Source organism: Camelus bactrianus, chromosome 6 (assembly GCF_048773025.1).
Source record: "Camelus bactrianus isolate YW-2024 breed Bactrian camel chromosome 6, ASM4877302v1, whole genome shotgun sequence".
Classification (NCBI taxonomy): domain Eukaryota; kingdom Metazoa; phylum Chordata; class Mammalia; order Artiodactyla; family Camelidae; genus Camelus; species Camelus bactrianus.
In genome coordinates, this window is record NC_133544.1 from 38,097,742 (window position 1) to 38,169,830 (window position 72,089).

Below are 72,089 nucleotides of genomic sequence, written 5' to 3' on the forward strand. Positions count from 1 at the left end.
AGAGCTGAGTAGCTGAGATTTGTTGTCTTTAAAAAAAATTATTATAGTAGAGTCAGCTACAATGTGTCAATTTCTGGTGTACAGCATGTTTCAGTATACACATTAATATATTTGTTTTCATATTCTTTTTTATTATAGGTTACTGTAAGATATTGAATATAGTTCCCTGTTCTATACCATATGGGATTTTTCTTTCTCTTTCTGGCTTGCTTCATTTAGAATGATGATCTCCAGTTCCATCCATGTTGCTGCAAATAGCATTATTTCATTCTTTTTTATGTCTGAGTAGTATTTCGTTGTATAAATATACCACAGCTTCTTTATCCAGTCATCTGTCAGTGGACATTTAGAATGTTTCCTTGTCTTGGCTATTGTGAATAGTGCTGCTATGAGCATTAGGGTGCATATATCTTTTCAAGTCTGAGTTCCCTCTGGATATATGCCCAGGAGTAGGATTGCTGGATCATATGGTAAGTCTATTTTTAGTGTTTTGAGGATTCTCCATACTGTTTTCCATAATGAGTAGCAGAGATTTGAGTGGAAGCTCTATCTTATTTCCCATTCTAAGTTTTTAACTATTCTGTATAGTGCCTCTAAGCCCCTGAGCTGCCATTTCTAGGCTCAGTCCATCCTTTAGCTCTAGAACCAGTCCAGTTCTGAATTGAGGGAAATGAAGGAACTCTAGCCTAGCATCTGAAGTCACTCTTGCTGCCATACCATTTCTAATCTTATACTTGATTCACACTGAATGGACTTCTGCTCTGTGTTAGAGCTGAAAAGACTTCAGTGGGACTAGGGCTAATGAGAGCATTCATTAAAAGTGAGCCTTTGCAAACACAGAGAGAAAGTTCTCTCAGGGTAGCGACATATTTTAGATCTTCCTCCTGCTGAATAGTAAAATCTGACCTCACTTCAGCTTCTGTTTTGCCTTTTTCTTGTGACCAAATCTCTACTTTGTTTTCAATTCCAATGACAATGCTCTTGCCTCAGTTTCTCATGACTGATTCCTGATCCTGATAAATTTCCCATTAGCTTAGTTTCTATAAGATTTGCAAAGGAACAATAAGTTCTGGCTATTGCGTATTGTCAGGAAAGGAGAGAATACAAGTATAAAAGAGGGTTTTGAATAAGGGGTGGAATTTCACTGACGGGTATTTTTCACCCGTCACTCAGGACTCAATATTATGTCAAGCACTTGTGAGCTAGTCTGAGAGTTTTCTGGGATAGTTCCTTAACACCTGCATTTGAGGATGGCTTCTGAAATAAGATGGAGATGTCAGAACTTCCTTGACCTAAAAGAAGGGGCCAGAAGGCTCAAGGACATGAGGATTTTAGTATAGATTTGTGGTGTAACTGACAACCTATCAGCTGACTGTTATTGTAATATGTATAGACTCTGTATAATATATATGTATGTATATGTGTGTGCACTCACACACCTAATGAATATAATGACCATGCTGTAAAGCATACATTCAAGGCCCTGGAGATTGCAAACATGCCTTCCATTTAAAGCAGTGTGTTACATTTATGCTGATTTAATCATTAACATTAGTAAGAGGCCAATTATACTGCTCAAGAGTAAGATGTTTTATGAGAAAATGACAAAAAGATACATGTAATCATTGCAATGCCAGTTTACCATCAGATAGGATGTGCAATAATCCCTTTAGCAAGCTTAAGCTTTTACATATTAATGGCAATACTGGAGAGCAGGAAGAGGCCTTTTACAGCATTGCTGAGGCCCTTATAATAAAGAAATTTTGCTGCCTTTGCTGCGTGGCCTGATTACTGGTATGTGCTGGGAGAATAATGCTATTTCATGGGCTCTTCCCTCCCCACTACTGGGGCCTGCAGTGGTTTTTTTTAAAAGCAATGCTGTATAGCGATTAATAATGAGGAGGGGAAAAATTCATTTAGACGTTTGGCAACATCTTTGTGGCACGCAGTATGAGTCTCATATAGAGTAGATTTGCCCTGCAGAGAAACGCTAGCAATGCTTTATTCTTAAACATACGATTAACCAGCTGCCAGAGACAATAGAACATTTAAAACTCCTATTCCAATGACTGTTACCATCTATAGGTCTCAGAGCTACTAAAATGTATTTAAAAATGAACTGCAGGGCACCGAAGCGTGTTTCCTTAAGTGTAAGACAAAGGGTTCGGGTTAGATTATGGCCTCAACGATCCCATTCTGGGCTGCAGTACTTCAAAATGTGAAGGCAAATAAAGCGGCCAAGAAAAGCAACCTGTTGAATTAGGGGAGTGAAGAAGAAATTAAAGGAAACAAATCAGTAATAAGTCCAAAGGAAAATGTCTTCCTTGGTTAAACAATTAAGGCTACTCTCATCCTTTCTGAGGATGAGCTGAGGAGAAATCTGAATATACTCATTCTTGGGTATCTGCTGGACAAAACAACCGCCTTTTCTTTTGAGCTTAAAAATGGTAGAGAAGACAACCCAAATGTCAATCAAGAGTGAGTGGGGTAACTGAATGTGGAAGGCTACTCAACAATGAGGAGTAAGGAGCAACACAGATAAATCTCACGAACGCAACACTGAGCAAAAGGAAGCCATGAAGTAATACCTACTTTACGATTCTGCTTGTTACAGTTCATAAACGGGGACAGCTGGGCTCTGTTGTTCAGGATACAGACATAGGTGGTGGAGTTCTAGGGGAGAAATAAGGCAATGAGCCCCACAGAGCTCAGGATGGAGATTCTCTCTGGGGGCTGCTGGGTGGGGTTGTTATTGGGGAAGGAAGGGTCCGCAGGCTGCCAGAGATCCCTGACGCTGCTTTACTTGACCTGGATGGTGGGCACATGACTTTTGCTTCATGATGTCTGTGAAACTCTATAAATATATTTTATGCACTTTTCTATAGGTACATTGTTTTACCAAAATACAAAATACAGAGGAAAATAGGCTTTAAAATATTCCATGCATTACCCAGAGCTATCTAATTTTAATATTAAAATACTAAATAAATAGGACCCTACAGATAAAAGTGGAGTCTCCCCTGTGTACTTTCCGGTCCCACGTTCCTATCCCTTCATTTGAAGCAACTACAACATGAACTTGGTGTGTATTCTTTCAGTCCTTGTTTTTATAATTTTCTATACATGTGTTTCCATAAATAACAAATTCCCATGTGTATTTTTGAAATTTACATTAATTCTTTGATGCATGTATTATTCTGCCAACTTGCTGTTTACACTTGACCTTGTTTGTGAGATCCATCTATGGGCAAATATGATGATAATGATGGTGTCCAGCACACTGAGTTGTTATGAGGTTGAAATGAGTTAATATATAAACATCTGGCATATTGTAAGGGCTATATGAGCTTACATAAATAATCTAGTTAATTTATTCATTGACTAATCTAATTAAATTTACCTGCCATAAAAAGTGCCATCATTTCTTCATCCATTTATTTATCTATTTCTCACTGATGGTCATTTAGGTTTTTCCAGTATTTAGAATTATAAACAAGGCTGTAATAAATAGCTATATTCCTGCCTTTAGAAAACATCTCTTTGGCATCTCCCCCAGACCTTTAGAGGCCTGTGTGTTTTCTCGTTATGACTGGTAAGAATGGGAATGAAGCTGCAGAAAAGAGCAAGGCATCACGTCTTTGGAATTCAAGGCAGTTATTAAAGCCTAGAGCTTTTCAGGATGAAACTCCGGAGCAGTTGGGGGCGGAGGGGAATCACTAACTACTGGCACTTAGTGTTAAATATTTTGCCCGCTTTATTTCATTGGTATAGATAGCAAATATTGTCTCCATTTTTTAGATGAGAAAACTGAGGCTTGACTGGTTAAAGGACATGGTTAAGATCACACAGTCTGTAATGGGAGGAGCTGGTATTCAAAAGAAGTAATAAAAAATGGGAGGAATAATGGTCAGGGAAAATAGGTTAACAGTTTACCTCAGAAGTGGGAATTAAAGAGGATAACTGGATGCACCCCAAAGACTGCTGTCTTGTAAAAACCCTATCACACTTCAGCCCAGGCCCAGGCAGGATTTCTCCTTCCAGATGACCATGCGCCTTGTTCAGCACCTTTGTCTCACTCTGCGCTTTGCAAAGGCCCAAATGGTGCTGGGTGCTTTTAAGTGGGTGGTGAGGGGAGAAGAACTGGGGTGGGAGAGTAGAAAGGGATATGCTACAGAGATGATTATTGAAAGTTGACAGCTGCCAAACACACTGTGTCCCTGGCAACACCTGTTGAGTCAGCCGCTGTGGTGGAGAGTCAGATGAAGAAAGACAGCTGCATACATGCCAACAGCAGCAGGACGCTGTGCTGGGCTCGTGCTCTGCCAGCAGAAGATGTGCCAAACTCGCTGGCCCAGTTTCAAATGGCTGGGTGTCGACTCCGTTTGCCAGCAAATAAGCCCAGGGAATATATTTGCATGAACACCGCTCGGCCACCTCCCCCTGCTCCCACCTCCCCTGTCCCTCCCCCGCCGCACAGAACATAGTTCCTCTTTCCAGAATGTCATCTTCAGGCTGCTTTTCAGAACCTGTATTTCAGTGGAACATGAGGTAAGCCAGATGCTGTCCTGAATTGCCTCGAAGGAAGCCAGCATCAGCAGTTGAGAGCAAGACAAAAACTGCATTTCAGGTTTTTGGCAGTTGGCTAGAAAAATATGCTGTAATTTTAATTTTTTTGTGTGAAAAGAAAGAATAGATGGGGTTTTACATTTTATCTCATGCAAACATTATGCTCACCCAGACCCTTCCTTTATTTGAGCATCTTGAAATTTGGGGAATTCTCAGCTAAGCTAAAAGAGTTTCACCGTTGCAGTGGGTTGTAGTAAAATTTGGTTTTGCCTACAAAATTGCTTCCTAAGATGGAGAAGTGTCAGATATGTCTAATTTCTTCTTATCTTTTCTCAAGACTCCAGGGATACCCTTGAGAAGTAAGAAGTCTCAGATCTGGATGAGGTTTTTTTTCTCTGCACAGACCACCTTTTGTGATTTAGAAAAAAAACATATATATATATTTAATAGCACGTATCATTTCAGCCCCTTCATGCCAGCATGCAGGAGAGGTGGTGAGAGGGATAAAGCCCTAAGGAAGAGAGAAGCTTTGTGGATTACTGTTTTTGATAGCCTTTCTCCCAGAGGTCTTAATGAGTAACTAGACCTCAAATGATAGAAATTACCCTATTCTTCATCTTTTTGACCTTCTAACATTGTGTGTGTGTGCACACACACCCAGACACACCTTTGTTTTTATTCAGGAGTTATTTATCGCAAAAATTTCATAATTATTGCTTTGAATCTTAAGGTATTTGCAAAAAGTTCTATTTTCAAATCTATTTCTAGTTTTTAAATAAATGTTCTATTTTTCCAATTATACTTTTAATACTATATGTCATTGAATAATTTTTTAAAATTTATTTTTTGTATTTTTTCTTGTTGTTGAAGTATAGTCAGTTTACAATGTGTTCATTTCTGGTATACAGCTAAATGCTTCAGTCATACATGAACATACATATATTCGTTTTCATAGTCTTTGTCACCATAAGTTACTACAAGATACTGAATGTAGTTTCCTGTGCTATACACTATGAACTTGTTGTTTATCTACTTTAAATATATATATATATATATATATATATATATATGTATGTGTATACATATATATTAGTTAGTATCTGCAAATCTCAAACTCCCAATTTATCCCTTTCCACCCCCTTTCCCCACTGGTAACCATAAATTTGTTTTCTATGTCTGTGAGTAACACTTCTTGATAAAAGTTTCACTTCATTTCAGTGTAGTGTTTGTGAAGGAAGATCATTAATCCTCTTGATTCCTTTCTCTCTTAACAATGATGATAAATCTTTCTGAATAACTTTCAGTTGAAATAATTAAGTAATGTCAGAAATTCCCAGTTAAGTAACATATTTTGAGTCAAAAAATTTGTCTTAGGAATTTATCTCCCATGTATACTTACATACGTCCATAAAGGATATTGATTACAGATTTATTTCAAATAATAGCAAAAGAATTGGCAAACCCTTAAGGATCATCTGTAGGGCATATCTCATTGATAGCATATCCATAAAGGAGCATTATTCAGCCATTCAGAAGCGTGAATTAGCTCCACCTACAAAGACACGGGCTAACCTTTAAGACATATCAGGGGCAAAAAGTGAGGTGTAGAATAATGTATGTCGTATGCTATCATTTGTGTAAGGATAGAAAAGAAATACACCCATATGCATAGGTACGTTTATCTATACATAGACTATATGTCTGGAGGATAAACAAGAAGGGCTGAACGGTGGTACTCTGGGAATGGGAGCCAGGTGATCTGACACTCAGATTTTACTGTGTATTGTTTCATGCTGTTTGAATTTTTTTCCATTATTGTGTACATGTGCCACCTTTTCAAATGTATTAAAAAAAAGTGCATTAATCAAATAAATTTATTTCTTACAAAGCTCTGAAGTTGAGTGCTAGGTATTTAATTTCTCAGTTCTTCTTGGTTTCAGTGTATGGGTTTGATGTCTCACACCACTAGTTGGACCATTATTACAGATTGCTAACTTGATTAGTTGAATTCAACTGTCTAGTGACTAATTAGAAAATGTGACTGAATGTAGTCAAAAGATCTATTATGAGTTTAAATTGAGATGAGGTTCTTTTTCTTCCTCAGCCACATAAATCAGCTCAGATGAATTATTGCTCACCATGAATGAAATAAGACTGCTTTTAAGGACTTAATTGCCATAATTCTGAAATAGCACTTGTACCCCCAGTCCTTTGTATTGCACTTTGGTGCCTTCAGCATTATTCTTGTATATTCATATTCACACGATTCCATTTATAATAAATAATGGGAAGAACTAGTGAAAATTTTCATGGATCCAAGAATATACTTGAAATGTTCATCTACCTTCCCTTGAAAATGCACTCTCTCTTGACAACATGTCAAAGAAATACATAGAGAAAGGAAATTTTTGCCTAAAATTCTGGTACTGCTCTTGAATGAAAGAATGTCGAACTTTAAATCAGAAGTGAGTTTGTTCTCCTTGGGAAATTTGAAGTCAGAAAATCTGAGTTTCCGTCAAATTAACCTCCTGCATCTCCTCGTCTCAATACAGTATAATATGAGTGACACAGTGCTCATCGTGCAGGATTAGTCAGAGAAGCAAATGAGCAGTGGGTCATGAAAGAACGCTTAGAAACTGGGATGTTCTAGTAGTTATTTTTATTGAATATCACATTCATTTTGGATAAGAATAAAGTGGATTTTGTTTCAGAGTTCTTTGCTGAACCTGATTTTTGTACAGTGTTTGGAATGAACGTTGTCAGCATATTCAAGTTATGTGCCTGCAATTTCCAAAGGCAGCCTCCCCAAAGAAGACTGACTGTATGGCAGCATCCAACCAGAGTGAGCCTAAGGTGAGACACAAGGCCCACGTTTGGGACAGGTAACTCTGAGACCACAGGACTCAGCCAATTCTCATGGGTTTAAGTGTACATGAGGGCAGAATCCTGGAAAGTGCAAACACATTTTATGAGATGACAACTTTACACTTAAATAATCTTAAATTCATGCAAAGAATTTTGATTTGGACACTTTGAGTAAGATATAAATGGGGTTCATTGATCGTGTTTCTCAGAAATAAGAAAGCAAGCATTTTGACCCACTAAGTACTGCCCTTTAATTTCACTTGTTTTGAATGTTTTATTTGATAAACTCATTCCTTCTCTGTATTTCTCTTCATTGATATGCAGTATTTCCTGTTGAGAATTTGACTTCAGATGTAGTGATTTTAAGCTAGAAGACAGCACCTGGGGACTATACCTCACCTTTCAGAACAATGGTTTTAAAACATGTATGTTTTTAAAGAGACAGAACATTTTGTTCAAAGGAAATAGTAGATATCCAGTTTTTTTTTTTGTTTTTTTTGTTTGTTTGTTTGTTTTTTTGTGAAAGGGCAAAGTAGAGCTGAAGTGAGAGAGAGAGAGAAAGGATATAGAGTCTAACTTGCTGAACTGCCCCTTCTCTAATGCTTTCTTGCGACAATTTCCATTAGTGGCCGGTGAAACCAAATGAGTATTCTCACGATGTGGGATCCTTATGCTGAGGCTGAACTGTAATAATGAGTCAGATCATGTTCAGCTCTGTATCTTGTACAGATATAAAAAAGAGCTGAGTGGAAGTTCAGGGACAGAATGGTTCCCCTGGGATTTCTCTTATGGCTGTCCAGTCATTATGAGTCATGCCAGGATTACAGAGTTTGGGATTTGAAGACATGTATAATAGAAAATATAATAAAAGAAGTTGCAACAGCAGGCTCGAGAGACATGCTCACAGCAAAAAAAAAAGGGATTGTTTGGTAAAATAGTTAATTTCTGAACTTCTGTGTACAAAGGTGAAGTGAAAGTCACTCTACATTGAAAAGCACTTTGGTATGTTCAGTTTCTCCTGGAGCTGAATAATCTCATTTAGAGCATATATTTCAATTTTATCTGCATGTGATTGTATAATGACTTTCCTTGTTGGCTATGAGTCATTCAACTCCTCACTTTGGCATAATATAACAAAACTAATAGCTATTTATCCTAAAATGTATATTAAATTTTTTTTATCCACACTCCTTTGCTCAAATAAATTCAGATAGGTATGGAATGAAAGGCAATTTACATATGGCATTGTTAGCCTCCAGCATCAAGGAAAAGCTCTGAAATTTTTATTTCGCAAAGAGAAACCTAGAGAACTATTGAAAGTCTTCTTGTTTGTAACAGGAAAAGCAGAGTTCATTTCGTAACTCTGCCGATAGAGGACCATGTATGTCTTGGCATATTTAACATGAAAAAGAGAGCCCATCAAGTGGCAACGTTTACTCAGTTTAGACAAGGTGTTGGGGATTATCTCTTAAAAGCTTTTCATCCTAGGAAGGCTTCCTATAAACTTGGTTCAAATATCTTCACTTACTAGTTGTATCTTTATTGTAATCATTTTGTTCTTTGCATATCCTTAGAACTTTTGTGTTTAGTTATATTTTACATCTTATCTTTTTTTGCTTTTGTTAATATGTTGCTTCAAATTTTTAAGGTGTCTTAATGTGCACATTTTCTCTCTACAACTAGACCACAAATTCCATGAAGGCAGGGACTTCTTCAGTGTCTTCAAAGAATATCAAGTCCAGTCTTCTGCACCAGATGATCTGCGTACAAGAAATGCATGTTCATTGCCACTTGGCACCCTGTAACTTCTTAACATGTGAACACTACCTAACTTACTCAGTTGGTTTACACTCAGGGAAAACAGACTAATTTACTAGTCTGGATAAGCAACATTCAATAGGAAGGTAAATCTGTTGCTACAAAAATAATATAAATTGCATATAAAAGCAAAATATAAGTGATTTTTGTATTATCCACGCTCTGCAGTCCTTAGAAATCATTATCATCTGATTAAAATTATATTCATTACAAAGAAGCAGTATTTTATTTTTTATCATTTTCTGCTTATTTTTACAGTTGGTTTACAATGTTGTGTTAATTTCTGGTGTACAGCATAGTGATCCATTTATACATATATGTATCCTTTTCATATTCTTTTCTGTTACAGGCTATTTTAAGGTATTGAATATTGTTCCCTGTGCCATACAGTAGGACCTTGTTGTTTATCTATTTTATATATAGTAGTTAGTATCTGCAAGTCCTGAAGTCTCAATTTATCCCTCCACCTCACCTCCCTTTCCCCTTTGGTAACCATAAGTTTGTTTTCTATGTCTGTGAGTCTGTTTCTGTTTTGTAAATAAGTTCATTTGTGTCATTTTTTTTTTAAATTCCACATATAAGTGAGATCATATGGTATTTTTAAAGAAGTAACATTTTAAATAGATTCTAAACACCCATGACTTCAGAACTGTTAAATGGTCTTGTCTCAGGACAAATTGTCTGGTTTGGTATACCTTTATGCATTTCTGTAAAGTATATTCATTACTCTTTTATTTGTATTCTGATAAATCCAGAGGGCTTTAAAGTGGCTAAGTGTGGTTTTAGAATAGGCATTATGCGTATTGTTATTTTCAATTCATGTTTTGATATTGTTACATTTGGCTGTAATATATAAAAGAAGTTGTCCTTGGGTTTAAAATCAAGAAGAAGAATTCTACCTTCCTGTGTTGAAGTTTGTCAGACCTGTGGTCTTACTTAGCCTCCCTCTCAGCAGCAGATACCAACAAGGACGTACAACGGACGGCACATTCAGATCTTAGTTTGCATCCTGGGCTACCCAGCTATGTACCCACGTAGCCTGAGTAAGTAAGTTTCCTAACATCTCTAATCCTCAATTTCCTCATCTATAAAATGACGATAATAGAGATCATGAGGATTAAATAAGATACTTCGTATTTTATTGTCAAATATTTAGTACAGTTGCCTGTATAGATTTGTGTAACCACCACCACAATCAATATGTAGAACTGTTCCATCACCCTTTATAGTCACACCCACTTTTCTTCTCCACCACCATTTCTAACCCCTGACAACCTCTCCTCTCTTCTCCATCTCTATAATTTTGTCATGTTGAGAATTTTATGTAAATGGAATCATATGTGAGCCTTGAGACTGACTTTTCTCTTTTGAAATGCCTTTGAGATCCAGTCAGGATGTTTTCTTCATTGTGCAGTGGTCGTTCATTGATTTTCTTCCTCCTTCTGCTGACAAATCATGCTAATTTCCCTTTGGAGGATCACCCTGCCCCTATTCTCAGTTCCTTCACCATCATAATCTCCTGGGGATGTCACATAACCAAAACCTGTTCTCAGGTCGCTCTCAGTGTGATGGGGAAGGAGCAGTAATGGAGACAGGTATTATGCTCTCTGCAATACACTATATTAAGTCTACCAGCCGTGACAGTGCAGAGAAAGAGGGTGAGAATAACAAAATTCTGACGTGAAGTTTGGAAAGCCTTCTCAGAGGAGGGGATTTTTTGGTTGAGTCTTGAAGGCTGAGTAATATTTTTCTAGCAGAGAAAGTAGAGAGGGTGCTGAAACACCATCATTGCCAGTGAAAGATTAAGAACAGATACACCCATATGTTAAAAGACATAAAAATATGAAGGTTATGCATACCATTATCTGAAAATACCACTGTGAGTGAGAACTCAAAGAACTTGTGAACTAAGCGTATATGCTGCTATTCAATTTAGAAAGATAATTATTTAGCTAAGATTACCTGGTTTGATTAAAGGCTATTAACAAATAAAATTGTGTTTGGAGTTGAGAAGTGTTCAAATTTCATGAAACATACATATTAAGAAGTTCAAATTCTTTTAAAAAAGATATCTGAGTAAAACTTGAAAGATGTATTTGAACAATTTGAAGTATGAGGTGAAGGATAATTGAATTTACCTATTTATAGGTCTTTTTTTCTGACCCATTTGGTTTTTAGACATAGTCCATCCATCACATTTTCTCTCCATTAGCTTTGGTATATAAATAGAAACTTTGCAGAGAAGGTTTACAGCAATCACTTGGCAAAATAGTAATAGAAATCTCTCTGCATATTAACTGACATTTTTCTATTCAGTTGCTGAAGTGTTTATTTTGGATTGACCCACTCACCATTCAGCCTCCTTTTCGTGTGCTTTCCAACAGTGCTGAAGCTGGAGATCTGAAAACTACATTCCCTAGATCTCCTTGCAGCTAGAGGTGCAAATGTAATTTGATTTCACCAATTCGATATGTTTACCAAAGACTGAATTAAGAAGAATTAACAGATTTACTGCTTTAGGCTGTTCCTAGAAACTCAGCCTAGAATCTGTCTCTTTGGCCGTCCCACCCATCACATAGGCCATGCTGTACAGTGTAAGAAGTCCATTTCTGCCTCAGTAAACCCAAGTAGATTGTGTTCTCTGTAACTGAACCCTCACTATTAATGCCACTGTTGGTCAAAGTTTCTGGATTTGATTTTTTAAAATATAATAATCACTTAAGTGTGAATTTATGTATTAAAATAGAATTTGGTGCTAAGCACCCCCCCCAATTTTTACTTTAAAATAAAGTGCATTGCTTTTTTTCTTTGTTCAAAATGGAAATTGTTTTATAGCTTTATTTCTGATTATAAAATGAACTTGTGCACATAATTAGTATCTTAGGCAATAGTAAAAAGAATAAGAAAAACAGCAAATATTTTACAAATATTTTACCTGAGATAATCATCATTCTTTTTCTGTGCTTGGGCATACATAACACACATATTTTATAAAATCAAGAACATGATAAAAATATTGCTCTGTAATATGCCTTTCACCTGATATATTGTGAACATATTTTCATGTCAAATCTACATATTAATATCAAAAACTGATATTAAATTCTTAGTAGACATTGTCTGTATTTCCCATATATATTTATAACCCACCCCTATTTTGAATATCATTCACCAACATGAATGCCACCAACACTGGTTGTAAATGGTCTGACAGTCTAATAAGGGAAACCCAGAATCTCACTTTGTTTGTTGTTTTCTTCCTCTCCTCGTTAAAAAAAAAGAACAGAAAAAGCTATTTCTTTAGTTGCTTATATATTTTTTTCTTCTCTCTATTTTATATTTTTGGCATCTTTAATTCAGAATTATTATCCAGACATCTTCCTTATCGTGATGTTAAATGTAGATACGGATTTAAAAACTGCCATTTTTCTTCAGGTGTTTTGAAATGTTTCTGAAGCTGAAGCTGTCAGACAGCATGTGTCCTGTGCTCTGCCATTTCTGCAGCATCTGCGACAGTGACCCTCTAGGATGTCGAGGGGCCAGTGTCACGGCTTTAAACATTCAGGCTCACAGAGAAGAGCCCCCTGGCACTGTATACGGTTTTGCGGTGTAAGTTATCAGAGCTTATTTGATTGTTACCTCTGGATTCACGGAGTCTCTCTTCAAACAGCCACAGGGCTCATTGCTATTATTAATCTGTCTCTGTTGCCAGACTCAGAGCTTCAGAGTAAGAAAATATTATCTGAGCAAATATTTAAGCAGAATTCTCTACACTGTTATGCTTCATTAGAGAACAGTTTTCATTTGGTTTGTTCTGGAGTAAAGAGAAATGCTCCAAATCAATACACTCTCCAGTTTTCCCAGCATTTTTTTTTTTTTTTTTTTTTTGCCTGTAGTAGGAAGGCAAGGGCTTCTCAGGAAGAAAGGTTTATGATGATGAGTCCTCCTCTCTTGTCCATGCCCCACAGAATTTTGTCTGTGGCAGGAGGACACTATGACAGGAATGGACAAAACAAAGAATGTTTGTGTGCACCCTGGTGCAAAGTGGTTACATGTGAGGGAGTGACACACTCCTACCAGTTGTGGAAACATACGTCTTGAATCGGCTCACTCAGCGTTCCGCCTCCTTCTTGTGTGCCTTCCTGTGCTGTAAAGTTTTCGAGTATTTGGCTTAGTTGGAAAGCATTAGCGTGTCATCTGTTCAGTATTCTAAGGTAACATGGTGCCTGCACTCTGATCCTTACACGTTATGAGGTCTTTCTTTCCTCTTCTGCTTCAGTTGTCCCCTCCTCACTCCTCGGTCGAACTTACATGCACCAGGGTAAAGTGACTGCAAGTGAAACAAAAAACTTAAAATTATTGATCTGGGTAACTAGTGTAGTTAAACAAACTAGTGTGATTTATTCGGAGAAGAACCCCTGAAAATCGATGTTCCTAAAGTATCTAATTACTGATATTTTGGAGGGTGTTGAGGAGCATGACTTTCTGGTGTGGTTCGCCTTGGCTTAGACGATTTTAGGAAATTTTCATGTTTTCTCTTCAAAGCTGTTGCTTGAAGAGCAGTGTCTTCCAGCGGGTGTTGTTTGTTAACTCCTCTCAGTGTTGTTGTTGATAGCAACTTTGTGGGTGGAAGAAATGTTGATGAGTTTTGGGGAGTCCTGGAATGGCAAACCTTTCAAACTCCTATTCGTTTCATCTCAGGTAAGGAAAATTCAGAGCCAGTAAGCCAGATTCCTTTTCTCTTAAGAACTTTCTCCCTTATGTTTTTATAACCATGCCCACTGACAAATGCCTATTGCAAGCTCCTTCCATCTTATTTTATATTAAAGCTTTGTGGAATGAAGGCCATGGAATCCTGTTCTCAGCTTCCAGAAAGGCTACACTCTCAGTGTCTGTGGGCAGATGAATCAGTTCTATTATTTAGTAACTTCAGTCAAATTTGTGGCATGTTTGTGTAATGAACTGCTTGAGAATCTGATGGAGTTGGGTCATGTGGATGCTTTTTCAACATATATATTGAAGAAAAAAAAATTTATTATTTTGGATCACAGAATTGTATTTAGAATTATAGATAAAAATATCAAACTTTTATCTAATATTTTAAAATAGACATTTTATTATATTAAGAAAAAACATCTAGCTCTATCTTGTTATTTCTTTATCACAAAGAAGAGAGACGTGAAATCCGTATTTAAAAGGCTACAGAACATTATGCATTTAAAGTACTCAGCAAGTTATTCCCTAAAGCACTCCATGTGATATGTAAATCTTTTGATCTTTCCCAAAATGCATGAATACTATAAAGAATAATGAGTACAAGCTTGGAAAATACAATATTGACTGTCAGTGTAGTGCACTTAGCCACAATTATTATTTGCATGGCTTTTGCAACATAACTGGAGGGGATACTTCTGTGAATATGTTAAGTACATGCCAGTGTCTGCAAAAGAAGATTTAACTTTTTAAGAAGACTTCTTTTTCCCTTTCGCCTTCCACTAGTTAATCTTTTTTCAAAACCAATTTCTCAAGATAGAAGGAATCTTTGGGAAAGTGTGGAATCAACTAGAGTTTAAAAGGAGAAGGCCTGCCACCCTGTTGTCATTAATTACCATATAGTGGATGAAATAACTTGGCTTTGGAAAGTATCACTGTATGATATCCTGCAGAAAGAATATTTAAGTCATAGTAAGCTGTTCTTTATAGAAATATTGATTTAAAACTTAGTTCAGCAGTTAAAATGGATTTTTTCCTTCAGTTTTCTTTAGAAATTACAAAATTTTTTGAACTTGTTCAATAGGACTAACTTGAAACAAATAAGCCACAATTTTTTTTAATGTATCAGTTAAAAATTTTATATTTGGATTCACTTGGTTACAGTCAAAGTAAGAGCAATTTTGTTACCGTGGCTTGTTTTGTTTATGATATCATAGGACCTGGTTAGATAATCCAGTCTGAACAGTGCAGAGCTGCTAGCTATGGACAAATGGCTCACTGGCAGAGGCCATGGGCCACATGATTTGGGAGTAGTTGATGTACCAAGGGAAGAAAAATTGATTTCCATGATGAGATGTGTGATCTTAAGGTGTTAGTGTCTCAATCTATACAGGGACATAAATGCATACAACTCTTCTTGGATGCATGGGACTCTATTTAGCTGCTTGGCTATATTAAACATTTTAAACTTCAGTTTTGAAGAGTATATGAATATTATGGTAGCTCACAGAGAAAAAAATGTGACAATGAGTGTGTGTATGTCCATGTATGACTTAAAAATTGTGCTGAACACTGGAATTTGACACATTGTAAAATGATTATAAATCAATAAAAAATGTTAAAAAATAAAGTGAAAAAAAGAGTATATGAATAGATTTTGATTCTAAAATTTGTATGGAAATGCAAAGAAACTAGAATATCTAATAGGATGTTAAAACAAAGTACAAATTTGGAGGGCTTTGCTATCTGACTTTATGACTTGTTATGAAGCTACAGTAATTGCAATCTGTGGTGTTGGCATACACAGAGATAAACTAGGCAATGGAACTGAATACAGAGCCCAAACTTACTGTTCTCTCTCTCTTTCTTTCTTCCTTCCTTCCTTCCTTCCTTCCTTCCTTCCTTCCTTCCTTCCTTCCTTCCTTCCCTTCTTTTTATTTTTTTAATTTTATTTTTGATAAAGTCACCAAAGTAATACAATGAGGAAAGAAAGTCTTTTCAACAAATGGTGCTGGGACAACTGGATATCCATAAGGGAAAACTAAAAAAGAACCTTGATCTTACATCACATCACACAGAAAAATCAATTCAAGGTGGATCATATACTTAAATGTAAGAGCTAGGACTCCAAAATTTTTAGAGTATAGGATAATATTTTTGCAGTCTGAGGGTAGGCAAATGCTTCTTAGGACACAGAAAGCACAAACGATAAAAAGAAAAATCTGACAGATTAGATTTCACCAAATTTATAAATCTCCTCTTCAAAAGGCATCATTAAGAAAAGGAGCCAGAAATCACAGATGAGAAAATATTTACAAAATACATCTCTGAATCTGGGTGGTGGGTGTGTAGCTACTCACTGTTTAATACTTTCAACTTTTCTGTATGTTCGAAAATTTTCATAGTAGAATGTTAAGGGAAAGTATATGAGTAACTTTCACGAGTGTAGACTACACTTTATTTTGTATTCATTTAATATTTAGGAGAAAGATTATGCAGATTGAGCTGTTTTCTCATTTATCTCACTCAGCTGATGAACATTTGAAGTATAATGACAAGTAAGACGGTCAGAAAAAACAATATAACCTAGTAAGTTTAAACGCATAGGAAAGGTTCAGCCCTCTAAGCCAGTGATTTCAAACTTGGCCAACTGGATTGCATGAGGAAACTTATGAAAATATAGACCCCATGGCCGCACTCAGATTATGGCATGTCTGAGAGTGAGGACAGAATTTTGTTATTCTAGTAGCACCTGGATAATTCCGGTGCAGCTCAGGTGCTGGGAATCGGCTGTGGACAGAGGCTCAAACAATGGGCATGTTTCACAGTGCATTTCCCTTGCATGTTCTGGGGGAAACAACTTCCAGGGTCCTGAAAATTCCAGAAGGGGCACGTCTGCTTCTTGGTCTGGCATCCTGAAAACTGCTAACACGGCACCCTGTAAAAATCAAGGTCCAGCACCACAAAGCATTTGAAAAGAAAAACCTTGAGAAATCTTCTTCCTTCATCCAACATTGAAGAACCGAGTGCTCAGAGAGGCCCTGAGACACCCAGTAAGTTCACGGACAAGCCAGGCCTGGGACCCAAGTCAGCACCTTCCAGGCAGTGCTCTCTTTGTGTCACTGGATTTTCAAAATTCTCATTAAGGAGAAATTTTTTTTATTTCACCCTTCTGTCCTTACAAAAGAAATATAGTGTTTTTAAATGCACCAAATATAAACAACTGCTCAGATTATCCCATTACATCCTAAATTTTTAACTTTTCAAAAGTTGAGAAATAATTGGCATGTAACATTGTATTAGTTTAAGGTGTACAACATAATGATTCACTATTTGTGTATATACTGCGAAAAGATCACCACAATAAGCCTAGTTAACTCAAATTTTAACTTTTAAAGAAATGGCCAATCTGTCACTGGTGTATGTGGTCCAGTTATGAAATAATTCAGATGACTATTTTATGCTAGATCACACCTCCACTTACTTACTTAGGGTCTCAATTACATCCTTTCTCTCTTTGGTCACCAGATTTTTGATCCTCTCATGTATCATTCATTTCCTTCAGCATACAGACATTTCATCCATTAAAAAAAAAAAAAAACAACTCTCTCTCTTGTTCCCACTTTTCTGCTCTTCGCAACAAAACTTCTTGAAAAAGTTGCCTATACTCATTATCATCAATTTCTCTCCTTTCCACCTCTTTGAATCCACTTTTCTTAGACATTTTGCTCCCACCTGTCCACTAGGATCACTTCTAACTGGGTCACCAGTGACGTTCACATTGCTAGACCCATTGGTAAATCATCAGGGTTCGCCTCACTTGGCCAGTCCGTGGCATTAGACCTTATTGCTCCACCTTCCTCCCTGACTTCCAAGACTCTCCTGGTTTTTCAGTATCTCTCTAGCCCCTCTTCTTCTTAGTATGCTCTATTATTTCCTTATTATCTCTCAATTCCTACAACATCTTCATTTGTATGTCTAATAGACTCCTTAAACTTAATGTGGTTAAACTTGAAGGGTACTCGTGCTGGTACCCTTCAAACTCATTTCTCCAGTCTCCTGTTAATGACAACCAGACCCTCCTGGTTGCTCAGGACTTCCTTGACTCTTTTCTTTCTCTTACACCACACATTTGATCTGTCAGCAAAGACAGCTCTACCCTAAAAAAAAAAAAAAAAAAAATCTATCTAGGAGCCTATGGCTTCTCAGTAGCCTACTGCAGCCTAGTGCAAGTCATCAGCATCTCTTGCCTAGAGTATTGCACCAGCAATGACTGACCTCTCTGCCTCCACCCTTGCCCTTCCTCAGCCTGAGTGAGCCTATTAAAAGACAAAGTCAGCTCATGTTGTCCCTCCATGCAAAACCTTTCTATGGATCTCCCATCTCACTCAGAATAATGGCCGATATTCTTACAATTACCCAAAGCCCCCTGCCTGATCTGACCCCTGTTCTCTCTCTGACCTCATCTCCTATTTCTCTCCTCCTTCTGCCCTAGCCACACTGGAGTTCTCACTGTGTCTTGAAAACACCAAGCCTTCATTAGCCTCAGGACCTTTGCACTTGCGTCTAATCTTCCTGGAATGTTCTCCCTGACCATTCACTGAATTTGCTCCTTCACCTCCTCTAAGTCTCTACTCAGTGTCATCTTCTTGGCCACATTATGTAAAATATCAACACCCCCCACCCCCGACTATATTCTTTTCACTTGCTTATTTTTCTACTTAAAATGTATCAATATTTAATATACTTTTTATTTATTTAAGTTGCTTACTATCTGTCTTTCCAAGCAGAATTTAAGTTGCTTGAGAGCAGGAAGGGTTTTTCGTCTGTTTTGTTCACAAATTAATCCCCAGCACTGAGAAAAGTGCCTAGCACATAGTAGGCACTTAACAAATTATTGGTGGATGAATAAATGATTTGGACTAGCTTCTGTTTACTGTGAATTTCCTCTGTCCCTGGTAATAATTCCCTCAATGGCATTATTTAGTTTGTTTCCATTGGTTCCATTTTAAGGTTGAGCAAACTAAGACATAGGGAGGTTAAGTGATATGTCAAGGTCACACAGATACAAGTGGCAGAGTTGAGGCTCAAAAATAGGTCTGAGTCCAAAACGAGAGTTTCTAGTCATTACACATATATGCACCTCAAATAGTCTAAGAAAACTATGATTTCAAAGCTAGACATGAGCTGTATTTATATATAATTATCCTAGCCTTAAAAAATGTTATGATTAACACTTGTGGATGGTACATTCATTACCTTGGACTATCAATTACTATGGCAAATGAAAAGAGTTTCCCCAAAAGCTAAGAGCAGATTTTCTCAATTCTTATTTCTACAGTTTGTTCTAGGCTTATGGGGGTAAAAAGATGAATGAGACTGATTCTGTCTTCAAGTGAACTTATGGCACAGTTACCCATTATTTCTTAGAAGTAGCCCAAGAGGCTAACGGTGTAAAGGGTCCAAGGAAGTTTCCAAATGGGACTTTCTTTTTTTTAAATAAACGAGACTTTTAGTAAACAGCATTTATACACTTATAACTTCAGTGATAAACCTGTTTTATAACTATGTCTGCTCAAATGTGATAACTGATTTATTTGTGGTTCTTCCAGTGACTCTGCGTAACCTTAAAGGAACACCGTCAGCTCTCCTGGTTCTCAGGCCTTTGGACTTGTACATATTTATGTGTGTGTGTGTGTGTGTGTGTGTGTGTGTGTGTATCCTATTGGTTTTGTTTCTCTGGAGAACCTGGACTAATATAACCACTTTGAGTGACCGCATTTTCAGCAGACATGTTCGTTCATTCATTCAGTAAACCTGCTTGAAACCCACTTTGTGCCAAGTTCTGGAGTAGATCTGAGATACTAAGATGATTTAAAAATAATAATCCCAACACTCAAGGAATTTCCAGCTAATTAGGAGAAACAGAAAACTATGTAAACAAATAATTGCTCTACCATGAGATAACCACTGAGAAGACAGATGTGCAAAGCACCCAGGTGGTGCAAGGGAGGGTGTGATCTGCTCTGTCTAGAGGGATGCAGGCAGGACAGCCAAGAGGAGAGTGTGAGTTCGTTCCTAGTGTACAGAGCAGAGTGGGCATTCCTAGTGATGCTGACAACATGGGAAAAGTTACCTACACTTGAGACACCAAGACAAGCAGCTCACCCTATCTGGAGCGAGGCTGGAAGCGGGAACTGCTTCCTAGGCAATGATGAGAGATCAGTGGCCAGGAGGCGCATGTACTTTATTGAGAACTTTGGGCTTTGCTCTGTTGGAAGCGCCTCAGTTTTCTTAAGTGGAGGACCATGAGAGAGAACATTTCATATTAGAAAGATTAGCCTGTGGCAATGTGGAGTGGACTGAAGCTGAGAAGCTGATGAACCAGGATCCAGGGAGTCCAGTTTGGAAACTTAACAAGGGACTTGATGTGTGGAGATGAGGGCAGACAAGCAGTAGTAAGCAGGACGGGACACAGTTGATACTTAAAAGGCAAGATTTAGCTGAGGAGGAGATTTAGAGTGGGGGCGGGGGGGGTGATGGAGGAGGAGGAGTGAAGACTACCCCCTAGGTTTCTGGCATGGACGAGTAATGGTACGTTCGATTCCCTAAGAAGGAAGTAGAGGGGAGGGACACTTTTGAAGGGAACTTTGAAAGCTGAGTCTTGCTTGTTTTGAGTTTGAGATTTCTAGGGGGGGAACAGCTGGAAATAACCAACTGACAGTTCTCTATGTAAGTCATAAGCATGAATAAAATCCCCCAGAGTGTGTGAATACATTAGTAAAAGAGTAAAGGTCAGAGTCCTTAGAAACACCCACATTTAAGACTCAGATAGACGGAAGGATGTGTAGAAAATGGTCTGATTCTGGAGAAGCCGATTAGAAATGAGCAACGCTGCGGAAACAGGGGAGGCCGTGCACCAGCCACATCTGTCTTTGTGGCTGCAGCCTTGCTGTGTCTGCAGCCTCTTTCATTTATTTCTCTTGAAACTAGGAGCACAGAGAAAAATTAGATATTAAGCTTCAAGTCAGGGGCCACATGACTGGGGTTTAGCGTGTTGGTTTAGTTGCCACAGTCAAGTAATCTCTATTCTTTAAAATGTCGGGTCAAAACCCTGAAGCTGGGCCTCATAACGGGAACACCAGGTCAGCAGCATATGCTGGTCTTTTGAGTGTTTGTGAGTTTCTATTTCAGGGATCCATTTGTGTGTAGTTTTGCACCATGCAACATCCTGACCCTGACATCAGAAAGGAAGAGAGGCAATTTAAAGGATGCTTATATCAAATCATTTGAATATTTAAAAAGATAAAAAATGCATCTATTGCTGCAGCCTCAGGGCATAAGAAAGCTTTTGTGCTGATTCGTTTTGTTACTTAAGAAAAATGCCTCATTATTGCAGCAAAAGCCACATCATAAGCTCTTTCTTGTATTTGCAAGATGCAGGACCCTTTCTTGAAGAAATACAAAGAAATCTTGTGTATTTCTGTATATCACAATGTTTCCAGGAGTCAACTTTCTTTGAGACGATGTCTTCTTGTTCTGAATGACAACTCATAATTACATCAACAAACACCACTATTCACTATAGCAACAAAACAGATGGATACTCAGATACACCCACTGGAAAATCAAAAAGACCAAGGTATGAGTTTCTCTGTGTTTTTTGCTTTTTTTAAAATTTGAGTTTGTTTATTATTATTGTTGTTGTTGTTGTTGTTATTATTATTATTATTATTATTATTATTATTATTATTTGTTGCTGTTGATGACTCTGATGCCATTTGAACCTGAATTTGGAAATCCTCGATAAAAGAGTAACTTTTAAAGGCCAAATTATTCTTCCTGGATATTTGATCCTGTTTTAATTTAGTCAATAATTACAATGTTATTTAGGAGTAATTACTTTTTTCAGATTCTGGTTTGAATGAGCAAAGTTTGAAAAAAGACCAGATGTTGGAAAGTTGAGAGTAAGAGTTGTAATTTACACTTCATCATTAAGGTTAGGAAGGAAAATATTCTGGATAAATTCATGTTTTGCTTACTCAAACACAACAATTAAGGAAAAGAGCTACTTTCCTTGAAAGTAATCATGCTTTGATCTAATCTCATCTTTTCGGATATATTTGAGAAGTTCAGCCCATTTGACAATGGTATTAGTTAGGATAGAGGTTAAGTTGCTTTAACAAAGCAACCTTAGATACAGTGGTTTAAAGAAGATAGTTCTAGGGAGAATATTCCATGGTAGGAAATCAGGAACCACATAGTCAACCAGGAACCCATCTTGTTGCTTTGCCATCCCTTAGGGCATTGTGCTTGTCCGAATAATCAAAGCTGGCTTTGCTTAGTGAAAGCATGAACATGGTCACATCCATGTCCCAGCTTATGGGAATAGGAAAGAGAGGTGCACCGGGACAAGTGGCTTGTCTTTAAAGCTGGAGGTCCCAACAGCTGTACACATCCCATTGGCCTGAACTTAGTCACATAATCACACTCAGATGCAAGGGAGGCTGAAAATGTAGTCTCTAGCTGGGCATCCACATGCCTAGTTTAAATTCCAGTGCTGTGGAAAGAGGAGAGAATAGGTTTTGGTGGGTGATCACGGGTTTTCTGGTCTCTGTGAGGCACTCTGACAGAAACATTATAATGCTGAGCTTGGATGCAGTAACTTCAAAAGGCAGGACTCATGGTTCAAACAATGGTTAATGTGTGCTAAAGATCATATTGCCGAATAAGGGAACTAGAATGCAGTCTATTCCAAAAAGATATTTTTGGGAGAGGCAGTAATGCAGAAAGATAGTAAAAGGCCCAGAGCTTAAATAAACACATTTGAATAGGAGGCGATGTGTGGCAAGACAAATGAAAATCAGCTGATTTACCATGCCTCTATCCAAATGAAAATAAGGTCACCCCTGATTCTGAGAAGTTCATACAGAAAGGGAAAGAATTCTAATTAGGATTAAGAACATTATCTCTCTCCAAATGTCTGCTAGCATACAATACTGTTCTGTCTATGGCTATACCTATAATTTTGCAATATGACTTTTTTAAAAGGAGGAGACAATTTGGTAAACTGATAACTAATTTAGATAGCGCTAATTGTATTGGGTGAAAGATGATTAGGAGAGTTATAAAAGAAACCTCAAGTGTGCTCTGCATGGGCTATTATTGAAAACATGAACATTGTGTAAAGCTGTTATCCCTTCCACAAAAGAGAGATGACTCCTGGATGTGTTTGTATTACACAACAGAATCAGAAGAGGAGGAGCCAGGGGTAGGGGTAGAGGCTTAGTGGTTATGCGAATTTTGGTATACTCTGGAATCCGTCTTTATTTCCCTTCTGTGAATGGTGTATGTGCACATGTACACACATGACCTAAGCGTACGACCACATCACTTGGCTTTATAATCACAAACTATACTTTGCAAGCGGATTACCAATACAAACTTACCTCCTTTTCAGTTAAATGCAAATGGCCTTGGGTATGAAGGGAGCCCTTCTTATTTCAGCTGTGCACACGGTTTGCTGCCTCGACACATTATGGGACTTACGCACCTCTTCCTGTGGAATGGTTGCTATTGTTGAAACAGGTTTTGGAGGGTTAGTCAAATATTTGTTTCCAATTTTACACGAATATAGTGTGCTAATCTCCACAATTATGGTGTCTACAGAGAAGCTGTTTAATGTTATTTGGAGCAACGATCCTTTTTTTTTCTTCGTGTCGTGATAGTCAACAGGAATGATGTCGTAACTATCCCATGAGCCTTCAGTCAAGCAAAAAGCATGTCTTTTATAAAATGCAACAAACATCCTTCCACTTCTGAATCCAAGTCAAGCAACCCACTGGAGCTTGTTACCTTCTGTCCTTTCCCTCCCCACCTGCTGGTCAAGTCTCCACTCTTTTGTGCCTTTCTTCACGCCATGGGAAGATGAGCCTCATGGACCACATCTCCTGAGCTCCCTTGCTGGAGGACTTATCATTAGTTTTGCTCAATCTTTGGAGATTGAAGGGTGAGAGTAAAGGTTTGAGCAGCTTTTCCTGGCTCCCGCCTTCACTCCACACTCTGTCGCAGGCACAGCTCCCCCTGGGGGGCTCTTCCCTGCTCTTTCGTCTCATTCCGTTTCAGTAGCCTGATTTCTTCTTCTCGTCCCATCAGTTTAGAGGTGATAACAGCTTCCCAGTACAGCTAGTGCCTGGGACCCCAAGATCTGTTGTTTATTCCCTCAACCCAGCCCACACCTCCCTAAGTAATACTTTCCTTCAGGTCTCTTCATTTAATCCACCCAAGGTGAATTCTGTTTCCTGCCACAACCATGACAGGGAAGGTAGCTGATAAACTTTTGTGTTGATATACATTCAACAGGTTCTGGAAAGAGTTATCTATGCCCACTCTGTCTAATTTCCTTTCTTTACTTTTCTCTTGAATTCATTCTAACACGTCAGTGCCCCCCATCACTCTACCATATCTGCCCTTGTCAAAGTCACCAACAACGTTAAAAACAACAACCCAATGATCAAGTTCTTAGCCCTCACCTTAATACTTCAGCAGCACTGGGCACAGCTGACCCATCTCCCCTCCTTGAAATCATTTATTCTGTTGGCTCACTGGACATCATGCTCTGCTAACTTTCCTAATGCCTCATCAGCCAGTCTTTTTCAGCCCCTTTTGCTGGTTCCTCCTTGTGACGAGCCTGGATGGCTGCTTACCAAACATGCTTTCTGTTTTTCATGAGCACCTATTTAGACAGCATTTCTGAATCTCAATGGCAGTTTGAAGGGCCCATGGGTACCGCTTCTAAGGTGGTTCCTAAAAGTTTGCCATGCACCATCCTCCGTGTTCCTTGCTTCCCCTTTGCATGATGCAGACACTCATCATGACCACAGAAACTGTGTGTCAAAGATTTAAGAGCCACAGAATTGAAGGAGAGTCACCTACCAATCAGGACACCCACTTTGGACTTTATGTGAGTGACAAATACACTTCTATTGTGTTTGAACCATTATTCATTTCTGGTTTTGCTGGTTACAGCAAGTAGTCATATCCGGACTAATTTTCTCCTTATCGCCCATCCCCTCAAATCTGAATGCCCAGGGCTCAGTCCTTGAATCTCTTCCTTTCTGCCCTCTTTCCTTTGTGACCTCACACTGTCTCATGTCTTTAAATATCACCTCCAATTTTGTAAGCTTTGTTCTCCTGGTTGCTCAGATTAAAAACCATTCTTCAGTCCCACATCTGATCAGCCAATAAGTCCTCTTGGCTGTACCTGCAAAATATATCCAGTATCTTTCCCTGTCTCACCGTCTCCACGGGGATCACTCTGGTCAAAAATCTGCATTGGGAATATTACAATAGCCTCTTACTGGTCTTCCTGCTTCTGCACTTACCCTTTCCAGTCTGTCCTTATCCTAGATATTAAAATGAGTCAGAATAAAAGTCAGATCATGGCACTCCTGTGCTCAAAACCTTTACAACTTTGCACCCCACTCTGTGGAGTCTTTACAATGGCTTCTAAGACCCTGCAGGAGCAGCCTCTGTGACCTCTCTGACGTTATTTCCTATGGCTCTTTGTCTCAACATCCTTGCCATGCTGGCCTCCTTGCAGCTCCTCCCTGCACATTCCCACCTCAGAGCCTCTTTTCTTCCTGTTTTCCACCCCCAGATGGTCCCAGGGCCTCCACCTGTCACCCACCGCCTTGACTCAAATAAAATTTTGTCCGTGAAATTCCATGACCACCCATGTAAGTTGCAGCCCTCCCTCACACACTCACTTCTCTCATTTCCTTTTCTTTTTTCTTCATAGCAGTTATCTCCAACATGCATAAAATTTATTTGATTGCCTTGTTTCTTTGGTCTTCCCTCCATAGGATTTAGCTCAGTGCAGGGAGGGATTTTTGTTTGTTTTGTTTCCTGCTATATTTCAATACCTAGAACAGGGCCTGACATACATAGTAGTGTTCAAGAAGTATTTGTGGAATGAATGCAAGCATTTTATGCTTTCTTTTTAAACCAAACAGGGAAAAACAAGTTGTTAAGTGCTTCTTAGAAAATAGATCATATGAAGAAGGAAGGAAGAAGGAAAGAAAAAAAAATCTGTGGCTTCACACTCCAACCAAATACACTGTACCATTATCAGCCAGCATTTTCACAGCCCTCAGAATTGAATCCATCCCAATAACCACGCTGACAGGGCCATTCGTAGAAAAGTGGAGTCCTGAGATCAGCATCCCAAGAACTGTAGCAAGCAGGCACTTGGAGCCAGTGTTGTTAGAGTGAACATAACATGTAAACCAAGTGTGCCTTTATTTTATGTAATATTCTAATTGATAAATGATAAGTGGTTATCATTTTAATATGTTTTAAATGTATTTATATTTCTCTTTGTAAAAAATATTACATACACAGAGTATATAATTTGGAAAATGTAGGAAAGGATAAAGGAAAAAAAGAATGCAAGAGAAAGGGAAAAGTTAGAGAGGAAGGAACACACAGATAGTCACAAAGACGTACACAATTAACAGATTATCTCATGACCTACAATCTTTACATTAAAAAGTCATCTTTCAATGACTGTAATGAGTTAAATACATGAGCATGAACCTCAGGGCACATTAACACAAATCACTTACCAAACACTGAACCAGAGCTGCTCTTATTTCTTGCTGCACACACTTGGCAATCAGTTCACATGATCATAATTATCCTGTCATCATCAGCATTTAACAACAGACTGGGCCATTCAGACATTATAAACAGCCCAATGTGCAGATTTGAGTTGCCCGTTTTCTCAATGTGAAATAACAAGTCCATTTATGTAGCAGTAATGAAACATTTCTTAGTGAAAAACCGTGAGAGATTAAAAATGTTTTGGCCTTGCCTGTGAGTAATGATGTCACATGATGCAGTGGGATAATTATTGTGAAGACTTAATTCCTGTGTCATCAGGTATTTATAGATATACAAAGCATTCTACTGATTAAACAGCATTCAAGGTGACTAAACATGAACTGTGATTGACAGTTTACAGCTCAGACAGACTAAAAAGATTAAATAACATTAGAAAGTGGCAGGTGACTTCTCTCCCCTCGGGGCATTTTGCCCTGTGAAAAAACGGCTGAGACTTCTAATAATATTACTAACAAGTAAGTTCTGAACTGTTTGCTTGCAGCAGTCATATTCTGAGGAGGAATGCAAATCCTGTTATGCATCTTTTTCATCTTGGTGAGGTTGCAATGGCTATAAAAGTTAGATATAAGGTAAAGGGAAGTATAACTTCCCTTGAGACTTAAAATACCCTGAAACATGTCCAACTTCTAGGGGCAGATAATGTTTCAAAGCTGTTGGCCAAGATCAATTTGTTTTCTATCTGATACATTCTCTCTCAGAAATAGAGCCTAAATGATCCCAGATTCAGTTATTTAGAATTTCAGGTAACCAACATTACTTCTCTGTAAAATTTCCCTTGTAGCCGAACCTTCAGTTATATTACATGATTCCTAATTACATACCTGCACGTGCCTTCCCTCAGCCTCTCTCCTTTCTTCTTTCTAGAAGGTTCAGAGGAGTTTTGTTTTTTTACCATCCTCCCTTTAAGCCAGATAACACTACTTCCAAAAGATCATAATCATAAAACGTTACGTGCTTGTCATTCTTTGAACTTTATGAAATGTTTCTTTTTTCTCTTTTATCTCATGGGAATAACAGTACCTCTGGGTAGGGTTATCATGAGAGCTAGGTGAAAGAATGCATGTGAAGTGTTCGGCACAGTGCTGGCCCATAGCATTTGCCAAATAGTTGTAAGCCATTTAAATGAACCAATTTACTATATTTCATCCTTACAATAGCCTCATAAAGTGATAAAGTAAGCAGTATTTTTTTAATGAGTGCCTTCGAATCTAAGGCACAAAGGTTGAGTGGCTTTCCTAAGGTCAAGAGACTTTTGTGGGATCTGAATTAAAATTAGAATCCATACCTGCTGGTTTCCAACCTTAAGTATGTTTGTTGCCGAGGGCCTTCCAGACCACATCATTGCTCTGGAGAGAGACGGCCCTAGACTCCTCCATGTGTCACTCCTTAAGGCATCATAACTACCAGTAATGCTCCCCAGCTGTGCTCCCTTCAGCTCCTTTGGTCCCCACCCCATTTCTCTTCTATTAAGACTGCATTTTGTCCTCATTAAGAACACAAGCTTTGCTTCCTGACAGAGCCGGGTTTGAATCCTGATTCCAGCTCTTAAAAGCTATGTATAAAATGGACAAAGGTTTGTAAAGAAAGTGAGATATTGCCTGTGTAGTATGTGGCATATGGAAAGCACTCAGTAAATTATTTTCATTGTTATTATTATTATTCCTAAACTCCAAGCATAGCTGTACCTGCCACCATAGCCACCACGCCTCCTTGGGCTCCAGCCAGCCCAGCTCATAGCACAGAACTACATCAAAACTACTGCTGTCCCTGTCGATGAATACCTCCTTCTGACCACCCTGGGGTCTCTCCTGCTTGGGGTCCTGTGCACTCCTTCCTCTGCATGGGATGCTTTCAGTCTTGGCATCAAGCCACTCACCCTGGTGGTTTTCCTCATACACAGCTCCCTCCTCTTCCAGTGGCACCACTTCCCACCCTTCATCCCTCCCTTTAGACTCTGCCTGTCCCTGCAAAGTCTTGGACTTACCATCCTCTTCAACTATGCCCTGCAAGGTCATGGTTTTATTTACCCCTCCATATTCACCACCTTGCATTCACCATCTCTGCTTCTAAAGCAATTAATGGTTTGTTTTCCCATATCATATTTTTTTTTCTCTAAAGGCTTGGTGGGAACAGTTGAAGGAATGTGATTAACATTGTTGGCAGAAAGTGAAAGGGAAAATGCCTGAGCATCTCTTTAGCCGCCCTTTACAAACCTTCAGAGGTGAGGCATGGAACCTCCATGCAGTAGCAATATAAGGGAGCAATTCTTCCACCACCTCCTGTCTTAGCAATCTTTTAAAAGGTTAGCAAATTATGAATAAACAAGGCACCTCCAGCACTAGTGTCCCATTTGGCATCTCAGTAAAGTGGCAATAAATTCCAACTCATATAAATGCTCTGGCCCCACTGGGCACGACAGAGCAAAAGAAGCTCAGGCATCCTGTCTGAATAACCACTTCTACTGCCACTATCTCAATTCACAGGAAATAGTTAATATAATTTGCTCTTTGCTGGGGGGAGGGTATAGCTCAGTGGTAGAGCACATGCTTAGCATGCACAAGGTCCTGGGTTCAATCCCCAGCACCTCCATTAAAAAATATTAATTTATTCTTGGCAAATCAGTGCTAAAATAAACCTCTAAAATCTCAAAAAAAAAAAAAAAATCCTTCTATTCTTGTGGTCTCCTTCACACCCAGGTTCTGTGGTGTATCTCACTGTACAATTGTCACAGCTCTACCACGTGTCACTGATTAGGGTGTTGGCCTCAGGCATTCCAAACACCTTGTTGCAAAGGCACAGATACAGCAAAACTATGACCATTGACGCAGAGCGGTTCTAACAAGGAAGAAGTTTGGGGGTAAAGGGTGGGAATTCTGGAGCCTCTTTCTCCTTCTCCAACTTGGTGTCTGGAGAGACCCCAGGTATGGTATAGACACGGGTGTCAGTGCCCTTTTACACAGAAAATACTAAAATGAATTCCAAACAATACTGGAAACAGCTGACCCTTTTAGCGCAATGCTTAAATATGCTAGTGCTGAGCCAAGGCAGCATGTGCAGAGTAAATATTTTAATCCCTAATTAATCACTTTGGTTAGATTGGTAAAACACAAGTCTAATGAAAATAATTTGAAATTTCCTTCATGAATAATTGCCTTGTTCGGGGAATTGTGGGAAGAGTCAACTGACTGACCTTCCATTCTTACTCAGCTGTACTGTTCTGAGACTTAATTTGTGTCCTTCAACCTCTTCCAGTCACCATCATGAGATTAGAAATACCTTTCGTGCAGTTTAGCAGCAACTATGCAATATGACAGTTAAGTCGGCAGAGAGGTAAAGAGCCAAGCAACTCCTTGCTTTCTCGCCGTGGAGCTGTACAGGACCCGGTAGAGGGGCGAGTGTCTTCGCAACCCCGCATTCTTTCATTAGGTTGTGAACATGATGGATTGCTCCAGGTTATTGAACTGTTCCTGCTCCTTTTTAATTAAAAACTTGAATAATAAGGTGCCCAGGGTTTGGGCATTTACAAAGGGGAGAGGAAGAATTTTCCAGCTCTGAGTGCTGATGAATGCTATCCTGATTAGCACTGTGCCACCAGATTTAATTACTTCTCTGAGTAAATCAAATCTTTCTTACAGGGCAATGTTCCCGGGTGTGCGGAGACCAAAGGTTAAGCCACCTTACTAGTTACCTGTTCAGACATGTTGGGACCTCTCAGATGTGGGTTGGGAGCGTGCTCTGTTCCATTCCTGTTCCATCCTGCTTGCCTGCCTGTTCCCCTGAACTTCCTCCCTGGTGCCCCTCAACCCCCTTCCAGCAATGAATGTATTGCTTATCTGGTTGGAATGTCACTGGGAGTGATGCCTGGCAATGTGCCACATGGCTGGTGCACTCTGGCTCACATTGCAATCATTGCTAAAAATTGCCTGGTCCACCAGTCAGTTTGGCCAGTTCTGTGGACTGTCAAGGTCCACCTGGTGGACCATCTGCCACCTCCCCCTGGAGGTTCCTCCTCTCTTTTGTTTTCCAGTCTGGTCCTCCTCCTCTATCTTGCTCTTTTATTTGGGAGATGCAGATATTTGGGGGAATTTTGCTTTGCTTCTCTTCATTCAGGAGGACGTGATGTTCTAGGGTTGCTGGGATAAATTTGGATAAGAGCACCTTAACTCTTTGTTGTCCTTCAGTCGCCTTGCACAATGGCCAATTAATGGCTTAAGAAGCTTGGTTATAAGGTAGAAAAATACCATTCAAATGGAGAAGCATGGAGGCAGGCAACTTGTAACCCAGGTGATAATTGAACAAAATTTTGGAGCAGATTTGGTGTCTCTGTTCACAAATGGAATTAACCACATCCCATGCCAAAAGGGCCATGGAAGCCCTCCCATTTCACAGGGTCAGAGGCATAAAGAATTGGAAGTTAAACCATTGGCTTTTGATATATTTTTGTCCATTGTGGGTGTGTGGAGGGATCACTGTGCATCTCACAGAATGATTTATGGTTAAGCATGACTAGCTGAACATACTATTGTTCTAGCGATCATCTTTAAAAATAGGTCTAAATGATTCCTCCCCAGAGATCCTACTGCCAGACCCGTGAATCGGAGGGTTGCCAGCAACAAGTCTAATTCTGGGGAAGATGGCAGAGAGAGGACACTGGGCTGCAGAAGGCAAACACTGACTGCTTATCATTGTGCCCAAATTGGGTCCTGCAGCTGACATCTAAAGAGTGCTTGCCCCCCCTCACCAGGGAATGCGTGCTAGAGAGGAGCAGGAGTGACTGCTCACACTTCCAGCGCTCACCTCGGCAGGCAGCGGGACCACCCGTCATTCCAGCCACACCCCCTGTGCAGGAAGGTGCTCTCCACAGAGCAGACCTGGAGCTGGTTTTGGAATTGTCTGCACTCTTGCTTTTCTGATTTTAATAAGTCAGGTCAGAACACTCAAAGACCCCATGGTATGAATACAAAACTCTCCTTTGGGGCTGTGTGACTCTGTATTTCTAGAGTCACTGGAGAGGACTTGAACTCTAGAAATGCCCCCCGCCCCCAACTTAACCCTACAATGGAGTGTGTTCTAGCCATTACCTGAGAGCCTTTGTTTATAAGTGTTCCATTCATTCAGTGTTAACTAAGAACCAACACCCTGGGGACTGCCCTAATCAAATGTAGCCCCTACTCTATTTAAGTTTTTCTCAGCACTGCAATTTAATTCCATCTGCTTGCCTCTTCAGTTGTTTTAAGATCTACCACTGAGTCACTCTTCATTTGACCACTCACACATTTCTGCCTTCCCTCCAGCATTGCTTACTTTAGTCTTAAAGCCCTCTAAATGACTGAACCTGGAAACACAGTGAAACTGAGACGACCTTGGACCACTTTGCAGAGATGTGGATATGAATATGGATATATGAATAGATAGATAGATAGACGTAGAGATATCTTTTGTTGTGACCTGTTATGTGACACAGAAACATTCAGTTGGAAGAAATGTAAGAAGTTCTGTGAAAGGGTCTTTCTCTCATAGACATTCAGAGGTCTAAGTGACTTACTCGAGGTCACAGATAACTGTTTTAGAGTTGGGACTAGAAAACTGGCTTCTGAACCTTAGTCATCACTGTTTCCAACACACAGTGATCCTTAACCCATATAATTCAGGCTCTATGCCTTGATTCTTCTGCTATCCAATCAGTAAGAAAAGGGTGAAATACCAAAAAGATTCAAACATTTTAATAATAATAATTATGATAATAATAATAATAATAATAATAATAATAATAATAATAAAGTATGTATGAACCCTGCTGATTTCAGCATGCCCAAAATGTATTCACAAAACATTGGAACTTTCACCTGCTTTTTCCTTAGGATAACTATTCCAGGCAATAGCCCAGAACTTGGCTGTCATCAGCACTGGAGAGACTGAAGCCCTCCCTGTCCCTTCTCCTGCCCTGTTTTAATCACTTTGGTGGTGCTTCTTCATCACCCAAGTTTCTACATTAAGGCTGATTACCTGGCCCAGCACCAGAGCTGCCCCCTGTATGAGGTCAATTCCAGGTCTGAGTTTGGAAGCCAAGAGGTGAGTCCATCTTATTTTCCCTTCAGCCTTTCATAATGACAGTTCCAGAAATTACATAGACCCTTTTTACTTTAATAAAGATGCCTAGTCTCCAGAAATCAGCTAATCAAAGCTGAAGCCAACTAGACTTGCTTTTTTGGGCAGACGTCTCATTCACAGAAGCTCCCTTTTCTTTGCTCCTGTCTTAAAGGCAGCTTCTTACTGATTTGTTGCTTGTTTTTTAAACACAGTGGCTAATACATTGTAACTGACTGTATTGCAATTAAATATATACATATTATATATATATATACACATATATCCAGAGTTCCTAAAAGAATCACATACTGAAAACCTCAAATAGTTCAAGTCTGTGAAAGCAGGTGGCCTTTAACAAAGCAAAGCACACAGCCTGGGCGCTTAAGGCACACACCTTCCTACTCTTCATTTTTGTGAGGCATTGTTAAAAGCCAGCTCCACTAGGGAGCTGAGTTCAGCGGGTGGGTATGCTATCAAGGTCACGGAAATTTAGAGTGTAGACGGGGAATGGAGGCAGATCGGACGTCAGGTGGTTGGAGGGGAGTGAAGACTACTCCCAGAGTCTGTTTCCCTAGCTATGTCAGCGCTGTGGAGAGTGGTTGAACTTAGCTGCTTTGACCTCAGAGCTGCTGCTGGTGGAGCTGATCTCATTGGCTTTCAAATCCTGGGCCCATATGTGTCCCGTCTGGTCCACGACAGTGCCCTTGAGAGTATCATTTTATTTGGAGAGAGAGAGAGGGGAAAGCAGTGCCCTGTACCTGTCTCACCCTAAATGCAATTTGGACTTATGGGGAGGCAGGTTTTTGCTCAAGATGAGTAAGAACATTGTAGCAATTAGGGCAGATCAGTCAGCTGAGGCATACAGTGGGCTCTCTGGCATTGGAAGTAAGAGGCTTAAAGACCATCTTTCAAGGATTCGGAAATGGGGTACCTGTTTTGGATGGAAAGTTGGATAGGTGACTTTTAAGACTCATATAACTGAAAGGATTGTGGTTCCCTATCTTTAATATCAGTCTATGTCATAGGTTTATGTATATTATTTAATTCCGTTTCCATATTGGCTCATTAGTGTACCTGAAGGCCAGGTGCAAGGTCAGAATAGCCCACTGCTCCTAGGGTTGATTTCAGGGGCCTCAGGGAGTCTCCACTGATTAGAAACAGACAGTTACAGCCTCACGCTTTTACTTAAGGCTGTGTCCCCTCGCCAAAGGCAAAAGCAGTGCATTAAGCATCACCCGTTATCTTGTCTGGCGCACTGAGGCCTCATGATTGCAGAGTTGGGTGTTTGAGAGAGCAAGCTTTGCGATGACGCTTCCTGAGTGGGAATCCCTGTGTGAATTTCAGTGAATCTCGTCTCGCCTGTCAAAGGAGGGTAAGAATAATTGGGCTGCTGGGAGAATTAAATGACAATACATATCAAATCTTAGACCAGTGTCTGGAAGAAAGTAAGAGATCAGGAAATACCAGCTGTTATTTGCTCCTTGGTTTGAAGGGTTTGATCAGACTCTTTCTTGAGAGTCATTTTGGCTCTGTAGCTGAAGGGGAAGGAGGGATTTTTGCCTTAGGGACTGCATTCTTTGAAGGGCTGGAGATGGGGACCAAGGGAGAGGAAGCTAATGAAAGCAGAAACACAGAGCGCAGGGGACAACACCTTGTATTTTGAAGTGATGCCCAAGAAAGTCTCATCCTGCCTGGTGTCCTGTTTCCATTTTGATGAGTAAACCCCAGGTAAAAAGTTTTGAGGATTCAGTTGCCTATCAGCTCATCAGACCTGAAGTGCATAGGAGACCCACCAGTTTCTGTCTTTCAGCTTTTCCCCTCTCAAGTAAAACATGTCCAGAGAGAATCAGAGCCCCTAAACAGAATGCGTCTACCATAAGGGCCTAATCTACTTCCTGGAAAATTGTCCGCGGATTTTAATTAAGTTCTTCTAAATACCAGTGAACCTAGAGGGCTTCAGACAAAGAGGGAGAAGCAGCCTGCCAGGCAGTGCGCCTTTCTCCAGCCTCCCAGAGAAAGTAGGGTGAGCATTCCCAACTTTTGTCTTTCCCGTGACTGGGCCCAGCTTCCTCACAACAGAAAGAACATTCACGTCACAACACGAAGGGAGTCTTTGAAGCCTCCTTCCGAGTGGGTTTTAACAGCCCCGAACAGCTGCCTCACTGTTAGTAACTCCTCCCACCCGACCCCACCCCACCCTCTGCCTGTGTGTGGTTTAAAAATTAATTCAGAATACATGAGGTCAGCAAAACAAGGGCATTAGATGGTGTCCCCCAGAAATGGACTTCTTGTACTCCGAAAATGTTCTTAGAAACACATGTGAGTTTCTTTGCTCTCAAATTAAGGAGGATTAAAGCCGCCAGACAGTTGCTGCTCAGTTCCTTTGGATCATGTGGCCGGGACTGAAAGCCTTAAGTTGCTGGCATGAGCCTAAGTCAGTTGCCTGATCTCCAAATTAATTTTTGAATTAAATGATTGTCCCCCCTCCCTTCTTTTGCTTCTAATTGAGACTTCCATTGAAAAATGCTTAGCAAACACATGGAAAAACCCAGAACAAAAGGCTGTTGTGAAATAATGAAATGGGGGTCATTTGAAACAGTTTTAGGTTAGTACTAAAGGTGCAAGTAAATCTTTCTTTTAATCACATTTTTATTAACTAGAAAAATATTTTAAAATAAATTATAAGCATGGTATATGGGTAGAACCTAAAGAATGGTTGGAAAGAGCTTAGATCATTTCACAGTTCACTTGAACGAGCTTCTTCCCAGCGACTCAGAACAAAGGCTTTAAGGCAGAATAGCTTCATGTTTAATTTTGAAATAACAATTGCCTTGTCTTATAGATCTCAAGCAATAGTTTAATGACCTGAACACTTGTAAATGTTTCTATAAGATAAAGTAGAGATAATTTTGAAATTCCCAAGAGAAAGAATCACATACTTAAGAAGAGTGAGGACAGATAAGTGTTTGAATAAGGAAGTGATATTCAGACAGTAAAGGTTTATTTGAAAAAAAAAAAAGACAAATGTTAACTTCAAGGATGTGCAAAAATCTCAGTTCTGCTGAAGGCTTAGGTTCCAAATGTTTCATAAAAAAAATCTTCACACTGAAAAAAAATGCAGTACTGTGTAGTTAGGCATATTTCAAACGTTTAAAAAGCCAACTTGATCAATAAAAACAGTCTTAAAACCAATAATTATTAGCTGATAGTGAAATAAAAAGGTTGTGCAAATTTATTTAGACCAGCCGCCACTTAGTCATCAGACTCACGGCAAGACTCTGTATGTGTGAAGACCACAGGGCTTCTCAGCTTTATCGCCCTGAAGACCTTCTTATGGATTGAGAAAAGGTGAAAAAAAGCAGTTGTGAACAAATACTATTTCTTTTTCTATATATAATTGTCATATTTATTTTTATCATCATTATTACATTTCTGACAAATTTTCTCACGTTTATAAATTCATAGGTCCTTAGAAAAAATACTACTTCTGGCTTAGGTGCTGGAAAGTTGTCCTCTGGCTCAAGGAATGAAAACAAAATTCTCAGAGTTCTCAGGATACGGTTGTTATACCCATGTAGGGTTAAGCCAGAGCAGCGTTATTAAAGGAGAATCAAGGGTGTGTGAGGGGAAGGGACAAGTCCTCGGAACAGCAATTAAAAACCAAAGCTACTAACTAGACCTGCCTCTTCCAAGATTTTTTAATCTTGAGTTTTAAAATGTTGACTACAGACCCCTCTGTGATTAACTTGTACCCAAACTCTAATAAATCCTTTTATTTATTTTTTATTTCTATTTATTATCATATTATTTTATTATTTTTTAGTGGTGAGGGAGGTAATTAGGTTTATTTATTTTTAACAGAGGTACTGGGGATTGAACCCAGGGCCTCATACATGCTAAGCATGTGCTCTACCACTTGAGCTGTACCCTCCCCTCCAATAGATCCTTAATGGCTTACTCTTCTTTGTCTCACCATGTTGAAGTTCTCTCTTTGCTGGTCCAGCTGCAGGGATGATGCCTTACCTGCTCTCCCTGCTTGCAGGAGATGACACTAAAGAGAACCCGAGATGGATGAAGAGATGATGAGAGTAGCCAGTTGCTCTAAATGAATTTGTTAGTGTTCTGACCTTCATTCATTCACTCAAAAAATATTTACTGCATACCTGGCACTGTTCTAGAGGCTGGGAGTACATTAGGAACAAGCCAAGTAAAAAATCTGGCCTCCTGGAATTTACACTCTAGGGAGAGTTGGAAGAACAGACAATAAGGAAATAGCAATGTCAGAACATGATAAGTGCTGCGGAGAAGAGTGAAGCAGAGATGGGGGATGGGGATGCTACAGAGAGAGATGGTGATTGCAGTTTGGAACAGGAAAGTCAGGAAAGGCTCACTGAGAAGTGACTCTTCAGCCAGGGAATGTGCAGGGCATCCCTGGAGACATCTGAGGCAGGAGATGTCCAGTCAGAAGGAACGACAAGTGCAGAGACCCTGCAGTGGGGTGTGCCTGGCGTGTCCTAGGAGTTAGCAAGAAAGAGAATCAGGATCTAAATGTGTCTCAGTGGACCAACGCAAACAAGATGGAATTTAACAGAAATGAGTAACGGCAGAGGGATGATAGATGAGGTTAGAGAAGTAAGAGGGGCCCATTTGTAAAGGGTCTTACAAGTCATCATGGGGACATTTTCGGTTCCCCTGAGAGAAAGAGCAAAGGAGATTGATCAACCACTATTGACTATTTAACCAAAAAAAAAAAAAAAAAAAAAAAAAAAAAAAAAAAAAGAAAATGAAAGAAAAGTGAAAAGAAATGAGAAATGTCTGATGTTTAGAAGGTGGAAGTAGTTGAATTCAGCAAATTATAGACCAAGAGCTCGCTTTTAACATAAAGGATCAGATAGTACATATCTTGAGACAAAGTAGCTTGAGACAGAGGAGAATGATGGAATATTAAAAGGAAGTGCAGATTACTGAAAGAAACTAAAACGAAGCAGTCAGAGAGAGAGGTAGGAATCAAATATTTCCATGTCTAAAAGGATACCAGGCCAGCAGTGGGTCTGTGGAACGGACACTTGGCTGGCACCTCTTTTTTGAATGGGCAGAGGGTGCCTATTCTCCCTCCTTGGAGGAATTGGAGGAGGATTCTCTACTATCTTACATATTCATATTAGGAAAATTGTCCTTACATCTATCCCCGAATTGTCTTGCTCTAGTGGAAGCCCTGAGGCAGTCACAGTTGACATGGGAGCTCAATTTTGCAGGTATGCAATGGCTCAGGAATCAGACTTACTCTAATTCAACTCACTGATTCCTTTTGTGACCCTGGATAACTCACTCTTTAATTGCCTCCACTTCCTCACCAAAAACAAAAACAAACAAACAAACAAACAAACCCTGCCAAGGAGGTTCCGGTGCACATTCAGCAAATACTAGACTTCTAGAGCTTGATAAAGCTTCTTTATTTTAATTTTTTTTGTATTTCATTTTCTTGCTTCTTACTGTTTACATGTTTTGCAGAAAGCAGAAGCACCAACATCCTGGGATTCCTATGCAGATGTGATGAAAAGAAATGAATAAAACTACAACTTTATATAAAGAACAGCAGATTAAATAAAGAACTTGAGATTCCAAACAGGAGTTAGCACTCAGCCTCATTCAAAAGGCTGTCCCTCTCATTAGGTTGCCATACCTCTAGCACGTGGTTTCTTGTTTTTAGTTTTACGTGATGCAAAGTCAAAGGGTAAAATGAAGGTGGAGTCTCACACAGAGACATAATTCTCAAAATGTTATGTGTAAAACCCAAAGGAAAAGGCAGGGAGCAAATTCCAGGTTTAGTGATAGGAGGAGTGTGCTAGGTCCTGGAATCCAGCTGAGAAATACACCCACAGCAAGGGCTGGGGAGGAAAGCTGTAATGAATGTTGGTTGGTAAGACTTTTTTGGTTGGTAAGACATTTTTGTAAACTTGAATATCTAGTCTGCACTGTGCTTTAACAGAAACATTATGTGATTCTGAACCCCAGGCTGTGTTTTCTTTGCACTCTGATTCTTAGCTGTGGGATGCTTTGGGCTGGCCTGTTTACTTGGTGACGACTTCCTTCTCTTGATTCTTTGGGAAGAAACTAAGAAATTGACACCTTTTCCGCACACACAGAATCAACCTGCAGAACAAATAACTTAGAGTCAGGAATGACTGTTTCCTGACGTTACCTAATAATGCTAAACTCACTAGCACTCACACTGGGTATCTTGGTGTGTTTATCACAGGCAGGTTAAAAGGAAAAAAAATTAATAATGCTTAACCTAACATTTTGTGGTATTTTGTTGGATTTAGGAAAACCATGGGTGTTGTTACTGTAACACACTGATCTCTTCTAATGTCTTATAGGTAATATGAATTATTACCAAATTTTCTTTGTGATAGAGTTGTCATCCTTGACAAATTCTTAAATAATCAATGTAGTTCTATGATAAGAACACTCGGTTGGTATAGCATATGCCATTGTTAGATTTAAACGTTTTATAATCAGAAGAGATCTTAGTGATTATGCAGTTTCTGTTACAGATAAGGAAACTGAGGCCCAGAGCGGTGAGGCGAGTCCCCTAAGTCTGCCAGTGAGAGTGAGACTTGGAGCTAGAATCCTGAGCTCCTTTCTAATGGGCCAGTGCCCTGTCCACTACACCAGCCCGAGGAAGCTCTGTGTCTCCCTCTCCAGGGGCTCATGTGTAGATATAAAATGCAGATGGGATGTTAACTGGACTATTGTGATGATCATTTTGCAATATATACAAATATCAAGTCACTGTATTGTATACTTGAAACTAATATAATGTTATATGTCAATTTTGCCTCAATAAAAAATTTTTAAATGCAGGTCAGAAATAGTATTATAATGCCATAGAAAACATTTCTATCAGCCCAGACTTTTGGACTTGTCTGTAATCCTATTCTTGTGAGCAGGAAATGCATGTGAATTTGTGGACATCACCTATTTCATTGGTACTCACGTGCCCTTGGTTGTAAACTGCATAATTGGGAAATTCTTGCGTATAAGTAGAAAGAAGATGGTATTTCCAAAACTTCTTTATAGTCAGTGTTCAATTCTCCTGGATCATTTTTGGACTTGCAGTTGTGGCCATGCATGTTTTTTCACCCAGTGTTCTTTGTGCCGTCGAGAACATCAGTGACGTGGTATTTCTGGAGAGTGCTCTATTACAGTCTTGGGACTTTTCCCCAAGCCGTTGACACCCATTCTGCAAGTTTTGATGCACAAATCCAGGTAAAGACAGTTGTGTCTCAGCTGCCACCTGGTGATAGCATGTTTAAGATACATTCTGATTTCAGAGATATGAAAATGCTGAAAAAATTAAAGAAAACAAGAAAGGAAGAGCAGAAAGGAGAAGGAAGAGAGAAAATGGAAGGGGTCTTAGAATGGATGAAGTGTGGCATGTCACTTGGTGTTTGTTCCTAGCATTCCTTCTCTGTTTACTGTATAACTTTATATGTGTGTGTTTGGGAACTGCTGGCAGCCCTGGCCCTTTGAGGAAGGACATTTGCAAAACAAGAGAATTAACAAGGCCCACATTTAGTGGAAGGCAAATCTGAGAGACAGAGAAAGTTTGGATGACATTTGCCCCTGGATACAGCCATACCTGAAGCTAGCATTGTACTTCTCATTTAAGTGAGCCAATCAAATGCCTTTTAAAGCTTAAACTAGCTTGATGTGGCTTTCTTTTCCTAGCACTCTCAAAGAGTCTTGACTAATACATGGGGCAACCCAATGCATATTTTATAGACTTAAAAGAACATTCAATAGATTTAAAAATTTATAAGACAGTAAAAAGAAAAAAAATTGTCTGAGTGCAATGTCAGACAATTTTCTTTATTTTGGTCCATGAGCATGAACGAAAAAAAATATTGAGGAAACAGAAAAAGAAAGGACCAAGACAAATGACAAAGTTTATTAAATAAAGCTGAAGTTTTGAAATTTAGTCTGTATAGTATACTCAGAAACCAAAACTGTGTTTTCTGGTAGGATGAATCCAGGGCTCCTTCTGCATATGCTGCTGACATGGTGGGTTTAATTGTGTCTCTCTGTGCAACTGAGCATGGACAAAGCTCACAGTCTCCCATAGGATTCTCTCACTGCTACTTCCTGGGATGACACACCTCTGAAACCTATTTGCCATCCCTGGCTAATTCATAGGAAGGAGGGAGCTAATAAATGAAAGGTTGCATTTTTATTTCCCATTCCAATCACAGCACATGACTTAAGAGGAAAGATAAGAATTAAGTTCATCCCTTCCCTTCCACGGAAACTTACTATATGCCCTGCTGGGGTTGCTTGGGTAGGCATGTCTTGAAGGAAAGCTCAGGAGTTCAGTTGATGGTAACGTGTGTGTGTGTGCGTGCACACACATGCGTGCATGTATGTGTCTGTGAATGAAGACAGAAGACATTTTTATGACATTGTTCTTTATTAGAAAGGAAGAAGACCGTGAATAGTTGTGGTTCACAGTTTAAGATGCTCAGAACATGAAACAGAGGAATAAAAAGAAAATTCAATGAAGGTCATCCAAAGATACAAACTTCCAGTTTTAATATAAGTAAGTACCAGGGATATAATTACAACATAAAGACTATAATTACACTGCTGTTTGGTGTATTTGAGAGTTGTTGAGAGAGTAAATCCTAAGAGTTCTTATCATAAGGAAAAAAACTTTTTTGGGGAGGTATCTATATGACATGATGGATGTTAACTAAACTTATTGTGGTAGTTATTTCACAATATATGTAAGTCAATTCATTAAATTTGCACAGTGCTGGCTGTCAACTGTATCTCCATAAATCTGGAAAAAAGAGATTTTAAGATATGTATTCATAAATAGAAAGTCAAAATTCTTTGGGCACATGGTAACAAACACAGGCCTGTGGGATCAGAACCTACAGGCCCAGGGTATCTTTCTTGTAGAGTTTGGCAAAACTTGATTTTGTTGGTATTCTTTCTATAAAGATTCTACATTAATAGGTATATAAATTCATTGTAGTAATAAAGGCGGGGTAAATAACATTCCCCTGGAGAAGTGTTCAGGTGTTTGTTTTGTTTTGTTGTTGTTCATATCTGCGATTGGAGGGAATACGGGGAAAGAGAGGAGATGGAAATGGTTCTAGAGGTCATGAGGGAGAAGCAGCCTTTCCTCCAGCCTTTCTGCCGCAGCCCCCCAAGAAGGGGCCCAGAGAACAGCCAATTCAGTGCCGAGGAAAAGTTGAACGAACTTCTCTGAATACCCCACCAGTGCTTGAATGAACCAAATGTGCCCCAAGCTGATAATAGAGAAACTCCCAGGTTCAGCTTTGAGAGGCCTCAGTTCTTGCCCCATTCACATAAAACAGTTTCTTTTTGCCGGAACATAGTTTCTTTCCTGAGAATGTTTTCAAGGGATATAAAGCACAGAAGGTGCATAATTCCACCAGGTGTCAAAGACGCGGAGCCGGGGTCCCTTCTAGTGGGTGGTAGGTAAGAATTACTAATCCAATCTGCTTGAGTTAACTCAAAACAAGGATTAGTGTAAAGTTGCAGAATACGTTAATCTTCCTTTATAGAAGTAAACTTCGGTGCGGCCACCAACCACACGGTTTATAGTTCCCGGGAACAGTGAGCCAATTAAAATTGAGAGGGAGGAAGGCTCTTGCCCGAGTTTACTGATTGTTACCTAATACTTTGAGTTCCTTTGATTCTTGATTATTTGCCTGTGTGTCTCAGACACAGGAAATAAAACATCATTTATTATTCATTAGAAAGTCCCTAAGTACAGTATACCTCCTAATTAAACACGTACTGTTGTGAGCTGGTATTTTTCATCCCCTTCCTTATTAAAGAGGCTGTTTAAAATGGCTTTTGTGTATAGCTGATAGTGCTTTGCCAAACATGTCCGTCAATATTAATATACTTTTCTCAAAAACATATTTAGAGCTTACCTGATTAGTGAATGGAACAAATTGTAAGTTATTTGGATTCAGACCCACTTGGTAGAGATTTTCAAATAGACTCTTACTTTCAGATTTACAACATCATATGAAAGACTAGAAAAATATCACCTATTCTTTGCCCTGCCAATCTGGCACTGTTACTTGGGGAAAGTTTTTGCATCTAACCTAAAATTGTTAACATTGACTTAATTTTAAGAAGGTTTTGCTATCTGAAAACATTTTGAAATTACTTACTTTTACTTGTTTATTTGTGTGATTCATGATTAGCTTGTTTTATTGAAATACAGGATCAGGAATCAAAGTTGTAGAATATCAATTACTTTGATCATTTGTAGTCAGATATTTATGTAGGAACTACTCCAATAACTAAGTAACAACAACCAACGCTTGCTAGACACTTGCTAGGTACAAAGTACTATACGTATGTATTTCCTTACTTAAGTGATTTATACCAATTTAAAGTTTTAAAATTACTTTGGAGTTTGAACTGCATAAAACTAATAGGAATGCACTCACATAACTTCTCAAGTGATCCTGAGTTAGAATATGTGTTAATAAACCTTTTATGACAATTTTTTAAAAAGGCTTAAAACTCTTAATTTCTTAATGAAATTTGGAAGTGGATGAATATGTTTTGGAATTCTGTACCTTTCAAAAGATATTTTCAATATGAATCTAAATTTAAGGTGTCAGAATTGTTTAAAACTCATTGTATCGAAATTGTATTATTCAAGTTAAGTAATGACTTGACATCATTACCTGAATTTTATTTTCTGTAACCAGGTTTCTTGTTTTGTTTTGATTTTCAGCATCAGAAAGTTAGAAAGATGAAAATGGAAAACTCCTTTAGGTTTAAAAAAATCTCGATTTCTCTTTTCTCGTCAGTGCTCGTGTGTGAGCTCCCCACACGTCAACCGCAGCGGTCTCCCACGAACAGGCTGACCTGAATGTGCGTAAAGAACGTGGGCTTTGTGGTTCAGACAGCCTAGTAATATTCTCGAAGAACTGCAAATTGTTTACATTTCAAGTAAGTGAAAGCGTGGATTTTTTTTTTAATTTTTGAATTTTATTTGCAGTATCAACATGCAAATTTATTTATTATAAATTGAATCTCATTGAAATGAAAATGAAAAGGCAATACTATTTCTTTAAGATGGTTCACTAACCCTGTTCACACCGAGACACTGATGCTCAGTAGGAGTTTGCCAACAGCAGTTCTGCTCAACCCTTGATGATTATGGAGGATTTAATTATAATTGAAAATGTAAAAAGAAAAAAAAAAGACAAAATCTAATCCAAAAATCAATTTTGCATAGAATTTAATAACACATAAAAGCTCAGAATTCTATAACTAACACATGAAAACTATCAGCACTAGGAAATAAGACTTCCGTGCCCAGCATCAAGCCCACACCTGCGTGGATGCTTCCTGACCTGGCTTCTTTCATCCACTTTTGGACAAAGGAATTGGCCTCACACTGAGGCATGGTAAATACGTTATGAAATAAAGGCAGGCATTATAAACAATAAAACCATGTGAGACAAAGGCAAAAACGGGGCTGCACACAGACACAGTTTCTTTCTCTCCTGCAAAGATCCCCCACATCTGCAGCCTCTAGTTTTTCGGTGCCTTGTCTTGGGCCTGCTGTGAGGTGTATGGGCATAGCCCTCTGTGGTCGCCCACAGAGGGGAAACAGCTCAGTCGTGGTTGAGCTCTGGGTCCTCTGTATCTGCCATCACACCGACAGAAGAAGCTCAGGGAAGAGTGAGTGAAGTGTCCTTGTTTGGCTAGAATACATGAAGGAGGGGCTCACGAGAGTGAGCCTGCTCTCTGTTTTAGACCTGATATAAACCTCTTGATACGTTACAGTAAAAAGTTAGCAAATATTATTTCAAGTGTGGTGTGTGTTTCTATTTTCTTGATGCAATAATTCATGCTCCGAAAAAGTTGATAGCTTGGTTGTTTTTAAAAAATGAACAGTGATATAATACGGAGGTTTATGAGATGGTGTCCACTTAACTCAAAGAAAAAAAATCCCTGCTAGAATCTGAAGGAAGGATGTCGAAATTGCAGGTGTGGCCTAAGTATCGAACCCAGTTTTCCCATTAGGATTTTGTGGTGGAAGAACAACTTGACTGTTCCCCAGCCAGGCCCCCCTCACTAGGTTCTACTGCAGATAAACAAACAGCACCCCCCAGTGTCCTGGCTGTCCCCAGGGAAGGGGGCCGGGGCCCATGTGCCGGGCAGCTGACTCTCCACTTGGTAATACTAGTAATAATGTAACTGTATTATGGTGCTGGACTGACGGCAGCAGCAGATCATTTGCTTGAAAACATGACCTTTTAATTTAAACAAAAGGCTTGAAAAAATAAAAGTCAGTCTTAAATGCAGTCTAATCAGTCAGGCGAGAGATGTCTAATGAAGCTGCCAGACGGATTTGTAGCCAGGCTGTCACTTCGGCCATCATGTTTACAGCTCCGGGAGTGAGATTAGCTCCATGTGAAGGCACAAACTCGGTGGAAATTTCTTGTGTCTGGGATGGTTGTAAATTTTAAGAATCTGACAAATTATTTTGTTGCCGTGATGATGGTTTGGAAAACCTGACATGTAAGAATTTAGTTCCTTGAGACCTCCCTTCTTTCCACTAGACCTGGAGAGTATTATATCTATGCACAAAGTAGCAACCTTTGTAAAAAAAAAAAATATATATATATATATATATACACACACACACACACACACACACACATTATATATATAGAGAGAGAGAGAATGTATATATATATACATTTATATATACCAAAACATTCGTAAATGGATTTTCACATTTTCTTTGTATGTTATTTCATCCAATACTTTGAAGGAAAAATTGCCATTTGGCCTGCTCTTCAGCTAAAAGTTCTTTCCACAGATTTTTTAATTGAGGAAAAGTCTCCCATGTTCAGCGTGATCATATCATGTCACAGTTATTAATTAGTTCGTCTACTATTTGAATTTTTATCGTATTGTGCCTTTTACTATCAGGGAAGGCTTGAGTGTAAGTTTTAAAAAGTCCTTCCTCTGTTGGACGTATTTGCCAAGTACTGGGTATTTAGTGAAACTTGAGGAAGTCGGCATTCTACTGCACTGGCATGCTCGCTTAGCACTGTGAGACGTGCCAAATCTTAATTCTCTTCTGCAACAAATCTTCACTGAGTGTTCAGCTGAACACATGCAATATAAACTTTTTTATTATTGTTTTTCAGTAATCTTTTTTTTCTAATGTAAAATTAAAGGAAAGGGAATTATCATTCTCCGAAAAAAATAGCGGTTGCGTTTTTTTTTTTTTATTGTTGTATGTGTTTGCTGAAAATGGCATGCAGTTGTGCATAAATACCAATATTATCCACTCTGTTTCCCGATAATAATTTAGGGAAGCCTCAGCTTAATCTCTCACTCATTTCATGCCGAAAGCACAAATATATTGCTTTTGTTTTACTACATGTTTCAATCCATCTGTTGGGAGCCTAGTAAGTCAATATTTATCACATTTATAAATTCTGAATCACTAGGGGAAAAAAAAAATCACGTGGGGGGAAAAACACACACATCATTCTTTCTTGACTGGTTTAAAGTTTTAAAGTGGTGTCTCCATGATGTTAATTTAGCTCTTTTGAACTAAAATAATGCCGCTTGCATGGTTTTTCATTAAAAAGATTTTTTTAACTCTATGTTTTTCAAAGTTTTTCATTTCGCCAAACCTCTCTATAATTGCCTTGTCATGATTATCATTTTCCTTTCACTGTTGCCTTCTATGGAAGCCCCAGGAAAGAGTTCCTAAAAATTAAATTTCATGCTTGCATGTGTTTCTGTGATCTGCAGCGTGTATGATCTCTGAGTGGAAAACTTCTCTAAAAATAAATGGATTACCCTTTTTACTACACTGTCTGATGTCTCTTCAACAGATAGCACTGCTTCCTGTGATCTCTAACCCACCACAATTGAACTGACAAGCATTGAAATGGGAGCCTCACGGTGGCGCCCTCTACCTTTGCCGGCCTCTTCTGCAGCAGGGAGCGGCTCGCACGACAGAGCGCTGGTTCTCAAACTTGAAGGATGTCCGGACCCCTTTTAAAAGGGTCGGATCATCTTCACACACCCCACAATACACCAGTGAAGTCCACTCTGGGAAACACTGACTTAAAAGTTAGGATCTTATTCTACATCAGTGTCTTTCACCTGAGAGTTACAACTGCAAAGTTCTGCCTTTGTAACTGCTAAAAGGTTGATTCTTTAAACCTTTATTCTGTTATCGAAACAAAACAATTAAAAATATTTTCAACATCCTAAAAGTCTCGGAATCCCCAAAACATGTCCATGGACCACCTTTTGAAAACCTTCTTTTCCTTTCACAAGAACGTGCATCACTTGCTGGCAGAAGACGGGTATTTGACCTTTTATAAACTGCTCTGTAAATATCATCACTGCTTAGTTTGCAAAAGACTAATGTGTTTCCACTAACAAAACTGTCTTTCCAGGGTTGCTGCGCCCTCGAATAATACTTGTTTTCCTACTGCACTTTCTATTGCTGATATATTTTTAAAGGCAACTAAATTTGTCTAGGGGATTGCACTTGGAGGCAATGCAAGGAATTTTAATCATGAACAAATGAGAAAGAGAAAGTTCCTAATTTAAAAAAAAAAAGTGACAAAGTAGCAGACCTCAAAAATAATAACCAAGTAGATTATCTAATATTTGATACTTTAGAGGTGAACTCTTTCTAAAACATATTTTAAAGCAAATGTTAAAAATAAGTATTGTTTATGGGCTAACAGCTCCTACATTAAATAATATCAACAAACAATAGTTGGCTTTTCTCTCCTCATAGCAATCAACAAACTAGACTTTCTTACACCAGAATAAATGGTGTCTCTAAAGGACCTATTCTCTCAAAAATGGTGAATTCCAAGGGAATGATGAAGCGATGAAGATTGGCATCCTTGTAATCTAACTCATCTTTTCTTGTTTGTAAGAGAGGAAGGAGACAAACCAACCAATAGTTCTACTAATAAATGAGCTTTGAATCAAATTCTTTATCTAGAAAAATCAGGCTATATTGCTCCAAGGTACTAGGGTCTCCTTGGGTCCTTTACAGTTCTTCGAATTCTAACCAGCTTACAGCCACAGGTGAGGCTAGCACTGTTGTCTATCTCTGAGCCAACTCACACACCTCAAAAACAAACATATACTGTGACTCATGTGCCACTGTGGGAACATACCATGAAACCAATAGAAAGACAAATAATAAACATGTCATGCAATAAGCACATGCTATGATGCATCGCTTCAGATTTTCAATAGCTGAGCTTTACTACAATAACCACAACACGAACAGCTTTGGGAAGCAGAACAATAAGGTCAACATCGAGGCCAAAGGAATCCATCACTCAAATGGTCTTCTTTTCAAAACACAGCTATCTGTGTGCAGTTAGAATGAGGTACTTGGCACAGGAAGACTGTGCTTCCCTGTAACTTCAAAGATAAAAATCAAACTAGTAAGGCTGGATTGAAACTTATTTTGATAGGTCATAGAAGTTTTGTAAGTAAATTTTTTGTTATTAATTCTAGGAAAGATCACATTTTAATTACCTGGTATGTAGCCAGGCTGTATGTTCTAGACGACCTCAAGTCATCTGTCATAAAAGCCTAAAAATTAGGAAAATGTGCATTTGCCAAGAGGCTCAATATGCCTCTTATGTAAGAATAAGTAGTGGTTCTTTTATTCAATTATTATTTGCTAGGCTTAAAATACTGTGTCAAAAATATTTTAAAGTTTTTATATAAATTGACAGCTATGTCCCCAGTTTGCCAAAGTAGTATCCTTAATTTTAAATATTCAGCAATTCTCAAAAAAATTAAGCCCTTAATTATTTCTTTTAGTTTAAAAATACAATGCCATTGGGCTAGTATTATTTCATTAAACTGGAGTGTGGCAGCTGAGGATAGATACTTTGTTTTGTTTTCCCACGTATCCTCAGCACCTGGATCAGCACCTGACATACAGTAGGTGCTCAATAAACAGTTGTCAAGTGAATGAGTGAATTCTAAGCTAAGCTGACAAAAGGCGTACATTTTAGCTAGATAATTACGTGAAGACAATAATTACAGTTATCACAATAAAAACAGAGCTTGCCTTTTGATGTTTGTATTCCCCTAAAGAAGAACGGTTGGGGGTGGGGGTCCCTAGCCCTTTTTAATATTGTTGCATTGAACAGAAAAACTGATTCTTCTCTGCCTTGGAAAAGTTTTTGCTTCTAAAAAGGATCTAATTGAAATGAATGCTCATCAGGGAAATGTCAATTTTTAAGTAAATTGTAAGAAATCCATTTAGTTTTTATGACTGTTGCTTTGGATCTTTCCCATGTTCTATATGGTTGCATGTGAAATGAGAGCATGGTTCTACCTATGATGTACGGAAGTACAGTATGTACTCAATGTGGGAGAGTCTAGCTTGGATGTGCTGTGTTAGCTATGTAACATTAGCCTTTAGGTATATGTGGAAGTTTACTGGTAAAAAATAAAGCCTCTACTAGATTTCTAGAGAAGAATCATCTCAATTCTTTTAGAAATTCACTCTATTACAAAATCTAAGCACTCAGATATTTCTAATTTTTCATTTTTCTGTCAAGTAGAAAATCACATGTACTAGGGACAAAAGAATTATTCTCAGTGATTAAACTATTTGACAGTGCAGTCCAGGCAGAGGAGAGATATTTCATCGACCAGTATTTTTAAGCATTCACTGTGCCCAGACCTGTACAAGGCTCTTTGGGAATTCAAAACAGAGGAAAAGAAAGGATCTGACTTCAGGAACCTGTAGTCAATTGAAGAAGTGAAGCACAGGTGCACGTGTGTGCGCGTGCACACACACACAAATTAATAAGAGAATAATGAAAAACAACACGTGAATAATAATTGCAAGAGGGCAAGATTAAAAGCTTATATAGAAATCCATAAGTACAAAGTGCCTTCTGAGAGTGGGATTCTTTGGGAAAAGCCCTCTGAAGTAGTGGGATTTGAGTGGAGCTTGTTAAATGCAATACTTTATGTTGCCTTTCATTCAACAAACATTTGTGAAGTAAGTGCCTCTGTGGGCTGGGTCCTGGGTTTGTTAACATCTGGGATGTCAGGATAAACGAGACAAGGTCGCATTCCCAAGGCTCACTGTTCATTTTGACCTTAGCTCGTGCTGTGTTCTGTATCTATAACATTAGGATTTTACTTGACTATTTCTAGGTCTAGGGACTGCTGTTGACTATCTGGTCACTGCAAAAGCAGGGAGAATTAAAAGCGTAATAATAAAGGATGTTATCTAAGATGTGTCATCAGAGCTAATGTAGAAAGGACACCCAAAAATTCTGTACCAAAAGGAGCACAATTGATATCTCCAGCCCACACGGACTTCTTAAAATCATCTAGCAGTTTGGCCTATTCTGTCAACAAGTATTCAGGTCAGCTGTTCGCTATTTTGCTTACAAAAGAGTTGCTATATTGAACTTTCAATTAGTGGGATTGTTACTAGAGAGACACAAATTTAACGGTTCCCTCCAAATCTCCACGAATGTTTTCAGTCTCTTAGACTTACGATATTGTATTAAAATATTTTAAATGTTTTCATGAAGTTTTTTTAGCTTTTCTAATTGCTGTATTTTTAAAATGAACATTGACTCTGAAACTGGCCTCTCAGCCTTTGTGAATCCCGTGTTGTGGCTGCCACATTGTCTCTGAGCCCCTTTGTATGTATTTCTGGGCTCCTTGTCCCCCAGACACTTCCTAGTTGCTGCCCGCTCACCTTTCTGGGCTTTGTGGTTGCATCCAAATGCTGCGATCTCCTAAAGCCCTTTGCCTGGTTCTCCTGGTACATCTATCTTGTATTTCCAAAAACCCATGCTTTACTGTTGCACATCTCAAAATCAGTGCACCCAGTGTGAAATTACCATCTTCTCTGCCAGACATGCTTACTTCTCTGCTCAGCCCACCTTTGTCAGTGTAATCCTTCCCAATCTCCCAGCAGCAGGGACCACACTTTCCTGGTTTTCTTCCCCCTTTCCCAGCACTTCTTTCTCAGTCTTTTTTGTGGATTCTCTTCTGCCCACTCACTCCCTGAACAGGAGTGCTCACCAGGGTTCCGGCTTCTCCTCATCACCCCGCAGGGTCTCCTACAGTGAGCTTCCTGGAGAGTCTACCTTCAGACAAGATCCCCAACCCAAAGTGCCCCAAATTGTATTCTTCGTTCGTCCTCAGTGCCATCCTCTCCTCACTCACCACATGCACCTCTACATTCAGCGATTGCAGACACATCCACCTGGCTGTCCGTGACTGAAGTCTGGGGCTCACCCTCGACTCCTTCCACACCCAGTCCATCCTGTTCTTTACACCTCCTTCACGTCTCAGGAGTCCTTACCCTTAGGGCCTTCTTTCAGGCCCTCATCAGTTCTCATCTGGATTTCCAAGACCCCATCTTTGTTAATACTCATAATAGTCCCATTTTCCAGAAGAAAAAACTGAAGCTCAATTAGATTGACTGGTGCTTGTGATGACAATCATTGGTGTCAGGATTTGAACCACAAATTATATTTGCTTGGCTACTCGGAGTGTGGTCCAGAGAGCCACAACATCACATCACCTGAGACCTTGCTAGAAATGCTGGATCGCAGGGCCACCCCTAGCCCAGGGGATCAGAATCTGCATTTAACAGCACGCTTGGGTGAGCCACGGAAGCCCTGCTTGTGAGGCCCTCCCTGCTCCAGGCCAGCTGCTGAGAGTAACGTGTGGGTGCCGATAATTAAACCCAACACTTGCCTTCATGTCCCTGTTCTTTAATTCCCTCTCAAATGGACTCATCTGTAGTCTGAGGTGAGACTTTTCTTTTAAGACAGAAGCATCTCTAACCAACGGCAATGCCTCTGTCTAACACAGCTCAAGAAGGCTTTGGGGACACATGAGAAGAGAAGTGGGGAGCTGGCGTCAGAGCTGCATGACCCAGAGGACATCTGCTCGCGCTAGGATGCCAGCTGCATGCCCAGCACAGTCTTCTACCTGTTCGACCAGAGAAAGGTAAGCATGAAGGTGTTTCTGAGAGGCTAGCTCATGTGCAGGGAGAGCATAGTCCCTCCCGTGGATTTCCTGCACTGCCTGATGGCTGAGCCACACTCATTTATAGTCATGAAAAACAGAGGTGGACAATAACTAAGGCTCAAGTGCACAGTCAGTAGATGTGATCACAAGACCCAAGAATTCCTAGCTCTTATTCCCTGGCTCTAGCAACGGGACCACACACGTGAAATCATCTTTTGTACTGATTATTGAGTCCCCCTTTACAAAAGCCTTGCCCTGGGAACCCTTGTCTCCGTTTCTGAGGCCGTGCACGTGGAGGAGACCGTGAGTGCCCCCTCGTCTGCTTGTGGCGGGGAGATCTGCTTTCTGTGTTTGCACTGACATCTGCAGCCTGGTTACTCTTCTCTGATGCCTTGGAACGATACCCAGAGACAGCTATTGTCTTACTGCTTATATAAGAAATTCCTTATCTCGGCTTTACAATTAACATGGAAGTGCTAAATGGCGGTATTGATGAGTGTGGGGAGAGAACCAGAAGTCCGAGGGAAATGTGAATGAGTTCCTTTTTTTTTTCAAAAGGCAGCCTCAGTGAAATTTATAGCACTGAATCCAATCCCATTAAAACGGGTTGTAAAAAATAAAGTTTCCATGCTGCTAAGCAGCTTTTATGTGGCAGTGGCATCTCGGCAGGCAGCGTATGTGTCTGTGATGCTTCGGTTCCAAATCAAGCTGGTGCAAAGGTAGCCCTCAGATCTGCTGTCTTCACTCCGGAGTCTTCCGAGAGAAACACCCGCCAACTCAATCTCTCTCTGACTAAGAGACACTGGAGCCCTCAGATGGGGAGGCAGGGAAGGTTTAATCAAGCACAGTTTCATAAATACCTGTGACTCATTGTGAAGCTCACGCTGCAGAAAACTGACAGCAGGAACAGACAATGCTGACCTAGTTTGCCAGAACAAAGATAGGATTTACTTTTTTGGTTGTTGTGGATTTCTCTTCTTTATTAAGGGAGAGGAATTTAATGAACATTCGTTCTTAAGGAAACCAAGGCAGATAAGGGAGGGTGGAGCCGGGCCTCCTTTGTCCTCTATCTTCCCTGCCTGGCCGGGCCACCGGGCCTCAGCCGCAACCTTCAAAACCCTTATCTGTCACTGAAGTGGCAGACTTCTTTAACCTCTGACCTAAATTGTGTTTGAACCTTCATCTTGAGGAAGCAAAGTTTTGAACATTAAGCCACTAAAGACTTCAAAAGCCCCTGGATTTACGTCCTGTTCTTTAGCAAGAATCCCAGTACCCTTGTCTTTGACCAGCAAGTAACGTGGAGGCTGCTCCTCCGGGGCTGGTGGGGATGCGCTTGGCGGAGAATAGGTCAGGAGGGGGATCTACTTTCTGTGTTTGTTTGCTTGGTTTCCTATTTCTCGTGACAGAATAAGTGCGAAGGTAGTTTAAGTCTTTCACTTGTGCCTCCCTGAAGGAACTGATAGGCATTTTAAAAGGAAGTCACGTTAGCATTCTAGGTCCAAATTTAGAAAGTCCGAAAGCTAAACTACCTGAAGTCTCTTTAGGACAGGTTGCGTTTGAAACAACAATGGCTATTTTAATGGGCTGCCCTCTCTATTCCCAACCAAATTCATGAGGGATTTGCACTTAACCGTGAGCACACCCAGATGAAGATACGCCTCAAAGAGGCAATCAGGAGGGCAAAGTCAGTCTGAGAGGATTAACAGCAGAATAAAACCCAGATTAAATCAAATAACCAAAGAAAAATTAGCAGAAGAACAAGAAAGGTTTTAATGTTTGGAACAGGGAAATGCCGACCTCAGTGCATTGAAAAAGGAGGGCTACCCAGCAGACTTCAATCAAAGTCCAAAACTAACTCTGATTTACACTTGTAACTCTTCTGGCCTGCTCTTTAAAAAAATAATTTACATTAGTTTTATTTGCCCTGTCAGTTAAAGTAACCGAGGCTGCCAAAACACTGTCATTTCTTAGAACTGATTACTGCCCCCTTCCTATGGCTGTCATATGTGTCTCAAGTGCATTTGTCTTTGGAATGTTGCTCCTTTATTGCCTTTTGTGGGACCTGTCTTATGCTGGCATTTTTACTGTGGTAGACACATTGCTATATTACAGTAGGCCAAAGGTCATCTACACAGCCATCAAGTCTGAGAATGATTTTTTGGTTAATAAAACTAATTTTTATGCTGAGGGCTGCTTGCTGGGAGAAGGATTTATATCTGCCAGACCATATTTTCTAGAAAGTGATAGAATGCCAATCATTAGATTATAATTTATGATGTGCTGGTAGTTTGTCAAAAATCAAATTTTCCTTTTTTTAACATGTGGATTTTGAGTACAATAGGAAATCTGAGGTTACGTGTTAAGTGATATGACGAAGTAAGTATATGTTCTGGGAGAATGTGTAGCAAGTGTTATTTTCCTCCTGGCTCAGAAAGTACCTAGGTAGAGAGAACAGAGGTGAAGCACTGATTAAGGCCCAGGATTTGGAGCCACAGAGATGTGGAACAGAAAACTGTCTTAGCCATCTGCAGTGATCTTAGACCAGTTAATTAACTTCTTTCAGCCTTGGCTTTTTCATCTGTAAAATGGGCGAGACAATAGTGCCTACTGCCTAGATTTATTTAAAGGATGAAACAGAATATGCACAAAACATGCTTGACTCTATAAATTATATCACTCAGGCCAGGCTGCTTATACCACCAAACAAACAGCCACATATTCTCACAAGCTTAAAACTACTAAGTATTTCCAGTTTACGCTACATGCCCACTGTTGGTCGGCGAGGTGAGGGCTCTGCTCATGATAGTCATTCAGGGTCCAGGTGTTGGAGCCACCATCTTTGACTCTGTTGGTCACATGCAGAGGGCAAAAGAGAACTGAGGGGTTCATGGCATCAGTAAAAGACTGAGCCTAGAAGTGACACACACCTCATCAAACTCATTGGTCAGAATCAGTCATATGACCTCACTAACGCACAAAGGGGCCAGGAAGGCATGTGCTCAGGAGGCAGAGAGCTGGAAATATTGGGTGAACGGCACTGATGTTTTATATACGTATGTACATGTGTACAAAAAAGTATATATGCATTGTGTGTGTGTGTGTGTGTGTGTGTGTGTGTAGAGTACCCGATTCTCTCTTTCTACAGATGAAGCAGGGAGAGTTACTCCCTAAGATCAGTATCCAACTAAGGCACCATAATCACATCCTGGGTAACCAGACAAGCCGTAGGAGAGAGGGTCCACCCTCCTGAATGCCCCGGGCAATCTAAGGAAAGGAGTGGGGTCAAAAGGACACAATGCATCTGGGCCCCTTTTCAAGGAAAGAGCTTCCCTAATTCTACAGGGAAGAAGCCCTTCCACCATTTCTACCAGATATTTGGAGAAACGTTTTTATTTGAAACAATCTTTTCTCTTGGTAAGTCTATGCAGCACACATAAAATAGTTGGCAAGAAAGAGAAGGATTTATATGGGTGAACTTATCCATCAGCCAAAGTGCCCCCTATGGCGGCAGCTTTGGGTAACAGGGCACGCAGCAGGAGTCAGCGGGCTGGGGCAAGACCCAGGCCTGGTGTGACACTGGGCAAGTCACTTGAGCTCTCAGAGCCTCTGTGTCCTCACGTGACGAGCAAGGATAAGACTTGCTCAGCGAGAGGTTAGGGACACAGCGCAGAGGAGCCACAGTGAGAACTTGGGAAGCACGCTGAGGGCCATGGGCATACGGCCGGCACTCAAACATCTTCCTCCCTTCCTCCCTTCATTCATTCCATCCGTCCCTCAGGAACCCCAGATCCTCTCTGCTCACTTCAGAAATAAATGTTTCTCTCACTTCTACTCATAACACTTTTCAGAAGCAGAGTTTCCCAAAGTAACTCTGCCCTGGTTGGTGGTGATGTGCAGTGCGGTAACACCAAGGGCCTCCTGGCAGGCTCGGCAGTGCTCCTGGGCTCTTCCCGTGGGTCAGAGTTGCATTCCCGATGCAGCCGGCAAGGCAGAAGCCATCAGGGAGGCCCCAGCTAACTGACAAGGCTCCAACCTAAGAAGCCGCTGCACTGTGCTCCCCCGGGTCTGAGCCGTGGTGCCTCTGCCAGCACAGCCACTTCCCTCTGAGACCCAAGGGCTTCCTCGGTCTGGGCGCTTGGCAGAATGAGCCTTGGGCTGGGAGTTGGCAGGACCTGGTTTCTGGTCCTGCCTTGGCTGCTGAGTGACCTTGTTCAACCCACTTAACCTCTCTGGTCCTCAATTTCCTTTTGTGCAAAATGTGGGATCTGAATTCTAATTGGTGGTTTTCAAACTTTCCCCCTCATCTTCAGAGCCAAGGGAAGGCCTTATCCCCAAGGTAAAACAAGGAACAGCAGAGCTGCACCGCGCAGTCTCACTCTGCAAAGCTCCCTCAGCCCCAGTGTCCTGCCCATGGGCTTCTGGTGCCTCAAAGCCTCAGAACACTCCCCTATTTATGGAGAAACTTACAAGCCTTTATTAGAATGTGAAAGGCTCGCACATTAATCCATTGTCCCTTTTTAGGGAATTAATCAGCCCCCTCTCTAGAACTCGGGGAACAGAATACAAACATAAAATGTCAGGTTAGAGGGAAACAACTGTCCCAGCTGCTCCCTGGAGCCCTGGGTCTGGGGGAGGATGAGAACAGAGTCTCAGTGTGTATCATGTAACTCTGGATCGTGTCAAGAAGGCCTCAAAGACCAGGGAGTTATGAGAGAGAGGGCCCTTGGTGATGAGGCCCCTGGTGATGTCTACCCACTACAACTTTGCCTGAAGCCAACCAACCCTTCCCTCGCCTAGCCCTACAGCAGTTATTTTAGGTCCCTATATATAACTCATAATAAGGTAAGAGGGAAGCAAAAGAAACATTGCCAGATTTGTAGCAGGAAGCAGGGGGCATTAGTAAATACCAAATGTGGGGTCTTCTGAGCAGGAGCAGTTACCTCCAGTCTCCACTGCAAGGTGCCCTCTTCTTTGGTGTCCTCGGGGAAGCAGCGGGTGGAGGGGCATGCAGATGGGAACCACACGGAACAGTGAACGTTCTGGAACCCTTCCTACAGACAGCCCTGTGCCGGGCAATTGGCACACGTTATTTTAGTGAAACATTAGCAACCCTCTGAGCAGGGTTAGGGGCTGTTACTCCTCCCTCAGCCTGACATCTCTAGATGAAAAAAAAATGTTAAAAATTATGAATTAAGAAAATTCACACAGAGCCAACACTGAAACCTCACATATGTCTAACTGTAATTCCTGTACTTTTTTTTTTAAAATCATTATCCTCTCTTCTTTCCTTTTCACCCTCTCTCCATCTTTCCAATTTAATCACTGCAAGGAAAAAAATAAGGAAAAGAGCATACAGAAACATATGGAATTTCTGTTTTATGACTAATTTGCCATATACACCTGCCCGTGTATCTTCCCTACTTAAACCCATCTTGGCTTTCTAATGCCTGCAGAGAAAAGCCCAGCCCCCGTAAGTCTCATTTTCCAAGATCTTTACAGTTGGATGCTGCATCCTTTCCACTTATTTGATGGCTACCACATCACCAAGTGCAGCACCAGCTGGTTTTTGGTTTTTGTTTTGCTATTTCTCAAACATGGCACGTCCATCATGCTCCCGTGCCTTTGCTCCTGCTGTTCCTTTTGCCTGGAATTCCCTTTCCTCACTCATTTGTTTGTTGATTCCACATATATTGAGCTCCTACTATGTGCCAGGCTCTGGGGCTGCAAAGGTGAATAAATCCAGGTCTCTAACCTTAATTGGCTTACAGTCTGGTGGGACACAGATTGATGACAGATTTTAATACAGGGGGGTGGGGCACATTACAGCAGTTCATCATGGTGGAGAGGTGACCCAGATTTTGAGGTTGGGGAGGGAGGTGCAGGGAATGATTTGTGTCAATGGGCTTCTCCATGGAGGTGATGTGTTAGTTAGGACTTGAAGAATGGAGGAAGGAGGAGGATTTCATAGATGTGCAGGAAGGAATGAGAGAAAAATGAATGAATATATGAAACTGATTTAAAACTTACAAAAGTGGAATAAGTGAGAACAGGTGGGAGGAATGACTGACGAGGCTGGGGGAGGCTTTGGGGTGACACAGAGGAGTTTAGACTTTTAACTTGAGAACGTGGAGAGCTACTGAAGGATTTCTCTACTTAAGTAGGGAAATAACATAATCATATTTGCAATTTTGATTAAATCAATTTGGGAAGAGTTTATGGAAAACATCCCAAACTTAAATATTTCCAAGACTTTGAACAAAGCTGGTTGAAGGTAAGAAAACACATAGGAAAATTCTTCACATCCTTAAAGAAATATATTTCCTCACATTTTCTTGGGGACACATAGCCCTATTAAATTGTTTCATTTTTTTCCATTTTTAATAGATACAGTAAATTAATTAAAGTAACATTTGACTTTTCTCTTAGCTATAAGAGTCATTAATAGTAGATATTTGGACCAGTGGCAATGCTTTGACCTCTTGGCTGGGAGAGAACATGGGGTGGGAGCTGCAATGAATTCCTGTGAGCAGAGCAGGCCCCCATCTAAAGGATGCAGTCCCCAGACATCTGCTTTTCCAAAGAAATCTTAAAGATTCAAATTTTAATGTAAAAATATACTGATTTTAAATACTGGCCAAAAAAAAAAAAAAAATGCAAGCAGGTCAAACTAGGATTGCTACATTTAGCAAACAAAAGTACAGAACATGTGGTTAAATTTGAGTTCCAGATTTAAAAATGAATAATTTTTAGCAAAAATATATCCTAAATATTGCATGAGACATGCTTGTATTAAAATATTATGTGCTGAAATCAAATTTAAGTGGTGTCAAACACACACACGAATCACATCAGGAGTGCGAGCTTCCAGTTGGCGCCCTGCGGTCTAGGTCAGAGGTTCTAGACCACCTGGAGCAGTGCCACCTTTTGCAGCAAATAGTTCATGTCATCATCTTTCTTGTGCTGAAAGAAAATTCATAGATGATACAATCTATCACATGTGACATATTTTTAAATTATCATAAAGTCCTAATTATAAGATTAAGAAGAAGTATAAAGAAAATTATTTCAATAGGCAATTGCATAGACAGCACTACCCTACTTACTGTCTGGCAAGACATTTGAGAGCTGTGTGGGACATGTGGCTTGCCCAGGTATCGCAGGGGACCTAGCTTCCCTGTGTGGCTGCCCCACAATCTTTGTGACAACCAAAAATACTGCCCCCACCACCACGTTTCCAGAATGCCCCCTCGGTGGGTGCTGTCCCCACCAGTCAGAGAAAGGATTGGCAGTAGAGTAGGGAAAGGCAGGGAAAAGCATGTGAAGTTGGGGGGCCAGGTAGGAAGCTATTAGTTTCATCTCAGGGATGAATGTCTGGGGAACCAGTAGGAAGTGGGAGAAAGAAAAGTTGGAGTTAAGTGGCACCATTCAAATAGGCAGGGAGTATGGGGTAGGAGTTGATTTTGGAATGAATGGATACCATTTATTGAGTTTCAGATTTCTGTGGGAGACCTAGGAGGAGCTGTCTTCCAGGTTGTGGAGTCTGTGAGTGTAGAAATCTACGAATGAGCAGCACATCGTCTATACGTTCTAGAGGTCGTGGGAGTGAGTGAGGCCCTTCACAGGGAGACTGCAGAGTAAGAGGTGATGTGGTCCAAGACACAGCCCTGGAGAACACAGCCTTTAGGAGATGTCCTGCCTCCATCATGGAAGTGTAACAGCATTTCCAGAAGGTGGGAAATCCAGGAGAAAATGGTACAATAGAGGGCGTGGGAGTAGAGGTAAGTGGGGCCAACTTTGCAGAGAAAAGACGAATTCTATAGAAAGAAATTCTACAGAGGGACAAACAAGAGGAGAGTTGAACAATATCCAATCATCAGATCCCTGGTGACCCAAGTGACTGAGGTATCAGTGCAGTGCTAGGTGTGGAAGGCTACTTGGAGCTGATAAGGAAATGCAGACAAGACATGCAGACCATTCTTTCAAGTGTCATGTTTATGAAGGAGTATGAGACCCTGCTCGGCTTTTAAGGCCCTCCTCATTCAAGGTCTCTCTTACCTTCTGCTTCCTTTAGGATGCTTTTGCTGGTCAACAATACAAAACTGAATTCAAACTGGCTTAAAATGTAAAATCCGTTGGTGACTTTAGGTGACTGAAAAAAGTCCAGGGTGGACTTTAGGCATGGTTTGATCAGGGCTTTGGGTTCAGTTCCCTCAGTTCTTTCCTATATGTGTTAGATTTGCCCTCAAACTGACTTCCCTATTTAACAAATATGTGTTGGGCACCTGCTGCATGCCAGGTACTGTCCTGGGCCCTCGGAATACTTCACTAAACAAAACTGATTAAATATCCCTGCCCTTTGGAGCACACATTCAAATGAGGGAAGACACACATTTGAAAAAAATGTGTACACATATACACACACACACACACACATTTATAAATGTATATATATATACACACGTAAATCATATAGCATTTTAAATGATGAGATGATGAAGCCTATGGAAAAAGAGAAACATAGCACAGGGTAAAGAGGATTGGGAATGCAGGGGGCTGGGCTGGGTTGTAGTTTTTATAAGGTGGTCAGAGAAGACTTCACCACAAAAATGGCATTTGAGCAAAGATACGAAGCTAGGAGAGAGTGAGACGTGTGGACAGCCTGGGGAGGAGTGTTCCAGGCCGAAGAAACAACCAGCACGAAGGTCTGGAGCAGGAGCATTGCTGGCATGTTTGGACAGCGTCAGGGAGGCCAGAGTGGCTGGAGTGGAATGAGCAGAGGACCAGCAGCCAGAGACTGGATCGTGGACATAACGGAGGACCAATGCAAGGGCTTTGGCTTTTCATCTGCAGGGCTTTGAGTCAAAGAGCAAATGATCCAACTCAACTTTAAGAGGATCTCTCCAGTTGCTGTGTTGAAAGTAGACTGAAAGGGAGCAAGAGTAGAATCTGGAAATCCAGTTAGGGACTCTCTGAATAATCCAGGCAAGAGACGATACTGGCCAGATCAGACAGCAGTGGAGGTAATGAGATACGAAGGGGCTCTGGAAAGAGTTTGAATGTAGAGTAACAGAATTTCCTGACAGATTGGTTGTGACAGATGATAGAAGAGCCAAGAATGATTCCCAGATTTTCGTTGTAAGCCATTATCTGAGATGGGGAAGACTACAGGTAGAGCAGGTATGGGGAGGAGGATCCGGGCTTGAATTGTGGGTGTGTCAAGTTTTAGAAAAAGTCCATCAACATCCAGGCATCGATGCTGAGTAGGCAGAGGGATCTAAGTCTGCATTTGGGACTTGAGAGGAAGGAAGGAAGGAAGGAAGCAAGAGCAGGTAGAGAAGACCAAGGGTTGAGCCACGGGGGCCTCAACACCCAGAGGACTGGGAGAAGAGGGGAACCAGTGGAGGAGACTAAGGAGTCTTGTGATGGAAAGAAACCGGGAGGAAGGGTGGACTCCGACAGGATCAGTTTCGGTTCCTTGTCCCTACAGCCAATGAAAATAACAGAGTACATTTTTCTGCTCGTTACTCACAAAGGGTCTCAGATTATGCCGAGTGGCTGACACTTGTGAAGACTCACCCCTGGAGCCGAAGTGGGGATTGATCACTTCCAATCCCACCCAAAGGGAAAATTGAATATTGGGAAGCAACCAGTAAAGAGAATCTATCATCTTTCCACACATCCTCCAGGGGAAATGGATCGTTTTATCTCATGTACACTCAGAGCCTTCCCTTCAGATGGATAGTTTTATACTATTTTGTTACACAGTTGGCTATGTGTTTACCGATTTCTTCTCAGAGTGTTAGCTCCTTGAAGAGAAACTCTTAATCATCTTTGAACCCCCGGGGCCTCGTCCTGGTGAATGTTTGTTGAAGTGAGTTAAATGCGAACGTGTGAAAGAGTGTAGATTTTTGGTCTTCCTGTGGAGTCTCCTGAGTCATCTGAAGCCTTAAAGTTAAAGAAAAAAATTTAAAAGCCTTAGAATCGTTTGATCCACCTGTTATATAAACACAGAGATATTCTCCTGGTGGAAAACTGCTTTCATGAAGTTATTTCCTAACAGTTGTGGCTGCACGATCATTTAGTTCTTCAGTAGCTTTGAGACAGAGAAATCTGAAAGATCTCTTTGGTAATTGAACACAAACACACAGCTGATGGTTGAGTGTTCATGAAAGGTGCCTAAAGGATTTGTAAGGACCTAAAAATTAATTATAAATATGTATGTATATACATGCACATATGAACATACACATATATGTGAAATACATATATATATAGTTTATGAGCGATTAAAACTCCAGTGATAATGTAATTGGTCAAGTCTAGTGCACCAAGAAAGTAAAACTCTTAGAAAGAACCCAAACAGATAGGCACATGCTCTGCTATTTAAGGCCTTTTCTATGTGCATATGGTTTTTTTTTGTTGGACATGATTCATCTCAATCTGTACAGTGAAGTGTATTATTACACAGTTCTAGTTAATTCTGTGCTTGGCCACAAGTAAAGCACCCTAGATTTTCTTGAAACAGAATAGAAAAGCCAACATATTTTTCTGTCCAGTATATGAGAGAGAAAAAAAAAGAATGCCAAAATGTACAATGTAAACATCCAGAATATTATAAAGTATATTATATTCATTAAGTCTGTCATTGACTATATCCTTTTTGGAAACATTTTCCATTGTTACCTCCTCCCATAGACATACTAGAATATAATTGTCCACGTGGGTATTTTCAGAAATTTAAGCACTAATATAACTTCTTTAAATTACAATAGATTCCGAAGGTTTATTTGTTTGCTTGTCTGATTTTAGAAGATGATGATAGGACCACTGAAACAGTCCTTTTGAATATTTGAAAGCGTTTGAAACAACAAAATATTTGATCCTTATCAAATAAATTGTTAGCACTTAAAAATTCCTTTGGAAGGCAAATTCTTTAGTTCTCATAAAACGCATTGATGGTAAGGATGAAGACTTAAAGAAACGCCAGCCACTGCCATGGAATCTGCCAGCTCAACCTGCGCAGGATGCTTGACAGTTCAACTGACAGACTTGCAATTACTAAGCAAGTCACCGATTTTTTTAGGCTAGACTCTCTTTCCAGTGAAATAAAAAAGAGAGCACATCTGAGAAACCAGATAATATAATGAGTAAGACATTTAGTAAATAAGAGCAATTAAAAATCAAAACCAGCACACATCTGAAAAAACAGATAATAGAGCAGGTAAGACATTTGGTAAATATGACCAAATAATGACGCTGTAAAACCTCGACCTGAATCAGCTCTCCAGGATACAATTCTACATCAAGCGATTTCTCCCCTCTCTATGAGGTCTACCTAGATTTTCGAAAAACCAAGGTAAACTCCAGAGGTCACCAAGAAGTTGTTCTCTTGACTGGGGTGAGGCTAGGAATGGGATGAGTTGAGCGTGTATGTCCTTTAAGGGGAGAGGGTTTGTGTTGGAGGAGATGTGACTTTCCCTAGCACAGCTCCCTCCTCCACTTCCGACGCGGGGGCCCAGTAAAGCAGGAGTGGGAAAGCAGAGACTTTCCGTGGAGAGCGAGCAGGGCAGGGGCGATGGGAGGCACGAGTTCTCCCATGAAGTATTCTCCCTGTTTGGGTGGTGATGGCTTTATGTTGTTGTTATTCTCTGTTCACTTGCAGGGCTCTCAGATCTCTTTCCTTGTGCCCTTGAAAATGGCATTAAATGACCGTGTGCATGTGAGTTTGAGAAAGTCAGTGCAATGTCCTATTAATCCATTGAGCTACTTCAACAACTTAAAAATGACCAGAGCGTGGTTGATGACTGCATTGGCCAGTTTGTGAAAGCTTTACAGAAGGGCCACGAAAGTCACCCCATTTAAGGGATCTTCCCTTCTGCAGTCACCCAAACCTCCTCTGCCCAACGACTCAGCAGCCTCCCAGTTGCCCATTGTAGCCACCCTTCCAGGACACGGGGTCATTTTGGGTGGCAATTGTTGCCTTCTTCTCCCTCCAGGAAGCAACTTCTCTTCATAAGGATTCTTTTTCCCAGCAAGCAAAGATGACCTGGAAATTTGATAGTGCCAGAGTTACCAACTATTCTTTCTCAAGAGAGAAATATTACCTTATAGAAACTAGCTTTTATCCCGCTGAGAAGCTGTACTATGCTGTAGGGATTGTCTCTTATTAGAGCCGTGAGAGCTGAAGGCAGCATGTAGGGCTATCTTCCTCACACCAAAAAGGCTGCCGGGATTGTGTATGACCCTGAAAGGAAACTGCAGTGTGACTGAGGGGGGAAATGGGGGGAGACAAAAATGTCAACATAAACCAATACATTCCTCGTGCAGAATGAGCTTGAATACTCTTAAACACACCAGGAGAAAAGTTCTCAAGGTTTTAAAACTCCGAGGCGATGGTGGAGTTCTTGGCTAACTTCCTAGAGCATTACTAGGCATTATAAATGTCCTTCGAATCCATGCAGTTTCATAAGAACAAAAAAAATTGTGATGGGGATTTTAGTATTTAATCTTCAGGGGTTCTAAAGCCTTTATTTGCCATTTTCAATAAAAAACAAACCTTTAACATGTAGAATAGGGCAGAGAGAATCAATTAGTTAAATAGTATTCATTGAGTACGTACTGTGTGCCAGAGTCCCCGCCTTCACGACTCTTACATTCTAGTAGGAACAAGACAGGAACAGAGCAAGTGTGATGAGCTAAGTCATGCCTAACAAAAGTGCGAGGTTGGAACTGATAGTCTCCCAACTCAGAGGGAACTAAGGGCATGTCCTTGTAGGATCTGGGCATCCAGTATGCTGGAGAGAATGCAACCTTAAAAATGCTCATGATTCCTTTTTTTTCCCCCTACTAAGCTGCCCTTTGGACAGGAAGTTGGAGGACCCTTATTTCTTCTTAGGAAATCTGAAGGTTTCAGTCATTCTTTTTTTTTTTTTTTTTTTTTTTTCCTTTAGTGGAGGAGGTAATTAGGTTTATGTATGTAGTTATTTAATGGCAGTACTGGGGATTGAACCCAGGACCTTGTGCATGGTAGGCATGTACTCAACCACTGGGCATACCTTCCACCAAGTCTCAGTCATTCTTATCAACACCTTACAGAGAACGTGTTCTGTGTCTTACAGAGGTTGTTATGTTTTCTTTTTTGGCTTTCAGACATAGTTCTTCCCACAACATCTTCTCGCAGTCTGCTTTACTCTATGATTTTCCTTACCATTTTCGAAAACTTACATATATGTTAAACTAAGAATTCCCAAATATCTCTTTGTCCTAGTCAGAGACGTAAGAGCTTAATTTTTAAAGAATAAAAATGTTCACATTTGCAAACTTGGACAGTGACACCAACCTATCAGCAGAAACATTTTTTTCCTTCACCTAGAAGTCCATGCTAATAATCTTAGCATTTTATTTTTTAATTTTAATAATGGATATTTTCAAATATACACCAAAGTGAAGAGGTGGTCTATTGAACCCCAGTGCACGCCTCATTTAAGCTTCAAAATTTTTGTCAATTTTATTTTATCAATATAGCTTCCTCCATCACACACAGGTATTTTTTTTTTTTAAATTCTGGCATATTTAAAATCAAATTTCAGACATTATATAATGTCACTCACCTCAGTATTCATATCTAACAGATAAGGATATTTTAAATATAACACACTATTTCCACAACTAACAAAATTAACAAAAACTCTTTGGTTTCATGTAACATGGCCCGTAATCTAAAAAACGACTTTTGTTTGTTCAAATCAGGATCCAAAAAAGGACCGTATATCATACTTAGTTACTATATTTCTCAAATTTCTTTTAATCTCTAGTGCACCCCTTCCCCTTTTATTCTTACCATTTAGTTTTGAAAGGACCAGGTTGTCTAACCTGTTGATTGCCCTGCTCTCTGAACTGAGCTACTAGCCTCCTCGTGGCTCAGCTTATTTGCCCATCCCCTGCCTTTCTGTAAACTGTTAGATCTATAAGCTTGACCAGATTTAGGCTCTTCCTCCCCTCCAACCCTTCTGTCCTCCCTCCCTCCTTCCCGTCTTTCCTTCTGGCGAGAAAACTCATGAGTGGTGCCCTGCACCTCCAGCTGCATCACATCACGAGACACTTCATGGCTAGTGATCCTTCTTTCTTGATGCTGAGGGTAATCTGAGGGCCCAGGTTCTGTCAGATTGATACATCCATTATAAAGTTCCCATCAACTTTTCACCTAATCATTTGACATTCATTGATGACCATCGCATAGATCTATTAGCTTCTCATGAGTGAATTTCAATTATAATATTAAATTATATCAACCACAATTTTAATCTCAATGTCAGCAAACTTTTGTAATAGTAATATGCTAAATTGTACTGTATTGCATTTTTAAACTGTTTAAAATGATGATATATATTCATTACAGAAAATACGAAGTATAAATTTAAAAATAAAAATCACACAAAATCTTTCAACCAAGAGACAATCATACTTATGGCTTGGTGTATTATTTTTTGATCCTTTTTTCAGACAGCATATTTAATCAAAGTTGGGACCACAGTATATTCTATTTTATAACTTATTTTTTGCTCTTATTAATCCATTTTGGACATCTTTTCATATTTAATAATGCAGATGAATATGTTTACATCTACTCCATGTGTAAATTTTCTTAACGTATATTCTTATAAATGAAATCTTTGGCATAAAAGATATTAAAAAATAAAAGGTTTTTACATATATTTCGAAAACTCCAGCTAGAATTTTTCTACTTATAATGATCATAAGTACTAATTTCCTTTCATCTTTGGTAACACTGAACATTATAATTTTTTAGATTTTTTGCTAATTTGACATAAAAAATATTATCTCCCCAGTGTATGTCTTTGATTAATTACTAGAGAGATTGAAAATTATTTGTATGTCATTTTAAAAATATTTTTCTTCCACAAATTTTCTGTTTATCTCTTCTGTCAATTCTCCTATTAGCATGTTTGTACTTTTCCTAATAAATTATAATGATGTCAGATTAATCATTTATCTGTAGTATTTTCAAATATATTTTCTCAGTTTTCCATTTTCTTTTTTGTTTGTAACTTTTTATATGTTCAGAAGTTAAAATTTATGTTGCCAAATTTATCTATTTTTTTTCCTTTGTGATTTCTTCCATGGCTTTAATCTTTAGTAAATCCTCATCTCGAGAGCTTTTAAAATATTTGCCCATATTTTCTTGAACAGCTTTTGTTTTTTGTTTTCATATTTTACCTTCAACCTCTTAAACTATCTTGAATTTATTTTGATTACAATGTGACAAAAGGCTTTAATTGAATTCCCTCTCCTACCCAAATTTTTAACCATTTCCCCCAACTCCATCGTTTGTTTGAATAGCCTACTCCTTCCCCACGTGCATTTTTATGCATTAATTTCTGTTTCTGGATTCTACTTTCTATACTGTTGACCTGTCATATTCTTGCAATAATAACACACTTTCAAATGTTGCAGCTTGTTGTATGTTTTGAGATCTGAAGGACTTCCTTTTCATTATAGCTGCTTTCTTAGCTTTAATATCTAAATGCTGTCTGGCCCTAGTTTCCAGGCCTGTGTGTCTACGTGTCCATTCAACAGCTCCCGTCACATGTGCAGTAAACTTCCATCCATTCAACAATATTTATTGAGCCCCCACTCTATTCCCGGCACTGTTTTAGAAACTTGGGATAAGTTGGTGAACCACACAGTGTCTGAGTCTCACGACAACTCTGTGAAGTGGCTCCAATGGTTATTTCCATTCTATATGTAAAGACAGTCATGCACAGAGGCACTGAGTGGCTTAGGTTCATGCAGCTGGTAAGTGGTGAATCTGGGAATCAAACTGAGGCTGCCTGGACCAGAAGCTGTGCCTGTAACCACTTTCTCAAACGCAACATGTCCAAAACAAAGCTCTTGATTTCTCCAGCAAATCTACTTGCTAGACTTTCCCCGATACAAAATGACTATTGCATGAGTCAAAACCTAAGACTCGTTCATGACTTCTTTTTCCTGTCTCTTCATATTCAGTTTATTGGCAAGTGATACCAACTTTACCTGAAAAATGTATCCCTGATTCAACCACTTTGCACCAACTCTATTTCTAGTTCATTTTCTTCTCTTACTGTATTTTCTTGAGCCTTCAAAACAATTTTGGGTGAAAATGGTGATAGTTGTTTTTTTCCTTATTTTAATAGGATTGTCTTTTAAGCTTTAGATTTTTATTCTTATAAGCAACATACTATTGTATTTTGTTTTTCCACCAAATCTAACATTATGTAATCCAAGCAAATTGCCTAATGTAGTGCCTGATACATTTTGGGTTCTCAGAAAAGTTAGCTACTATTATTAATAGAATCTAAGTTTATAGCTTCATTGTCAATTTCAACTGTATGCAGGCAGAGGGTACTTTTTTGCCTCACTAGCACCAAGGGTTAGATGCCTGATCTTTTATGAAAGTCTAATTAAACAGAACAAGAAAGTGATAAATGAAATCTCAACACACAATTGAGGGGTGAAACATGACTTGCTCACTGTCAGAGTCAGATTCTATAATGGGAATCAAGGTGCTGCTTTCAGTGTTTCTTTCTCTTGACCCAAGAATTTACTTGACTCCATTTGTTGCATTCTTGATTGATTTCCAATGAGGTGACCAACTTATAATAGGTTTTGAGTGAGTTGAATAAAACTATGATGAAGAGCCTAGATATTATTTCTCTTTTGAATCCTATTTAGTGGCAGAAAGCATGTTTACTTGTCCACTGAGCAATGGATTTGACCACTAACTAAGACGCAGCTCCAGGAATTTGATTTTGCAGAAACCTTCAGCATTTTGGTGGCATTAAGGCAAATTCTTCTTTTCACTGGCTTTACAAGTCCTTCAGGTGAACCTTCCACCTGGAGTCTGCTTGAACACTCAGCAAGGCATTGGTGTGAAAGTACTAGCATGTAGTATGCGATCCAATTAAAATAATACCTAATAGAAATGGTAACATGAAGATTTCTCTTATTATTTCAAGCCTTCCCCCTCTCCCTGTCACTGCTCACCCACACAAGCTTTCCAACGTGGAATACAACTTTTGCGTCTGCATAGAAACATTGCTTCTTTTAATCAACTAACGATCAAAGAAACTTGTTGTTGATTAGCTGAACATCTTTCCCCCTTTTCTCTCATCTTCTGCCCTTTGTCTCATATGTTTTTCTCTTCTGTCACAGGCACACAGGACTTGGACAGGCCTTTATCTATTCACACAAAAGAAAATCAAAAGAAAAAGAATGAGGAGGAGAAAGAATAAGGAAATGGGTAAGGGTAACGAGAAAAAAGGAGAAAAAGTGGGCAGGGGGTGGGGAGAAGAAAGCTTTACCATCAAGTATTATGCCCATAATGGTAAGTTTTTATCTACGGGAACATGCTGAAATTTCAGAACTAGTTTATGCTCTGAATAACATAGCTTATTTGCCTTCTTGTTTATCTGTGTGTCTGTGACTTTAGGTAGCTAAAGGGAGGGAACGCCCACATAATGAAGGCATTAAGAAGGACATGATTAAAAAGTCAGAGAGCAGTCTAGGCTTTTTTTCTCCTCTTGAAGAGTCACAGCTTTTGCTAAGGACCTAAAGTTAAACACATTAGCTTTCTTCATGGGAACCTAAATAGAATCTTGGTTTTATTTTTTAATCTTAGAGCTTTAAAATAAATGTAAAAAAGACTCATTTTCCCATTTCTGGGAAAATTATATTATCAAAATTTATTTGGAAAGACTCTCAAACTTTGTGCAATTTTAATGTAATGAATAGAAAATGAAATATAATTTTGCACTGCAACTGATTTTGACAAGGAATAAGATATATTTTACCCCACAATATGTGAGTTTTTTTATTTCTGTTTCTTGTACTGATTAGTCTTTTTATTTTGAGGGAGTGCAATATTTAAAGGAATATGTGGATAAACTCTAGTCTCAAATTTCGTTTATATTTCATGAAAAAGTAAGTACAGGATTTAGAAATCCAGAGGGGAGAATGCCAGTAGTCAGGCTGTTTTTAATTCATATGCTTACTGATATTATGCAGTTGCTCAGGTTTGGGGAAAGCTTAAAGTAAGCCAACATTAAGAACTAGATGTCGGTGTGCCAACAGTTGGGATTGGACTATGCACTACAGGAATATGTGTTGTCTGCCATACCAGGAAATGCTTTGCTACTGGTGTCATGTTTAAGTGAGCAAAAACATTTATTTCAGCAAAAATTTACATCAAGTTTCTGCAAACTTTTCTGTAAAAAGCAAAACAGCATATACTTTAAACTTTGTAAGCCGTATAGACTCTTTTGCAACTACTCAGCTCTACTCAGGTGGAAAGGCAGCCATAGGCAATACATAAATAAATGAGCACAGTTGTGTTCCAATAAAACTTTATTTACAAAAATAGGAAGCGGACCAGATTTGGGCCATAGTTTGCTGATCCCTGGCTTAGACAATCATTTGTCAATATCCAAAATTGAAGAAGGCACTTTTTTTGGTAAATTCTCCTACCATGAAAATTTTAATAACCCTTATATCCATCTCTTCATCAACTTAATACTTTTAATTTTATGTTTATGAATATTTAGGCTTATTTCAGCAGCTGTGGAAAAATGTATTAGCTTTGGTATTGTGATGTTTAGAAATCTATATAAAAGTTTTACTCTGGCTCATCAGAAATCTTCCAATCAGGCAGCAATGCTCTTTTCTCCAAGGCTGAATTTCATCTCCATAGGACTCCACCTTTAAGTGTCTAAGTTTTATTAATTCCAACCTCTTCCTTTCATTTCCCCAGCCCTAGAAGTAGTGGTAGCTGCTTCCTGCAGTTGCTATGTCTATGAGAATATATAGTTGTCTTTTTTTAAAACTGTTTAGTTACCAAGTTAATTACTTTGTATAGCTAATGATTCTTTGAATTAAATTCTCTCTGTTCAAATACTAATGTGGTTTTTGTCTCCTGAGTGGACCCTGACTGATGTATATCCTGAAATGAAACTCAATTCAGTCATTGGGAAATTATTAAATAATTTAGAACAACTTGGGTATGTGAATCCACTTTTTCAGCTGTAAATTTTGTGAAATCTAAAAACAGATAAAATATTTCCAATTAAATTAGTATCAAATTGAAATGTGCTGGAAGTATAAAAAGACTGTCAAATATCTCCTTTTTAATTTTTAATAGTGATTACATGTCAAAATAATAAACATCTGCATATATTAGTTTAAATAAAATATACTGTTAAATTGCTTTCACCTGTTTCTTTGTACTTTTCTAAATATGCCTATTTGAAAATTCTCAGTTACGTATTTGGCTCTCATGATATTTCAGTTAGACAGTGCTGTTCTGTGTTTTCTACATTTTTGTCATGTTTTCCATGAGGATGAGAGTCCAAGGGAGGGCAAAAGGACTGCCAGAAGACTGAGGGAGGACAAAAGGGAAATTTTAATTTTCATTTTAAAATATACCTCAAGGTCACAATACTTGAGCCTAGTTTTCAAGGATAAATTACATTTTAGCATATTGTAGAGGATCTTCCAAATTGTCCTTTTGTACTATAATTTAATTCTATTCTATATTGTCTGTAACATTTGGGCCATTGGCTAGAGTTTCTTTAAATATTTTTCAATTAAATTAATTTCTTCTGCAACAGGATTTGACTGTGTAAGGCTTTGGAAAAATATATTTTTTTGGTTCAACATTTTTAAAAAGTATATCCTGGTTTGTTTGGAAAAAAAAAAGACAACTAGTCTTTTCATTTCATTTAAAACCAGTTATATTGAACTTTTGATACAACAAACCCAAATGCATAAACGGCATAAGTGTTGGGACTGCGTTTGATTCATCAATATTCATTTAAAACAAGAGAAACAAATTAAAAGTTAAGAAGGAGAATTTCAATAGCTTTTGGACGTGGAAATCAATGGTGGCAAACATAATTGATTTAGAGCATCATGTGGTGGTGTTATCTCAGAAGTGGAGGGTTTGGCCCCGAAAATGGGGCTATAACTGGAACTCAGCATTTTCCCCAGGAATTTGGGTGTGAGATCTAGTCTTTGGGGGCTGAATATGAAACAAATAGGATTGAAGTGAACTCTGTCTTCAAGAAGTGTTAGTCCACAGCCCTTTGTTTTTTGGAGAACTGCTCCTTCTCGCTCCTATGTGGTTCTGGTGGCAGGGTTGCCAGATAAAATAAAACAGAACGCCCAGCTAAATTTGAATTTCAGAAAAACAATAAATAAAT

The 72,089-nt window shown here is 39.5% G+C and overlaps 2 long non-coding RNA genes across 3 annotated transcripts; both read left to right on the forward strand.

Moving 5' to 3' along the window:
• The first annotated feature begins 599 nt into the window (after positions 1-599).
• Positions 600-16,260, forward strand: LOC141577911 (uncharacterized). Of its 2 annotated transcripts, none has more exons than XR_012507511.1 (3): positions 600-4,548; positions 7,278-7,419; positions 9,115-16,260. It is a non-coding gene; the product is annotated as an uncharacterized LOC141577911 (long non-coding RNA). The 2 variants fall into 2 exon arrangements; XR_012507512.1 differs by having other exon boundaries at positions 602-4,548; positions 7,308-7,419.
• Positions 16,261-41,210: 24,950 nt separating this feature from the next.
• On the forward strand, positions 41,211-69,165 carry LOC123618856 (uncharacterized). Its single transcript, XR_006727325.2, has 4 exons — positions 41,211-41,335; positions 43,605-43,746; positions 51,679-51,816; positions 69,049-69,165. It is a non-coding gene; the product is annotated as an uncharacterized LOC123618856 (long non-coding RNA).
• The last annotated feature ends 2,924 nt before the right edge of the window (positions 69,166-72,089 follow it).